General features: G+C 39.7%; 1 protein-coding gene across 3 annotated transcripts; it reads left to right on the top strand.

The window, feature by feature from the left end:
- The first annotated feature begins 42,486 nt into the window (after positions 1–42,486).
- Positions 42,487–65,962, top strand: C1QTNF3 (C1q and TNF related 3). Of its 3 annotated transcripts, none has more exons than XM_078004645.1 (6): positions 42,487–42,875; positions 50,036–50,147; positions 52,368–52,522; positions 57,039–57,168; positions 61,664–61,763; positions 64,921–65,962. In XM_078004645.1, the coding sequence occupies exons 1-6, from the start codon at positions 42,612–42,614 to the stop codon at positions 65,078–65,080; spliced, it is 921 nt and encodes a 306-aa protein (XP_077860771.1). In that variant the 5' UTR covers positions 42,487–42,611; the 3' UTR covers positions 65,081–65,962. The 3 variants fall into 3 exon arrangements, with proteins under 3 accessions (XP_077860771.1, XP_014995302.2, XP_014995303.2); XM_015139816.3 differs by having other exon boundaries at positions 42,489–42,914; XM_015139817.3 differs by having other exon boundaries at positions 42,496–42,695.
- The last annotated feature ends 6,127 nt before the right edge of the window (positions 65,963–72,089 follow it).

Here is a 72,089-nt window from a genome sequence, read left to right as displayed (position 1 = left end):
TGCGGAAGATTAACATTTGAGTCAGTTAATCTGGGAGAGGCAGACTCAGCCTTTATCTGAGTGGGCACCATCCAATTGGCTGCCAGCACAGCTAGAAAAAGCAGGCAGAAAAAAGTGGAATGAGAAGACTTGCTGAGTCTTCCAGTCTTCATCTTTCTCCTGTGCTGGATGCTTCCTGCCTTTGAACATCAGAATCCAAGTTCTTCAACTTTTGGACTCTTGGACTTACACCAGTGGTTTGCTAGGGGCTTATGGGCCTTTGATCACAGACCGAAGGCTGCATTGTTGGATTCCCTACTTTTGAGGTTTTGGTGCACTGCATACCAGCCACTCCAGCGCCACCCATGGCTGAAAGGGGCCAAGCTACAGCTTGGGCCATGGCTTCAGAGGGTGCAAGCCTCAAGCCTTGGCAGCTTCCACATGGTATTGGGCTTGCAGGTGCACAGAAGACAAAAATTGAGCTTTGGGAGCCTCTGCCTAAATTTCGGAAAATGTATGGAAATGCCTGGATGTCCAGGCAGAAGTCTGCTGCTGGAGTAGAGTTCTCATGGAGAACCTCTAGCAGGGAAATGCAGAGTGGAAATATAGGGTTGGAGCCCCTGCACAGAGTCCCCACTGGGGGACTGCCTAGTGGAACTGTGAGAAGAGGGCCACCATCCTCCAGACCCCAGAATGGTAGATCCACCAACAGCTTGCACCTTGTACCTGGAAAAGCCATAGGCTTTCAATGCCAGTCTGTGAAAGCAGCCACGGGGGCTATAACCTGCAGAGCCACAGAAGCAGATCTGCCCAAGGCTGTGGGAGGCCACCCCTTGCATCAGCATGCCATGGATGTGAGACACAGAGTCAAAGGAGATTATTTTGGAGCTTTAAGATTAAATGGCTACCCTGCTGGATTTTGGACTGGCATGGGGCCTGTAGCCCTTTTGTTTTGGCTTATTTCTCCTTTTCTGAAAGGGACCATTTACCCAGTGCCTAACTCTATGTGAGGCAGAGTCAAAGGAGATTCTTTTGGGGCTTTAAGATTTAAATGGCTACCCCACTGGATTTTGGACTGGCGTGGGGCCTGTAGACCCTTTGTATTGGTTGATTTCTCCTTTTTTGAAAGGGAGCATTTACCCGATGCCTGTACTCCCATTGTATCTTGGAAGTAACTAACTTGTTTCTGATTTTACAGACTCATAGGCAGAAGGAACTTGCCTTGTCTCAGATGAGACTTTGGACTTGGATTTTTGAATTAATGCTGAAATGAGTTAAGGCTTTGGGGAACTGTCAGGAAGGCATGATTGTGTTTTGAAATGTGAGGACATGAGGTTTGGGATGGGCCAGGAGTGGAATAATATGGTTTGACTCTGTGTCCCCACCCAAATCTCTTCTCAAATTGTAATCCCCATATGTCAAGGGAGGGACCTGGTGGGAGATTATTGGATCATGGGAATGGTTTCCCCTATGCTGTTCTCATGATAGTGAGTTCTCATGAAATCTGATGCTTTAAGTGTTTGGCAGTTCCCCCACTCTCTTTCTCCTGCTGCCATGTAAGACATGCCTTGCTTACCTTTCACTTTCTGCCATGATTGTAAATTTCCTGAGGCCTCCCCAGCCATGTAGAACTGTGAGTCAATTAAACCTCTTTCCTCTATAAGTTACCCAGTCTCAGGTAGTTATAGCAGTTTGAAAATGGATAAATACATACTTGTTGCAAGAGAAAAGGAGCAGATAGGGGAACAGTCAATTATGTATTCATCTTGAGTCTTGAGCTCAGTAAAGTGGCACTTTACATAAGATAAGGTGAACGTAGAGTAGCTACCTGTGGAATCTTTTTATCTGTAGCTGTTTGCTCAGGGACAAAAGGAAAGGCAGCTTTTTGCATGACTCAGCTTTCAGCTTAATTTTTCTTTTCTTTTCTTTTCTTTTTTTTTTTTTTGGTGTAATGAATTGGGGTCCCAAGTTTTTATTTTCCATTCACATTTCTCTCCCTGTTTTTTTTTTAAAGCTTTCAGAGGAAACATTTTAGAAGAAAGTGAGTCTCTGGTCTTGGGTTTTGTTTGATCTCTTATGGGTAGGACAGTTTATTTTGAGAAAAATAGGTCACACATTGTTAGGAAAGCTCATTGTTTAAAACAGATTTTAAAGTCCCCTATCCCATCAAGAAAAAATAGGGGAAGGAAGAGAAAAAGGAAACAATAAACAAACAAAAAAGGGAGAACAATCCTGGAAAGCTGATATAGGCTGCATTATTCTGAAGTCCATACATCAAAAGGCAGGTATGAAAGTAGTTTATGTATATAAATAGGTTGCTGTTACTTTCTTCTGATGTTTAAGTTGCCTAGCTTCAGTTTACAGGGCTTTAACAAAAGCAAAGGGTAATTTTTAGTGATTTCAAATTAGAACAAAATGGACAGAAAAAAGGAAAAGAAGAAGGAAAAAAATGAAAACATTCCAGCTTGTGTCCAGGAAAAATTTTAGAATTCAGTACAAATAAAAATTGTATTATTTAGAAAATAATACAAATGGAAAAACATTAGGCAAGACTAGAATCTAATAACAGGTGTACTGAAGTTTTTTTTTTTGTTTTTTGTTTTTTTTTTTTGAGACAGGGTCTTGCTATGTCTCTCAGGCTCAAGTACAGTGGGTTGGTCGCAGTTCATTGTAGCCTCAACCTTCCCAGCTCAAGTGATCTTTCTACCTCAGATCCTCAAGTATCTGGGACTCTTGAGTGACCCACAATGCCTGGCTAATTTTTAATTTCTTTTTGTGGAGACATGGCCTCACTGTGTTGCCCAAGCTGGTCTCAAACTCCTGGGCTCATGTGGTCCACCTGCCTCAGACCCCCAAAGTCCTGGGATTACAGACATAGCCACTGTGTCTGGCCCTATATTTTATTTTGAAACATAATTTTTCTCTCTTCAATTCCTCAATTTCATGAAAGACAAAATCATAATAGTACCAGTTTATTTGTAAAATAATTTCTAGTCCTATTACACTTTGCCTAGTTATTTGCATAAAGTGAAGCAAAAATAATTATTTGCCATATAGGCATTCTGTCTTTTTTTAATTGGCTCTGCCAGAACCTTTTTCATAAGGAATCTAAGATTAGACCTTTTTAAAAGTCTTGAGCGCAGCCAAGGATTTATCTGTGCTTGCAGCTACCTGTGTGAACTGGATGAATTCCTCTCTTTTCAAGGTTCTAAGAAAACTTGGTGTTTCTGGGCCTGATAAAAAATGACGTTCTTAACTTGCCACAGGTTGGCACCCTATAAAAGACAAGGTAAAAAGTCAGTTTTTCTAAGGGGCTTCTATCAGTTCTATAGGTCAGCCTCATTTTCTAAAGGCATTCTGAAAATACCACTCCACTCAAAACCCTGGTGAAATAACCAGTGTCTCCAATTATGCCCTGTTAGAAAAGAAAACAGATTCTCATTGAACTTACGCAGATAACTATATTGTCATAAATTAAGAATGCTCACAAAACAGTTTTCAAATTTTAAAGAAATTAGGTTGTGAGAAAGGGATTACATTTCAAATTTTGCTCATAAGAGTATCCTTTACTCAATTGTTAAAAGCTATAAATAGCTTAAAAGAAGAGAAACTTTTCTTGACTCTGAAAAACAAAACAAAAAGAGCCAGCAAATGTTTTGAACAAGTTGTAAAAGATGATCTCAGTCTTCTGTTAGTTCAGTCCGTGTAACTAACTCCTGTTCTGCTTGATGTTGGATCAACAGTCCTCATGAATACATCAACTCTCCATGAGACTCTTGGAAATTTTTCTCTCTATTCCCATGGCAGAATCTCTAAATTTATACAAAACCTATATTTAAGAGTACTCCTCAGAGCTCCATAGCTGATTATAAACTTCTCTATGAAAGAATCAAAGTAAAACAACAATTGCGGATGACAAAAGTCTTAGAATAGCCATGGTTGAAGAGACACTTGACAAGGAAATTTGGTTACTTCTGTGGCATACAACAATTTTACACAATAATTATAATTACTACTCATAATACATGCGAAGGCATATCAGAATCACAGGAATCTCATACAATTTTGGAACAAATACTAATAACACATTTAGATAAATATAATCCAAAGAAGGCTAAATACTATTTCACATTTGACAATACTTCCTGCATGATTTTATTATACCAAATAAGCTGAATATGTCTCTTTTGGACTTTGGGGACCTAATGTCAAAAAAAAGTAAAGTCCAAAGGACTGAATATAGAATTTGATTTTGGAAACTTTGTCAAATATCAAAAGTTGAAAACACTTGACATCACAAAATAGGATCACAGGTCATTGTAAAAGAAGTCATTCATTTAGACAAAGTGACAACTCAATTTTTTTTTTAAAGAGAGAAAATCCTTATTATTTGAGTGAGGATACTTACTTTCCTAAACCACAAGCCTTAATAAAGACAGCATGAAGCTAATTAAATCTGTCTCTCCAATCTTATAAACAAATCTATTAAATTTTAATCATCATGACCATAAGATATAGTTTCCATAAACCTTTTTATACTTTTTTAAAAATAAAAAGTGGGTTAATGCTTCATGAAAACCTTGTTAATCTGACACAGGGGCCCAGATACTGGTCTTGCGTCAGTGTCCCTTTGATATTAATGTTTAATTTATAGAGAAACTCAGAATGAATTTTATTTCTCAAAATTGGCCCTTACAATATCACGTGCCCTTTCTTACCAAAAAAATCTCTTTATAACTTTCTTTATATCTCTCTTATTTACTGATTCTTTTTACCTTGCTTTATAAATAACCTTTGAATTAGACAAAAATCATTTTCCTTTAAATAAGAATGCATTTTGCAAGAAAAATATTTACCTACAATATATTATTTTTTAAATTGAAAATGACCCAGACATTTAATGAATATTATTATTTAGTTCAATATGACTTCAGATTCTAAATTATGTAACATGTTTATTAACAAGCATGTGAACCCCCCAAATTTGAGACAGGTCTCGCTTAATTTAGAAAGTTTATTTTGCCAAGGTTGAGGATGTGCACACAACCTCAGAAAGTCCTGATGACATATGCCCAAGGTAGTTAGGGCACAGCTTTATTTTATACATTTTAGGGAGTCATGAGACATTTATCAACATGTGTAAGAAGTACATTTGTTCTGTCCAGAAAGTGGGGGACAACTTCAAGCAGGGAGAGGGGCTTCCAGGTCACAGGTAGGTGAGAGAAAAATGGTTCCATTCTTTTGAGTTTCTGATAAGCCTTTCCAAAGGAGGCAATCAGAATGTGCATCTAACAAAGTGAGCAGAGGGATGACTTTGAATACAATGGGAGGCAGAATTTCCCTGAGAAGTTCTCAGCTTGAATTCTCCCTTTAGCTTAGCTTAGTGATTTTGGGAGCCCAAGATATCTTCCTTTCACATTTTCCCCATCTTCTTTTTAAAAATATTTTGGAGAAAGCATTTTAGAAGAAAATGAGTCTCTGGTTTCAGGTTTTATCTGATCTCTCATGGCTAGGATAGTTTATTCCTAGAGGGGTTAGGTCCTGAAATCTAATTTTTAACAGGCTGTGAAGTCTCATGCCCTGTGAAGAGAAAATAGGGGGAGAAAAGGAGAAAAACAGCAACAAACAAAAGAAGAATCCTGGAAAAATTGATATAGGTCACATTACTCTGAAGTCCAGACATTAGTAGACAGGTATGAAAGTGGCTTATGCATGTGAATAGGTTGTTGTTATTTTCCTTTTTTTTTTTTTTTTTTTTTTGAGACAGAGTCTCGCTCTGCCGCCCAGGCTGGAGTGCAGTGGCCGGATCTCAGCTCACTGCAGGCTCCGCCTCCCGGGTTCACACAATTCTCCTGCCTCAGCCTCCCCAGTAGCTGGGACTACAGGCGCCCGCCACCTCGCCCGGCTAGTTTTTTGTATTTTTTAGTAGAGACGGGGTTTCACCGTGTCAGCCAGGATGGTCTCGATCTCCTGACCTCGTGATCCGCCCGCCTCGGCCTCCCAAAGTGCTGGGATTACAGGCTTGAGCCACCGCGCCCGGCCTGTTATTTTCTTCTGAAGTTTAAGTTGTCTGGCTTCAAAGTTCACAGGACTTTAAGAAAACATAGCTTAGTTTTCAGTGACTCCAAATTCAGAAAAATAAGAAAAAAAGAAGGAAAAAAATTGAAAACATTATTTTGAAGACTTGCAGCCAAGAAAAACTAGAATTGGTCCAAACTGTAGAAGACAATCATTAGGCAAGACTAGAATCTAACAACAGATGTATAGTCTTGAAACATAATTTTTCTCTCTCTCATTTCCCATTTTACTAAAGAGACAAATCATGGTAGGACTAGTTTGCTTTATTATACTTGGCCTAATTATTTGTATACAGTGCAGCAAGAATAATTATTTTTTACATAGGCTTTTAAATTGTCTTTGATGGAATTTTGTTCCATAGGAGAAATCTCAGATAGACTTTTTTTATTTTATTTTATTTTATTTTTTTCTGAGATGAAGTCTTGCTCTGTCACCCAGGCTGGAGTGCAGTGGCATGGTCTCGGCTCACTGCAACCTCTGCCTCCCAGGTTCAAATGATTCTCCCGCCTCAGCCTCCCAAGTAGCTGGGATTACAGGCACCCGCCACCACTCCTGGCTAATTTTTGTGTTTTTAGTAGAGATGGGGTTTCACCATGTTGGCCAGGCTGGTCTCTAACTCCTGACCTCAAGTGATTTACCCACCTTGACCTCCCAAAGTGCTGGGATTACAGGTGTGACCCAGATAAGACTTTCTTAAAGCTGAGCCCAGCCATGGATCTGTGCCATTAAATAACTATGAGTTAGGTGAGTTTCCTCTCCTCTTGCAGTTGCAAGATAAATGTGGGGCTTCTGGGCCTGTCAGAAAATGACATACTTTACTTAAGAAATCCTGTACAGGGATTGTGTACATAAAACATAAGGCCAGTTTTTCCAAGGGCTTTATTGGCTTCATAAGCCAAGTTTGATTCCTTAAAGGAAAGCACACCATTCCAGTCAAAGCCTTAGTAAAATAACTAGTTTCTCTAATTGTTTCCAGTTACAAATGAAAACAGATACTTTTTTTTTTTTTTTTTTTTTTTTGAGATGGAGTCTCAGAGTCTCGCTCTGTCGCCCAGGCTGGAGTGCGGTGGTGCAATCTTGGTTCACTGCAAGCTCCGCCTCCCAGGTTTACACCATTCTCCTGCCTCAGCCTCCTGAGTAGCTGGGACTACAGGTGCCTGCCAGCACGCCCAGCTAATTTTGTTTTTGTATTTTTAGTAGAGACGGGGTTTCACCATGTTAGCCAGGATGGACTTGATCTCCTGACCTCATGATCCACCTGCCTCGGCCTCCCAAAGTGCTGGGATTACAGGCGTGAGCCACCATGCCTGGCCCAGATTCTTATTGAACTTATGCAAATGACTGTATTGCCATAGTTAAGAACACTCACCAATAGTTTCCAAATTCTGGAGAAATCAGGTAGACAGAAACAAATATGCTCCAAATTTTGTTCATAGGAGTATACTAAAATGTTAAAAGCTCTCAATAGCTCAAAAGAAAAGTTTCAACACTAAAAAGTACCCCACGAAGGATTAGCAACGATTAAAGCAAAAGTTAAAAAGATTGCTTTAGTCTTCTATCAGTTCAGTTTACTCAGTTAACTCTTGTTCTGCCTGATATTCATGAACATTTCAGCTCTCCATGAGAGTCCTGAAACTTTTTTCCCTCTATTATAATGTCACAATGTCCAAAGTTATCAGAAACCTGCATTTAAGAACACCTGTTAGAGTTCCATAGCTGATTATAGAACCACCTTCTAAAGAGGACAAAAACAAGGCTTGTCTGTGGATGACAAAAAGTTTTAGGGCAGTCATAGTCAAAGACACAATTGGCAAGGAAATTTGTTACCTCTGTGGCACACAATAATTTAACATAACAATTATAATTATTACTGATAATGCACCCTGTTATATCAGAAATGTAGGAGTTTCCCATAATTTTGGAACACATACCTATAACATATTTATATACATACAGTCCAAAGAAAACCAAACACCATTTCATATTTGACAATACTTCCTGTATAATTTTTTTGTAGCAAATAAGCCAAATTATGTCATTTTTGTACTTTAGGGAAACTAGTATCTTAAAGATTTAATTAGGTCAGAAGAAAACATAATTTATAACTTGATTTTGGAAAGTTTTTCAAATATCAAAGGTTTAAAACACTTGATATCACAAAATAGGATCACAGGTCATTGCAAAATAAGTCATTCATTTAACCAAAGTGATAAAGCAAGGATTACTTTTTAAAAGGCAAAACCTTTATTCTTTGAGAGAGGAGACTTAATTTTCTAAGCAACAGCCCTAATGAAAACAACATGAAGCCAATTAAATTTGTTTTCCAAAATTTTATAAACAATCTATAAAATTGTAATCTTGACCATAAGTTATTGCTTCCATAACCCTTTTATAACCTTTATAACCTTTATTAGGGAGTTGGTTAATGCTTCAAAAAACCTTGTTAATCTGACACAGGGGCCCATATGCTGATCTTGCATCAGTGCACCTCTGACATTAATGATTACTTTATAGAGAAACTGAACTTAATTTTATCTTTCAAAACTGGCCCTTACAATCTCATGTGCCTGCATCTTGCATGTTAGTCCCTGGGCCTTGAGGAGTTGAATAGCTTTAATTTCTGGCCCCGTGTCTCAGAAATGCAGTTTATTTTGATTGGAATCTTCTATGGGGTGTAACAGTGAGGCTTTAATTGCTGTCAGTGTTTAAGATTTAGCAAGATTTGGTGTCCTTTTAAGACCCAGGAGTCAAAGCCCTAAATGTCACAAGATTTTAAAAACACATAGAGGAAGATAATATGGATGTAATAACCTTAATCCAAAAATTTTTTCAAATTTCAGTTTTTATTCCTAAGCAAACCAAAACTTAATAAGAATATGACAACCTGATCATATGAAATTTTTTTTTTTTTTCCAAATAAATTCTCTTATTGTTACTTAAACCAACTGTTCATGACACACCTGGACTTTCTGGTTTGTCCTGAATATCCCTCTTTCTTTAACAACCAGTCATTTTATTTTAGGACTAAATTTACCATACATGATTCTTTCTCACATACAATTATTTCTCTTTCAGCTTTCTTACCACAAAAGTATTATCTCTTTATTTTTATGACTTTATTTACATCTGTCTTATTTCCTGGTACCATTTTCCTTGTTTTATACATAACCTTTAAATAAGCTTTGAATGAGATAAAACTTATTCACCTTTTTTTTAAAAAGAACACCATCCCTTTTTTTTGTTTGTTTAGTAAGAATGCTTTCCAGCCGGGCATGGTGGCTCACGCCTGTAATCCCAGCACTTTGGGAGGCCAAGGCAAGCAGATCACAGGGTCAGGAGTTTGAGACCAGCCTGATCAACATGGTGAAACCCCATCTCTACTAAAGATACAGATATTATCTGGGTGTGGTGGTGCACACCTGTAATCCCAACGACTCAGGAGGCTGAGGCAGGAAAGTCACTTGAACCTGGGAGGTGGAGGTTGCAGTGAGCTGAGATCACATCACTGTACTGCAGCCTGGGCAACACAGCAAGACTCTGTCTCAAAACAAAAACAAAAACAAAAACAAAAACGGATTTTTTCCTACAATAATATTTATTGGAAAATACCCAAATAATGAAATATCTATTATTTAATTTAATATAACTTCAGAGTCTAAATTATGCTGAGTTTGTCTACAAGTATTTATTCCATTACATTTCCCTAATTATTTTAATTATTTCCCTAGATTATTTATGAAAACTACAATAGTTGTGATTTAAAGTTATGAAACTATTGCAAAATTATAGCTGAGACAGTGAAAAAGATATAACCTAACTGACTCCATCTGGCTTCTAACCTCTAAGCTGTCATTGTTCATTACTAGTTTTTGGGAGGAACTTAGCTTATACTTTAACTTTGAAACAAAGATGATAACAGTCCTTTCCCATTACAAACCTCCTTACTGCCTGTGGACTAGGCTGCCTAAAGACACAAGATTAGAAGTTATGGTAATTTTTACTAAACAATTCAAGATGTAGCTATTTTCATTAAACCAATATCAGTGTCTTATTCATTAAAGATTACACAAGCAAAGATCATTCTGTCTTGGGCTGGATTTATAGTTTTGTAAACTCTGTGCCAAATTTTGACACCTTATTGTATTTGGCAGGGATACGTGTGAAATTTCTTGATTAATAAATGCAAACAATGTATGCTGGCAATTCTTAAGACATTTTAAATATTACTTTGCCAATAATTTTAAAGCTAGTTTATCTACTAAAGATTTTACTTAAGTTACATAAACTTGAAAAAGCATTTGACTAGTCTTTTCCTTTTTCATATCTAATTTAAGCACTTTGATTTTACTTTTAAGCCAATTAATTAGAAATCTTTTATATATTTTTAGTAGTAAAATATTGTGTACACAATGCATAAATACATATATGCATTAGGCATGCTGATAGAAGTACATTTTATAGATTCACAAAAACCTTTTTTTTCCTATCTTAGACTTTCAGATCCTTGATAACCTGTTTTACAACCTTGAGCTGTTGCCAGCTAAATAGCCTTAAATTTCATATTAAAGAAAGCAACCCAGGTGAAAGTCAAAGAGCAAAATTTATATTATAATGTGCAGAGAGAAAAATTTGGTGTGCTGGAGGGAAACTAAATGGTTTTAATTGCCAATTAAACATAAAATTATAGAAATTATAAAGTCCTTTTAAATATGTACATACACATATATATACACACACAAAGATGCTATAGCTTTTACTTTTTAAATATGTACATACACATATATATACACACACAAAGATCCTATAGCTTTTCCTTCAGCACATTTAGCCATGAGATAAACATGAAATCATTGGCTTGCAAAAAGGACTTGTTGAATCTAAACATTGGTTTTTGTCTTCATAGAAAAATAACAGCATATTTAGAGCAGGCAGAAAAGAAAAACTAGAGAAGAAGAGGACTTAGGAACTCTATAGTTTGCAGGTTGACCTGCAGAAAAAAAAAAGACTCTTTTTCCTTAAGGTAATTGTTTACAAAGACCATACTATTTTCATTTTACATAAACTTTGGCAAGTAGATGCATCATGAAACCTATGGAGTCCTCAAAAGGGGGTCATTTTCCTTGTTTTCTCCTCATTCGTAGATTATTTTTTTCCCACTTTTTTTTTTTTTTTTTTTTTCTTAAAAGGAAGAACCGAGCTCTTGCCTAAGGTTTTTGTGTGTTGGGTTGATATATGCTGCTTTTGGTCAGGACTCCACAATGTGTCACCACTGAGTCATGTCCACCCTCTTACATTTCTCTCTTTAGAGTTTCATCCTCTCAGTTTCTTGCTCTGGAGGTCTATGACCTCAGAGAGGACTAAACATACTGGGTGATCAGCCCTTATATGTATTTCCTGGATGAGCCATTTTAAAAATTAATTTTTGTTGGGGGTTTTCCAGAAGGGCCACTACATGTCACGGCATGGGGGATCAATGCCCCAGACACTCCCATGGGGTCCCCAGTCACCCAGGGACACGTTTTGGCTGGAAGGAACAAATGCCCTTCCTCTTCGGAGCTGAGAAAGCTCAGTCTCTCATTAATGTGTGAAAACAACAGTTCAGCTCCTCATGAAAATGCACACTGACAAACCAAATTAAGGTTAAATTTGGGAGAAAAGGCAATGGAGAAGACTATTTAGAATGCGTCTTCAAAGTAGAATTAGGATCCTTAAACAACAACTTCAGACCGGAACAAACAACAAAGAAACTCCAACAGTAAGATCACTGAGTGCTCTAATGGTAAGGAGAAATTAAGACCAGCTGGCTGTTAATCTAACTTTAGCCAAGACAAATCCCAATTCAATTACTTCCCTAGGGATGGGTCTCAGGCTGAAGACTGCTCTCTACCATCCTAGAAGCAGGAAAAAAACCCCTCATCTTCCATGTTGGAAGTGAACTCAAACTTCATAAAGGAGTTACCTGCCTTCCATCATCATGGAAGCAGGACAAACTTGCCTTCCTTGTGTTGGAAGCAAGTAAAACCAAAAAAAAAAAAAAAAAAAAAAAAAAAAAGGAGTTTGTACAGCAAAATAAGATCTTGACTAAATTTTGGGAAATTAAGAATTCTCTGGATGGGGTGTTCTCAGACCTCAGCAAATTGTCCTATTGGTTTTTGCCATGAAGTTAGCTCATGCTGGTACCAAGTACCAATATGAGATTTGTCAAAGGTCAGGGGCATCTCCACTCAGAACCCCTTAGTGATTACCAAAATGTGAAGCCCCAAAATTTCAGGCATGTCTCAGTTAATTTGAAAGTTTGTTTTGCCAAGGTTGAGGACGTTCCCATGACATAGCCTCAGGAAGTCCTGATGACATGCGCCCAAGGTGGTCAGGGCACAGCTTGGTTTTATACATTTTAGGGAGACATGAGACATCAATTAATATGTGTAAGAAGTACATTGGTTACATCCAGAAAGGTGGGAACAACTTGAGGCAGGGAGGGGGGCTTCCAGGTCACAGGTAGGTGAGAGACAAATGGTTACATTCTAATGAGTTTCTGGTAAGTGTTTCCAAAGAAGGCAATCAGAATGTACATCTGTCTCAGTGAGAAGAGGGATGACTTTGAATAGAGTGGGAGGCAGATTTGCCCTGAGCAGTTCCCAGCTTGAATTTTCCTTTAGCTTAGTGATGTTGGGGCTCGAGATATTTTCCTTTTACAAGCATTTATTCCATTATATTTACCTAGTTAATTAATTTAAAAAATAGTTTACCTAAATTACCTATGAAAACTGTGATAGTAATTATTTAAAGTTATTTCTCTGTCAATCATTTTTGTAGCCTGTGAATTTCAGGTGTTTACCTAAGTAAGAAACAAGGTTAACCAAATGAGTGTTTTGTTCAGTAACTCAGGATTTAGCTATTTTCCATTAAATGCCTTATTTGTTAAAAAATTACACAAACATAATTCTCTTTTGGGCTGCAAGCTGTATAACTCTCATGCCAAATTTTGACAGCCTATAGTATCTAGCAGAGATAAATATCAAACTGCTTGACCAATAAATCTAAACAATAATGTATGTTGACAATTCCAAAAACATTTTTAATTTTATTTTACATATATGTGTATATATGTATTCTTTTTGATGTGGAGTTTCACTCTTGTTGCCCAGGCTGGAGTGCAATGACATGATCTCAGTTCACTGCATCCTCTGCCTCCCAGGTTCAAAAAATTCTCCTGTATCAGCTTCCCAAGTAGCTGGGATTACAGACATGCACCACCATGCAGTTAATTTTGTACTTTTAGTGGAGACAGGGTTTCCCCATGTTGGTCAGGCTGGTCTCAAATTCCTAATCTTAGGTGATCCACCCACTTCAGTCTCCCAAAGTGCTGGGATTACAGGCGTGAGCCACCATGCCTGGCCTTTACCAATAATTTTTAAACCAACTTATTTATTAAGGATTTTCTTAAGTCATGTGACCTTGAGAAAGCCTTTGGGTTTGAACTGTCTATTTTACTGGTACAGTATTTCATTTAAGTGCTTTTTTTCTTTAAGCCAGTTAATCAGAGCTCTTTTAAATATTTTTGGTAGTGAAACATTATATGCATGATACATAAATACATAGACATATTAGACAGGTAGATATGGAGTAGATCTTATAGATTCATAAGACCACTTTTTTTTTTAGCTCCTATTATAGGCCTCCAATTTCTTGATAATCTTTTTCATTACCCTAGGCAATTGTCAGCTAGAGAGTACTAAATTTGCCTACTAAAGGAACAACTCTGAGGTGAAAATCAGATAATGAAATTTACTTCTCAAAGTACGAAGAGAGAGTCTGGTGTTCTAGAGAGAGATTAAAAATAGATGCCAAGTCACACATAAAATTATAGAAATCCACTATATTCTACCAAATATGGTAATCTACCAAATAACTAAATGATGACTATTACAGTTTTCTTTTTTTTTTAATAGTTTTCATAATATGTATAAGGAGACCAATTGTATTTAGACAGGCAGTTTTAAATTTAAGACTGTTCTCTACCACATTAGAAGCAAACAAAAACTCAAACTTGCCTTCCCTGTTGGAAGTGTGAAAGGAAAATAAATCTAGGGGCCCCAGAATCACTAAGCCAAAGGGAAAAGTCAAGCTGAGAATGGCATCAGGCAAACCTGTCTCCCATTTCATTTCTAAAAAAGATAGCTACAAAGATTATTTTTTTTAAAGCTACAATCCCTATAATTTGCCCCCTAGGAAATTCCTTGTGGCCCCCAAGATTTTTACCCTAAAACAGCTCTGTTGAATTTCACCCTGACAATGTAAATTGAAAGCTTATCTTCCCAAGTATGGGACAAAGGACAGGACTCAAGGTCATCCCTTTGCTAATCTGAGATAAACGCATATCTGATTGTTTCCTCTGCCCTATGTTTATTTTATCTCATATAAAAATGCAGATTCACTGAGCTAGATGAATGCATAAGTGATGATTCCTCTAACCTCCTCAAGTGTGAATGGCTGATCAAAGCCTCAAAAGAATGCAACTGGCTTGCCTCTTATCTACCCACATCTTTTCAAAATTTCTTTTTCTTTCCCTAGTATCTGCCTTTTCCCCTTTAAATACTGAAGCCCTCAAAATCATCTTTGGAGAAAGGCACAGATCTGTCTTCCAGGTGTTGTCCATAACCTTGGCAAAATAACCTTCTAAATCAGTTGAGACCCATCTTCAGACACTTTGTGATTTACAGAAGTGAACTGAAACTGCAGAAAGGAATTGCCTATTCTCCATCATAAAGGAAGCAGGAAATCTGACCTTCCCAGGTGGACGTAAAACTCCAGAAAAGGAATTATACAGCAAAGTAACCACATTTTGGGAAATTAGAGATTTTTCTGGAGGCGGAGTCCCTGGACCTTGGCAAATTATCCTGTTTGTCTGAGCAATAAAAAGAGCTCAAGCTGGTATCAAGCACCAATAGGAGGTTTGTCAAAGGTCAGGACCACCTCCACTCAGAATCCCTTCCATTGGTTGCCAATTTGTAAACCAAAAAGTATCTGAGACAAGTCTCAATCAATTTAGAAATTTATTTTGCCAAGGTTAAGAAAGCGCACTTGGGAGACATGTCTGTACCTTTCTCCAAATATGATTTGGAGGGCTTCAATATTTAAAGGAGAAGAGCAGGCTGGAAGGGAAAGAGGGAAGGTGTGGTCACATTACTGAATCCACGTGTTGCAAGAGAAAAGGAGTAGGTAGGGGAATAGTCAATTATATATTTGTCCGGAGCTCAGTAAACTGGCAATTTACATGAGATAAGGTGAATATACAGTAGCTACCTGTGGAGATATTTAACCTTTTATCTATAACTGTCTGCTTAGGAACAAAAGGAAAGGTAGCTTCTTGCTTGACTCAGCTTTCAGCTTAATTTTTTTCTTTTGGCAGAGTGAATTGGGGTCCCAAGTTTTTATTTTCCTTTCATACTTGGTATTAAATACCTATTCAGAGTTGTGCAATGCTTTCAGTCTAGAACTTCTTCATAATCCATCTCTCTCCCATCTTCTCATGTTCAAAGGTTTCGAACAGACAACAACTGCTCAGCATGCTTGCCCTTACATTCTCCTGTCTGCCAAGATGACACATGCCCCAGACAGCCCTGTCTCCATACTGGGCCTCTTAGGCTGCAGGAGCTCCAGCTGCAGAATGACTTTATTTACATTGCTATTCAGAAGCAAACGGCTCAGCTCAATGGAAAGTCTTTTATTTCTAACAAGCAAGTCAGTATGTGGCATTTTTCTTTTCCTTACTCTGCAGGACAAAATGAATCTTGCAGATGTTCCTATAATACCAGGGGAATAAGATTCACTGATGAGCTGCTGAGAGTGGCTTGGCTGCACTATGGGGCTAGCCAGTTGCCATGTGGCCTGTGGTCAAGTCAGAGGGAGCAGCTGGGAATCCTATTTGGGAACTGACTTTATGACTGTAATTTGAGTGCCAGAAGGCCCATTTGTATAGAGCCTTCCTTCACAAACTTCTGTGACTGCCCCACCGATTACAAGGCTTGGGACAAAGGGGGCTTAGATAAGAGCATCTCTTTGACATAAAGTTGTGGGAAGCTCAGGTTTTTGGTTTTCTCTGTTCGTCTTGGGTGGTGGTGGACAATGGGCCAATACTCTGTGGAGTCACCAAGCTAGGTGCTGAGAGATGAAGAAGGCAGACCTCTACCCATGAAACTCCAGGAAAAGGAACAAGACAAATAAAAATCCTGTTATTCAAATATTAGTCCTCACCACAGGATGTGCTTAGGGAAAATAAAAAAAATATTGGTTCATAGTGACTTGGGGAAAGATCATTACCTTAATAAGCAGAAACAGATACTGAGTTTGTACAATTCATGGCAGACCCATTTTGCCAAAACACTGTCAGAGAAATGTTCAAGCCAACCAATCAGCTACCACTTTTTTCCACAGTGGTGTGGTTGGACCAACCCCAGGATTCTAGCCTGTAAACCAAAAAAATTCTAAGGCTCCCCTCATCTGAATGGGTCCTTCTCTCAGCCAAGGGTATTCCAAAGTTAACCTCAAAAACTTGTTCAGGCCATGATGGGAATGGAGGATTGGAATGGCTTCTTCTCTTTTGGAATTCAGGAAAAGCTGACCAGCTTTAACCTCAACGCAAATCTTAAGTCTGATAAAAAAAACATTTACAATCTATTCTTTCTAAATCTTGCTGCTTGGAGACTTCATCTGCATGATAAAAACCTTTGTCTCCACAACCTTTTTTGTAACCCAGACATTCCTTTCTATTGATAATAATTCTTTTAACCAATTGCCAGTCAGAAAATTTTTAAATCTATCTGGAATGACCTGGAAGCCCCTCATTCTACTTCAAGTTGTCCCACCCTTCCGGATCAAACCAATATAAATCTTACATGTATTTGATTGATGTCTCATGTCTCCCTAAATTGTATAAAACTAGGCTGTGCCCTCACCACCTTGGGCTCATGTTCTCAAGATTTCCTGAGGACTGTGTCACAGGCCATTGGTCACTCATATTTGCCTCAGAATAAATCTCTTCAAATATTTTTTCAGAGTTTGACTCTTTTCTTCAACAAGCCTCATGTAAACCAAAGGTTCAACCAACACCAATACTACATTTTAGGGTGGTGATTCTAACATTCAGCTGTCAAAAAGAGTCTTTTTAAGAAAGGCAATTTGCAAAAGCCTCTCTGCACAGCAAAACTCCCTCTTCTCACAGGTGATATGGGTACAGATGGACACTCCCTTTCTTAGATGTAGCCTACCCTTTGCCCTTCCTTATTCTGTGCTGATTTTCACCTTTATTGAGCTATATTGAGCTATCATGGGACTCAGTCATTTACTGGCACCTTACAGGTGGGCATCACAAGAAAACCAATACCTGGGCTCTGCATTAGATGCATTTTAAATAATTTCCACAGCTACAGGAACATTTGTTGTCATCATTTCCAAACCTCTTAATTACAGAGGCAGAAATCCACTACATTAAATAATTCAAAATGAGAATGTATAGGAAGTGACTAATACACTGCCTCAATTATCTTAAAAATGTATATGTACATACATAAATATATTTGTAATTATGCATTTGCTAATAATGAATATCTGTCTCCCCATTAAAGTGTAAACTTCTTGAGTGTAGGGATAAAGTCAACTGGAACCTGGAAAATGGGAATGACTGGCCAAATGAACCAATGAAGAATTTCCAGCAACCAAATTTACTCTATTTCCATCTTGTTACCATGCCTTAGCTACAAATGGCTTTCCCAAAAAATCCTGACCTCTCAATTTGGATGATGCAATGCTTTGAAAATATTTTGGATCTTGTTATCTATCTCATACGTGACCAACAGCCCCTGCTGCTGCGCTTAGAAATTCATCACTGGGTTCCTGCAGAGACTAGCCTCTCCACAGGCTGCTCCTCAACTATGGCTGAGTGTGGAAGAGATAGCAGGCAGGCCCATTTCTGAGATGAGTGACTTTGATGAGAAGACTCCCCATCAGCCTTGCCAAACATCCCTAGAACCGTACTGCAGTCTCAAACTTCCACATTCAACCTTGTTTCCCTTACTCCTTCTGAAAGCAGAGAAAATCTCTGTTTCAATCCTAGGGTGAAGCACAGGAAGCAGCAAATTAAAAGAGAAGAAGCTGCAGCAGAAAATAAACGTGGCTTCCAGGTATGCAGGCAGTTAAGGCCCAATAGAGTCCCTGAGCCCCTCCTAGGTCCAGAGGGGCACAGAAGACCACCTTAGTTTTCTACACCCCCTCTAAGGGCATACCTTAGCTATAACCTTCAGGTATAAACTTTCTCCCAAGAACTTAGTTGTCACACTGGGAAAAAGAATGGGAAAAGGTAGCCTCCTGAAATTGAAAAATTTCATTTTTGAAATGATTGAATTATTACTCAATTGCCAAAAATGTCATCTATTGGCCCTATTGTTCCCAGTTCCAAGGGTAACAACAACTCAAAATACAAATTTAGTTTAGGATTAGAACAAATTAAGAAATTGAGATTTTGCAGATTAGCTTTGTGACCTTGAAAAATTTGTACACTGTAGGTATACATGTGTGCTTATTGGCGCAGTGGAGGATACAGACAGATGCATAGGATTTGCCTGGTGAGGGAAACATATAGATGTAGCCATTTCTGTGGATGTGGTGAGTGCAACAATACTGAGAGATGTAAGTGCTCTGAGAAAAGGAGTGTGTGCCTTTGTCAACTTTGTTGTCTCCAGTGCCCAGAGAGTGCCTTGTACCTTGGAGGTGCTCAGCAAGTATTTGTTCATTAAATTAGTTGAATAAATGAAAGCTCTAAAAAGGAAAGTTGCTGGTGGGTCAGCCTTACTGGAGCGGAAGATGAGGTGGAAGTACTTCATGCTGAGGCTGAAATGCAAGCAGATCAACAGGTCATGGAACACGTGTTTAGAAGGGGAAACTTCTGGAGGCATTTAAGTAGGTGTGATTGTTAATTTTATGTGTCAATTTGGCTAGGCTATGGTGCCCAGGTGTTTAGACAAACACTAGTCTGATGTTGCTGTGAAGGTATTTTTTAGATGTGATTAACATTTATTTAATTATTATTTTTAAAATTTTCATATTTTATTACAGGAGGTATACATGCAAGTTTGTTATATGAGTGTATTGCACCCAGGTAGTGAGCAAAAACTACCAATAGGTAGTTTTTCAACCCATGGACCCCTCCCTCCCCATCTACTAGTCTGTAGTGTCTATTGTTCCCATGTTTATGTCCATGTGTGCTCAATGTTTAGCTCCTACTTTTGAATGAGAACATGTAGTATTTGGTATTCTGTTCTTGCATTAATTTGCTTAGAATTATGGCCTCCAGTTCCATTCACATTGCTGCAAAGGATATGATTTCATTCTTTATTATGGCTGAATAGTATTCCGTGGTGTATATGTATCACATTTTCTTATTCAGTCCATCACTGATGGGCACCTAGGTTGATTCCATGTCTTTGCCATTGTGAATAGCACAACAATGAACATATAAGTCCAAGTGTCTTTTTGGTGTAATGATCTGTTTTCCATACTCAGTAATGGGATTGCTAGGTCAAATGGTAGCTCTGTTTTAAGTTCTCTGAGAAATCTCCAAACTGCTTTCCACAGTGTTTGAACTATTTGCATTCCCACCAACAGTGAATAAGTGTTCCTTTTTCTCTGCAGCCTCACCAGCATCTGTCATTTTTTGACTTTTTTTTTTTTGAGATGGAGTTTCCCTCTTGTTGCCCAGGTTGGGGTGCAATGGTATGATCCCAGTTTCAAGTGATTCTCCTGCATCTGTCTCCCTAGTAGCTGGGATTACAGGCTGATGCCATGATGCCCAGCTAATTTTTGTATTTTTAGTAGAGACAGGGGTTCACCATGTTGGTCAAGGCTGGTTTCAAACTCTTGACCTCAGGTCATCTGCCCACCTTGGCCTCCCAAAGTGCTGGGATTACAGGTGTAAGCCACCGTGCATAGCCTGTTTTTTGACTTTTTAATAGTCATTCTGACTGGTGTGAGATGGTATGTTATTGTGGTTTTGCTTTGCATTTTTCTTACGATTTGTAATAAGTATTTTTTCATGTTTGTTGGCTGCTTGTATGTCTTTAGTGTCTGTTCATGTCCTTTGTTCATTTTAAAATGGGGTTATCTGTTTTTTGCTGGTTGATTTGCTTAAATTCCTTATGGATTCTAGATATTAGTCCTTCATTGGGTGTGGTTTGTGAATGCTTTTTCCCAGTCCATAGGTTGTCTGTTTACTCTGTTGATAGTTTCTTTGGCTGTGCAGAAGTTCTTTAATTAGGCCCTACTTGTCAATTTTTATTTTTGTTGCAATGGCTTTTGGAGACTTAGCCAAAAATTTTTTGCCAAGACCAATTCAAGAAGGGTATATCCTAGGTTTTTCACAATTTGGAGTCTTACATTTAAATCCTTGATGTGATTAACATTTAAATCAGTAGACTTGGAATAAATGATTTTACATACCACAATGCAGATGGGCCTCATCTAATCAGTTGAAGGCCTTAAGAGAAAAGACTAGGCAACCCCCTTTGGGTCCCCTCCCATTGTATGGGAGCTCTGTTTTTACTCTATTAAATCTTGCAACTGCACACTCTTCTGGTCTGTGTTTGTTATAGTCTGAGCTGAGCTTTCACTGCTGTTCACCACCATCCCAGACCCGCCATTGACTTCCACCCCTCCAGATCCAGCAGAGTGTCTGCTGCACTCCTGATCCAGCGAGGTGCCCATTGTCGCTCCTGGTCAGGCTAAAGGCTCGCCTTTGTTCCTGCGTGGCTAAGTGTCCAGGGTCGTCCTAATTGAGCTGAACACTAGTTGCCAGGTTCCATAGTTCTCTTCCATGACCCATGGCTTCTAATAGAGATATAACACTCACTGCTTGGCTCAATGTTTCATTCCTTGGAATCTGTGAGACCAAGAACCCCAGGACAGAGAACAAAAGGCTTGCTGCCATCTTGGGAGTGGCCTGCCCCCATCTTGGGAGCTGCCCACCACATCTTGGGAGCTCTAAGAACAAAGACCATCCTGTAACATCTGGTTGCCCATACTGGGATTCTTCAAAGCAGTGAGTAATATTGGATCCCTTTCACTTGCTATTCTGTCCTATCCTTCCTTAGAATTGGAGGAAAATACTGGACACCTGTTGGCTGGTTAAAAACGATTAGCGTGGCCACTGGACTTAAGACTCATGTGTGAGGCTGTCTGGGGAAGGGCTTTCTAGCAACCCCCAACACTTCTGGGTTGGGAGTGTTGGTCTGCCTGGAGCCAGCTTCCACTTTCCATATTCCTGGGGAAGCTGAGGGCGGACTAGAGGCAGAAAGCTGTCGTCCTGAACTCCCAGCATTAGCCAGTTGAGATCATGGCACAGTCAGAAGTCTCTACTCAACAGTCGCCCATGTGTGTGCCCCTACCTGTCCTTCTGACCCATACCTCCTGGGTCCCGACCATGACTTTCTTGAAAGTGTAGCCCCAAAATTCTCCTTACCTCTGAATCTACTTCCTCTGATCCCTGCCTCCTAGGTACTAATGGTTCAGACTTTCATTTCCTCTAGCAAGTTGTATCTCCAAAGGGATCTAAGGAAGTTCTATGCTGCATCCTTGGGCATCTAGGTTATGAACCCTGGGGGTCTTGTCACTGGTGTCCCTCCCAATTTAGGTATACAGCTCTTGACATGGGCAGCTATGTGGGGCCCATTCCTCACCACCCTTGCCAGGGCCCCAAGTTTGTAAATGGCTAGAAAAATTTGCTCTCCCATTGTGTAAGATGCTCTCCTCCCCGAGTTTCTACCCAACTTCCCCCTGGCTCCCCACAATACAATCTTCAAGCCTTGGCTCCCTGGCCAGGGCGTTAGACTGATGACCCAGTACTTTAACAACTAGAACTGGGTCTACAACACATAATAGATCAGGATGAAAGTGAATTGAGTAAGTCAAGGAGAGAGAAAGAGACAGAGAGGAGAGAGACAGAGACAGAGAGGAGAGAGAAAGAGAGAAAAGGAAGAGAGAGAGAAGTGAGAGAGAGAAGAGAGAGAAAGAGAGAGAGGGGGAAGAGAGAGAGACTCTTGTGGAAGCAGAGTTAAGAGAATTGCCTAATAATTGGTCTGCTCACACATGTGAGCTGTTTGCATTCAGCCAAGCCTTAAAGTACTTACAAAGCCAGCAAGCCCATCTTTTTCTCCTCGCTCTCCTTCTCATAGGAAAAAGACACACAGGATAAGCAGGATTCCATTTTCTGAGGAGATATCCAAGCCAGCTGCAGAAATTTTCATAAGTAGCGAGGAGCCAAATGTTAATCCCCAAGACCATGGGGAAAATGTTTCCGGGGCACATCAGAGGTCTTCAGAGAAGCCCCTCCCATCACAGGCCCAGAGGCCTAGGAGGAAAAAGTGGTTTCATGGGCTGGGCTCAGGTTCCTTGTGCTATGTGCAGCCAGGGGACTTAGAGCTCTGTGTCTCAGGTGCTCCAGCCATGGCTGAAAGGTGCTGACATAGAGCTGGGGCCATGGTTTCAGAGGGGGCAAGCCTCAAACCTTGCAGCTTCCATATGGTGCTGAGCCTGAGAATGCACTAAAGTCAAGAATTGGGGTTTGGGAACCTCCACCTAGATTTCAGAAGATACATGGAAATATCTGGATGTCAAGGCAGAAGTTTGCTGCAGGGGTGGGGCCCTTATGGAGAACCTATGCTTGGACAGTGTGGAAAGGAAATGTGGGGTCAGAGTACTCACACAGACTCTCTACTGGTGTACTGCTTAGTAAAGCTGCAAGACAAAGGTCACTGTTCTCCAGGCCTCAGAATGGTAGATCCACTGACAGCTTGCACCATGCACCTGGAAAAGCCACAGATATTCAGTGCCAGCCCATGAAAGCAGCTGTGAAGGAGGCTGTACCCTGCAAAGTCACAGGGACCGAGCTGCCCAATGCCATGGGAACACATCTCTTGCATCAGCATGACCTAGATATGAGACATGGAATCAAAAGAGATTGTTTTGGAGCTTTAAGATTTGACTGCCCCACTAGATTTTGGACTTACATGGGGCCTGTAGCCTTGTTGTTTTGGCCAATTTCTCCCATTTGGAATGGCTATATTTACCCAATGTCTGTACTTCCATTGTATCTAGGAAGTAACTAACTTGCTTTTGATTTCACAGGCTCATAGGCAGAAGGGACTTGCCTTGTCTTGGATGAGACTTTGGACTGTGGATTTTTGAGTTAATGCTGAAGTAAGTTAAGACTTTGGGGGACTGTTGGCAAGGCATGATTGGTTTTGAAATGTGAGGACATAAGATTTGGAAGGGGCCGGGATGGAATGATATGGCTTGGCTGTGTTCCCACCCATATCTCATCTTGGATTCCCACATGTTGTGGAAGGGACCCAGTGGGAGGTAATTGAATCATGGAGGCAGATTTTTCGCATGCCATTCTTGTGATAGTGAATGAGTCTCAAGCGATCTGATAGTTTTAAAAGTGGAATTTTCTTTGCCTAAGCCCTCTGTTTGCTACCATCCACGTAAGACGTGACTTTCTTCTCCTTGCCTTCTGCCATGATTGTGAGGCCTCCCCAGCCAGGTGGAACTGTGAGTCCAATTAAACCTCTTTCTTTTGTAAATTGCTCCCACTCTTGGGTATGTCTTTATTAACAGCATGAAAACAGACTAATACACAGGCATACCATTTTTAACTTTTAATCGCAAATTTTTACTCTGCCTTTTCTGTGTTTAGACACATTTAGATACATAAATACCATTGTGTTACAATTGCCTATGATCTTCACTACAGTAACCTGCTACAGGTTTGCAGCCTGGAAGCAATAGGCTATGGTACACAGCCTAGGTGTGCAGTAGGCTATACCATCTAGGTTTGTGTGAGCACACTCTAAGGTGTTTACACAACAACAAAATCACCTCTCGAAGCATTTCTCAGAATGCATTCCCATCATTAAGCAATACATGACTACTTTTTTTGGTCTATTATTTTGTTCAAGGCCAGCCTTACAGAGTCTGGCAGTGATGTCATTTAAATTAGGAAGTATTTGCATGAAAGGTCTCTTTGAGAAAGCTGGTATAACACTGTAGTAACATTCTATGCACTGATTGTGTCTTTAGAAGGCTATAATTTAATGGCATGAGTAAATCTGCAGTCAGGTCCTGAGCAAGGTGGCCACTTCCCATCATTTAACAATGCCCCTCAGAGGCCTGCCTATTCTTGGGGAGACAGCAGTTCCTGGGCCCAAGCAGTGGTGATTATGGCAGACTCAGCACATGGTAGAGCCAGGGATGCTAAGGCCTGAGGTGCATCCAGGATCTTTATGGGTCATTGTTATTGTTACGGGCTGAACTGTGTCCCAACCCTCCACCCCAATTTATATGTTGAAGCCCTAACCCCCAGTACCTCAGCATATGACTGTATTTGGAGATAAAGTCTTTAAAAGGTGTTATGGACTGAATGTTTGTATTTCCCCAAATTCATAAGTTGAGCTCTAAACCCCCAAGCTAATGGTGTTAGCAAGAGATCCCTTAGGAGGTGATTAGGTCATGAGGGCTTTGCCCTCATGAACGGGATTAGTGCCCCTATAAAACAGACCTCAGAGAACTCCCCAGCCCCTATTGCCATGTGAAGGCACAGAGAAGATAGGTGTCTATAGACCAGGAAGCAGGCCTTCAACAGATACTGAATCTGATGGTGCCTTGATCTTGGACTATCCAGCCTCCAAAACTGTGAGAAATAAATACTTGTTCTTTAACCCATCTCGTACTTGGCAGTTTGTTATAGTAGCCTGAAGGAACTAAGAGGTAAATTAATTAAGTTAAAATGAGGCTGTTAGGGTGGGCCATAATCCAATCTGACTGGTATCCTTGTAAGAAGAAGACATTTAGAGACACGGAGAGACACCAGATATGTGCACACATGGACAACCATGTAGAGACTCAGCAAGATGGTGGTCATCTGCAATCCAAGGAGACACACACTCTGTACACCTTGATCCTGGGCTCCCAGCCTCCAAAACTGTGAGAAAATAAATGTTTACTGTCTAAGCTTCCCAGTCTGTCATACTTTGTTACAGCAGCCTTGGTAAATGAACACAATTGTTAAGGAGGAGGAAACCTGTTTGACATCTTCAGCTTTGCATCTGCTCTCCTGCATGTAGTTCAAACCTTCACCATAACTTTTCATGTGGCTGTAATTCTCTGTTTCTCATCTTGACCTCTTCCTCTTGACCTTGAGTCCCTGGAGTGGAGGGACTATGTTTTGGTCAACTTGTATTTTCAACACCTAACTCTTTGATTCCATTGTGAAGACTTGGAGGAGCTATAATTGGGCATCTCTGTGACTGTCTTGCTGAAGATAATTACTAATTCCTTTTTGCAGTCATTAAAAGTATATTCATTGAAAGCTGGTTTTGTGCTGGGCACAGCACTAGATTCTAGGAAAACAAAATACCTAGCCTAAGCTTCTGACCTAAAAGAACTTTTGAACTCAGAGGAGTAAATATGGTCGGACCTCCATATTCTTGAGGGATTGGTTATAGGACTCCTAAGGATACGAAAATCAATGTATCCTCAAATCCCACAGTCTACCCTGCAGAACCCACATACACAAAAAGTTGATCCAGCATATTTGTGGGTTTAGCATCCCTTGAATACTGTATTTTCAACCCATGTTAATTGTCGATGGGGAACTTGGGGATATGGAGAGACAGCTGTATTTTTGAAAAAGATTCACCTATAAATGGACCTGTGCAGTCCAAACCTGTGATATTCAGTGAAAGCAATATGATAATGTTATTATGGATAGAACAAATGGCTGTGACCAGACAGGGAAAGAGAGTGAATTGTGCCCATCTTCCACCTCAAAGAGAGTTGGAGAGGACTCCTGCATGTGCTGTAAAGGGTGTCTTCTCAGATTTACCCATAGAAATAGACATGACAGTTGGCTGTGCATTATGCAGAATGACAAACAGCATGTCAGGGTATTTGTGGTGCCAATAGTGGCATTTGAAAGTCTACTTTGTGCAACCTAACACATTGACTAGGCCTGTGACCTAGACCCACTCCTAAAGAAAGGGAAAAAACTCAGAGCTTTCCTGCCAGGTAACATTTCTGCCTCCTCCTTGCTCCAGTCTGCTCTGAGAGCCAGCCAAATCTCTTACCAGCCTATCATTTGTCTGACTCAGGCTTTTGTCTGGGATGAAGGCTATTACATTTTGAGGAGAATGACATTTATCTGAGACCCCTGGGTGTCTGTATACTGAGTGGCTGCCCAATGAGCCAGGAAAGCAAAGCGTGGTTAAACATATTGACCTTGGCAGGAAATATGACAGAAAAGTGATGAAACAAGTCTCCGTCTTGCTCCTTGCTCCTCTTCCCTTTCTCTCTCTCCCACACCTTTGCTGTGCTCCTCCGCTCTTCACCTTAAATCAGCAACTTTCAAGTGATGATGACAGAACCAGAATTCAAGAGCATGTGGTCTTCAGAGTACTTCAAAGAAAAAGAGCAAAGGTAAGGGTGTGGGGTAGGGAATTGGATCTGAAAAGCCTCACATGATATCCACAGAGAGGAAATAAATAGGATGGAGAAATAAATCTTATTGAAACATCCCAGAAGACTCATTTGCTGCTGTTCTTCATGCTGTAACAGCAGAGTGTCCGCAAGTGTGGTAGACACGTGCTTGTGCAGATGGAGCCCTCTCACAGAACAGTACAAACTTCTTCTTTCCTGTCAAGGATGGTCCAGGACTGGAGTGAGGGAAGCCAAGGCAGGGAGGCAGGTCTTTTGCCCCATAAAACAACCAAAGTCCCTTTTACTGGTTAATGACATGGTAAACATGGCACGAACACTGGCATGTTTACAATGGTAAGAAATATGTTTACCTGGATTTGCTGGAGGAACTGTGGGATCTAAAAACTTCGGCACCTCCTGGCCTACTTCACAGGCCAGGATGCCTCATTACCCCTTAATAAAGTTGTCCAACTTGGACCATAAGCTCCTGGCTTCCAGCCTTCTTCACTGCCGTAAAATCAGATTTCCTTGATTCAGAGAAACTTACCCTAGTTACCAAAAAGAGTCCCCTAATAAAGGGTTTTTGCTAAGATAATTAGATATTACATTAAATATTCTAGAACTGGTGAAGGGTCCACCTTTTTGGAGAACTGGTTATAGGAATGAGAATTGTAGAGAAAAAAACTGGAAAAATAATTTCTTTGGGAAGAAATGTCTTCGAGATAGCCAGACACTTGGTCTTCATGACATGTGGGATGATGAATGTCCCAATGCATTGTCTGTCCTCAATCTATTTCTTGAGTAACAAAGCCAGTGACATTTAAAATCTTATTATTACTATTTCATAGTCACCTTTCTCCTCTGCTTGACTCAGTTTCACACGTTCATCCTAAGTGACTCTGAGTCACACAGCCCACAATTTTCAGTATTGTTCTAGATTATTCTTATAGTTCCTTTCAACTAAAAAGCCAGTGATTCTAGGGTTCCAAACATCCCCACACCATCTGTTCTACTTATCACTTGACACTTGACATGAAGGCTGAGTCCTTTTCAAAGTGTGGTCTTCGGATCACTGTTTGTCACATGTCAATCAAGTGGTTAGCAGGTGGTTTAATCTCGTTTCAGAGGAAAATACGTTGATGGATGTACAGTTGGAAATTTTTGAAATGAAAGATTAAGTATTATCTCACAGATTCCTGAACATTATTGTAAGTGTTCTACTTTTTAAGGGAACCCAAGGTTTGCATTGGTCAGCTGACCTCTGCTCACATTCCAGTAAGGACGTGGTTCTGCTGATGGCATTAGTAGGTTACTATTTGTGCTTCTTAAAATTACATTTTTTTCTTGTTATTTTTTCTGTCTGCACTGTATTTCCAATTCAAGAAGATGTTTCAACTATCTGGACTGGTTCATTAGAATGTAAAAGTCATGGCTGGGTGCAAGGCTCACATCTATAATCCCAGCACTTTTGGAGGCCAAGGTGGGAGGATGACTTGAGCCCAGGAGTTTGAGACTAGCCTGGGCAACATAGTAAGACTTCACCTTTACCGAAAGAAAAAATTCGCCAGGCATGGTAGCATGTGCCTGTAGTCTCAGCTACTTGGGAACCTGAGGTGGGAGGATCACTTGAGCCCGGGAGGTCAAGGCTGCAGGGAGCCATGATCATACCACTGTGTTCTAGCCTAGGCAACAGGCTGACACCCTGTCTCTTTCTCTCCCTCTCTCTCTCTATATATATATATATGTATACACACACGAGCACACACACACACACAGACATATATATATATTCTATACACACACACACATACACACACACACATATATATATCATGGTAAAAGTTAAGTAAAAACATTAGAGACAAAATGATGTCAAAAATAAAAGGTGAACTAAAATATGCACAAGCATGAGTAAGAGAAAAGACAAAAGTGCTGTACCATGATGAACATACAGGATTGCACATATTGACTCTGTGTTCCCTCGCTCCCTCTTCTTTCCCTTCCCTGATGTGTTGTCTATTGTGAAACCGTAAAATAATGACTTGGAACTCATCAAAACCTTGCATAATTTTCAATCAAAACAGAGGACATTTTCTGCGAAAGTAATGAGATTTTTCTGGAGCAAGTGTAGAATCATGCATTTCAGAATAAAACTGATCGATGCCATTTCTAAATTGGAGAAGGGAGGTTTCTGAAATTCCAGTGACAATGACTAGGGTAGGTGATGCATCTTAAAGTAGGTTGATACCAGGAATTGCAGCCATTTCAAGAGAGGGTCCAGATTTTGATGGGGTGAGTGTCACAGGACAATTGACCCTATTTCCCTGAGGCTGAGCAGCTGTCTCCCAGCTGCTCTGTGTTTCAGAGCTGAAGACAGATGTGTGCAGATTTCCCACTGCATATTGGAAAATATTAGATTTTCATGGGCATAACTGCCAGGACGTTGAGACTGTCCCTGGAGTTTTGATTTATTGTTAAATTCCCCATGGACTTAGAAAGCAGATGTGGGTCACCCAGCACCTATCAGGGTATGAATCCATGTCAGTGATTAATCTGTAGCCTTACACTTCCTGTTATGAATTGAAAATCCTTTACAGCCAGGGAATATAAATTTGATTAGGTTGACAATTTATATCTCCCTCCCATATCTGAACCCACAGGCAGAATACAGTAATAATACTGTAGTCAATTTAGAATCAACCCCTTGTATGTCAGTCCTCAGATGTTAATTGGATGTTTCACACAGAGGTCACCTTTGGCTTTGAATGCCTCATCTGTGCTGACTGGCTGTTGTCAATGTGTTGGTTATGTAACATCTATATACTTTTCATACAGTGAGAATCCCTCCTTTTGTGTGATAGTAGTGGGATTCAATGTCCTGCTGTCCAGTGTAGAACTTAAGTTTGGAGTTTTCCCCTTCTTTCTACCATATGGTAGCTATAGCATGGGAATGTAATTTAGAATCAGCCAATCAGATAACTGGATAACTCCCACCCAGGAATTTGGAATAACAGACAAAGAACAAAGGGTCAGTTAAGAATTAGTTATAGTGGTTTATGGATGTCCAGGAGGATACAAGGTCTGACTCCACCAACAGTGACATTACAGCCAAACTGTTTCTGGTGAAAAATCACTGATTAGTTTCCCATGTGGGACCCTCTATGCAGTTTTTCCTGCATTTTTCCAAGCCTGGTCCTCTAGTTGCCAGTCAATTCTGTGAGCATCTTGTAACTTTTTGATGCAAAACTTTTCTGCCTAAGACATCATATGATGATTTCTGTTGCTAACATTCAAATCCCTAATTGATACACATGTTTTTGGTCTACATATGGCAGAGAGTAGTGATGATGATAATCCAAAAGGAAAAGGAGGGAGAAAAGGGGGAGATAGAGGAGCTGATAAAAATATGGACAGATACAGAAGATACAGACAAAACCAAAAAGGAGACAGATAGGAAGGTAAAAAAAAATTCAGATTCCTACAGTTGGTTTAGAAGCACCACTTATTGCCCTTTTAAAAATTCTATTTTCCATGTGTTGATAGTTTTTCTTGAGTTATGGAACCACAGTGACTCCCCCGACAATCTCTTTCATAATTCAGTCAAGAAGATCCTGGAGTGATCAGGCTTAGAGTAGACCAGTGGTCTGCAAATTATGGCCTGTGGGTTGCCATTTGTTTTTATAAATAAAGTTTTGTTGGAACACAGCCCTGCTCATTCATTTCTGAATTGTTCATAGCAGCTTTCAAGCTACAGTGGCAGACTTGAGTAGTTGAGACAGAGATTCTATGGTCCATAGAGCCTAAAATATTTATTACACAGCCCTTTACAGAAAAGTCTACTGGTCCCTGGATACAGCATCTGAATCTCTGGGAACCGAGGTACAGAACTGTGTTTTTCTTATCTTTCTTGCCTCTCCTAGATACCCTTCTTTCCCAGCTAAAGTTTCCCAATGTGGAGGATTAATCCAAGAAGTCTTCTCTTTTTCAGATGGCTAAGATCCATTTTCCCAGAGGATAGGAACAAACAAGGAAGAAGAGATGGAAACAGCTCAATTCTCTTTAATCCTTTTGGAATCCCCGTCTGGGGGCCCAGTTCTGGGGAAGTCTGAAAGCCATGCTTCTGGGCAAGGTGCAGAAGCAAAGGACTCAACGTCGTACTGCTAATTATAACAGCTGAGACCCAATGCCAAGTCTTTCCATACTCGGCCTGTTTCTCTACTCGTCACTCTGCCTCATCAGGGAAGTCTTAATAGGATTAGTAGCATTTGAGTTTAGCTTAGAAACCAGAGTGATAATCTAGCCAGCAAACAAAAATTATTAATTCATCTCTTTTCAGTACGTTAAATACTGAGGAGCAACATCTCATTGTACTAGATACACAACATATCACCCATAATGAAGCATGAAGATCCCTGGACTAACAGTCAGCAGACTTTTGCTTTGGTTCTGGAGCTGCCACTAACTAGCTGCATTGCCTTGGGCATGTTACTTCTCTTTTCTGGGCTATTATTCATCAAATATAACAGGGTGAGGAAATGGGTTAAATGGGCTGCAGCTGGCTCTGCTTTTCTTAAAATCCTGTTGTACTGTTATTGCTCATCACACAGGCGTCCTTTCCAGAGATACACATGTCGGTTAGGTGCATAAAAACTGGATAATTATGTGCCAAAGTCTGTCTTAAATGGGGCCATCCAATGATGCAGTTATGGAGCATGAGCATTTGACTGGATTTGTAGGAAGGCATGCAGACAGAGGCAAATGGCTCTGAAAGATGAGAGCCCCATGTCACACAAGCAGACAGGAACCAATGGGAGATGGTTCGGTGGACTCCTGGTTTAGAATCCAAAAATGCTTTTTCTTTACTGCCTAGTTTAAGGCTCAGAATAAAGAAATGTATTTGGGATGCCAACCCCAGATCTGCTCCCTTTGTGGTTCGGGTGGAGTGTCTGAAATCAGCATTACTCATGTGGAAACATTTTGCTCCTTAATACTTTCAGAGTCCTGGAACAGCCTGTGGCAAACCATGAAAGCAGGCAAGACAGAGAAGCTCCATTATTTGCTGAATCCAGTGATTAATTTTCAAGGCAGACTCAAGATTTTATAAGGATTATTCATAAATTTATACAGCTTTATTCCTTTAAGATGTTTATCTCTGTTTCTATATAGAAATCTGGCCTTATTTTTTCAAATTCATCTTTGGAAAAATCAAAGAAATTAAGGAAATATCTTCAAAATTGCATGCAGAAGCCTCCCAAACTTAACGCCAACAACCTGTAGTATCTGGAGCTGAATTCAATGGAGGCATAATTTTTCCCAGTCAATTATTAAAAAAAAGAAATTGTTTTTAGTGATCTATAACCTCTTAATAGGTTTAATGATTCAAATCCTGTTTTTAATTGTTTAATCACTAGCAGGAAATACAAAACAATTTATGCCGACTTGATGTTTTCTTTCTAGTAATTTTCTTTAGTTCTACCCCTTTCTCCAATCCCTGAGCTATAATAATGGCCAACATTTGACAGTGAGTGGGTGCCAGGCACTGTGCTAGGAAGAAAGTGCTTTGCTGCATCAATGTCTCTTTTAATCTTCACAACAACCGTGTAAGATAGATAACATGAGCCTCATTTTACTAATGAGGAAATTGAGACTTAGAAAGGACAAAGTAACAGCTAGAAAGTCAAAGAGATGGAACTCAAACTCAGGTGGGTCTGTAGCTAAAGACGATATGTAGCCATCTATTCATCCATCTATCTGTCCATTCATTAGCAGATATTTATTGCCATCTATCACATGGCTGGCACTATATTAGGCATTAAAAGTACAGTAGTAAGAAAACAAGGATCTCATCATGGTATAGATGGTCTAATGAGAAGAGAACCGCATTAATAAAAGAATACAATAGATAAATATAAATTTTAATTTGGAAAATACTGCAAAGAAGACATTTTAGTGCTCTAAGATCATACGGGACAGAACATATCTAGTTAAGGATGTCTATTGAGTGGGACAGTACATAGAGTACATAGACTATCTGTAGTAACAAATTAATTCTGAAAGCACAGTGGCTTAACACCATAAAGTTTATTCATAACTTGGAGTACTTTTTTTTTTTTTTTTGTGAGACGCAGTCTTGCTCTGTCACCCAGGCTGGAGTGTAGTGGGGTGACGTTGGCTCACTGCAACCTTCACCTCCCGGGTTAAAGTGACTCTCCTGCCTCAGCCTCCTGAGTAGCTGGGATTACAGGTGCCTGGCACCATGAATACATGTTTTATAAGGGTCAACAGAGAGTTCTCCTCCACCCAGTCACTCAGGGACCCAGGCTGACAGAGACTCTGCCATCATAGCTCCACTACGTAGAACACATGGCCACCAAAGTAAGTGAAGGAGGAGACGAAGAGTAGAATGATCTCACTGAATGTTTTCAAAGGCTAAGCTGAGGAACAGCTTGCCTCACTCACACCCATTGGCCAGAACCCAGTCAGCAGGCGCCAATTTAACTAGAAAAATGTCTAGGACGTGGCATTGTTTCTGTTGTAAGAAATCAGGAAAGACCTCCCAGAAGAAGGACTGGACATGTAGAGGAAGTACCCTGCCTCCTCATGAAGTATCTTGGGACAACCAAATAAGTGGAGGATTTCCAGCTCTCTAAATCCTTCAACTCCCTTACAATTGCCTTATTTGAGCTCAGGCAGTGTTTAACTAGCCAGTACAGTACATACTTAATCCATTAATTTGGTTTATATTTTCCACTTACTTATTCTACCAAGGACAGGCATTTATGGAGTATTTACTATGTATGAGTTGCAGAACAGGCTATATACAAAGATAATCATGGTATTGTTGTTTCACTCAAGGATGTTTGATCTAGTTGGAAAAATAAGACAGATACGTAGAGTATTAAGTAATAACACAATAAAGATAATTTTGAACCACTTCAAAGGTGTAAACAACAGAAAATTTATTATCTCGCATAGAAGACAGTTGAGTGGTTTGAAGACTAGGTAATTAGGTAATTTGGTGGCTCACAAATGCCATCCAGAACAAGGTTATTTCCATCTTTCTGCTCTGCCATCCTAGGATTTGCTGTAATGTCCCACTTTGTATGTAAACATGACTGTATTCAGTGGAAGAAGAGAGAGAAAAGGTACATTTCCTTTCTATATGTCCCTTTTCAGGAGTAATGAGTCCTTCCCAAAATTCCCCAGCAGATTCTCTTCATATCATATAATGTCAAGTCCATGACTAAAATAGTCACTGGCCAAAAGGTGAATCTAGTCATATTTTATTTCCTGCGACTAGAACTCACTTTACCTGAAAGACAGAAGAACAAAATTAAGACTCTGTTACAAGGTGTTCCATGCTGGGCAGGTCTATGCAAGCCTACCCCAAAGTCCAAGGAAGCTGAGAGGTCGAAGACAGAAGCTGACATACGCAGTTTCTCTGAAAGAAACATTTAGTAGGAATTTAGAAACAGAAGCCATGTCTGTATCTCAAGTAGTGCTGAAAGGAGATGATGGATCCCTGCACCATTACTCCCCAGAGCAGGAACTTATATATCATAAGGAAGGGGTATGTGTGATTCAGATGGAGTGTGTAGGACAAGTGAAGTATGATAACATCCAGGTTGTTTTAACCGAAGGGCAGGATTTACAGTAAGTATGTGATCTTACCCAAGGAGCAATAAATATACTGGAAATATTAGAGGCCTTCCCAGGACAGGTGTTAATCAGAAGTCAATATGGAAGATTAACATTCAAGGTGGAGTTGCTTTAGCCTCCACAAAAGGAAAAAAGGAAATAACAACAAACAGTGTCTGCCATAGAGATGATGCCAAGCGCTGAGTAGCTCGGATATGTACCATAACAGCGAGAACCCTTTGTGGTATTATCTGAATGAGCCTAGATAAACTTCATGAAGAGGGAGTAAAATAGGAGGACTTTTAAGGCAAAGAGACAATGACTAGGAGAGAGGATCACATGAGAAGGATTGATGAGCAATGGAAGTAACTGGCTAACTAGGGTGGAGAGGTTTATGGAACCCTAAAGAAGGCTGAGCTTAGAGGAACTTAGGGGATATGGACAATGAGGTGATCTCTGCAGGTTCATTCAAAAAGTCTTATCCCATCTTCTCTGGAATATTTCAGAATGAGAAAGTTATCTTCCAGTGTCTCAAGTATCATTGGATTATTTTTCATGATTATCAAATGTTCTCATCTCTCCTGGGATGTTTATTTACTTTTTATAGTGTGAATTTTTTGTGTCAACTTGGCTAGCTTATGGTTCCCCGTTGTTTGGTCTAACACCAGTCTAGATGTTGCTTTAAAGGTATTCTTTAGAGGTGATTAATATTTAAATCAGTAGACTTTGAATGAATTATATTACCCGCCATAATGTGGATGGGTCTCATCCAATCAGCTGAAGGCCTTAAAAGAACAGACTGAGGGACCCTAAAGAGAAAACAGTTCTGCCTCCAGACTGCCTTTAAACTCAAGACTGCAACATCGACTCGGAATTTAAAGCCTACTGGCCTGCCCTGTGAGTTTCAGACTTGCCAGCTCTCACGATCACATTAAGCAATTCCTGAAAATCAGTGTCCCATTTTGAGGAATTTGCTTGGATCTTTCAAGATCCCACTGTAGCCAAGCAAGATCTTCAATAAAACCCTCATCTTGCCTTCATTGTGTGAACGCAGTTTGCCTTGTCAAATGACTAGGAGGCCAGTATAGCATGGTCCCGCTGGGAAACCGGGTTCCGGAGTGTCAGAGCTGCCTCTGCTTCAGGCTTCTTCATGATCTGGATCAAGCTTGTTTGACCTCCATCTACAGAAGTCAACCTTGGTTTCTCAAATAGCAAAATAGGGCTGGGCAGGCTAGCCCTGGGGAAGGTCACTGTGTCCTAAGGCTGGGGGAACCAAGGGAAGGGGTTGGTGTTATCTGGATTTAGAAGCTGGAAGAAGGGACCCTACAGGGCTGAGACTCAGGCTTCTGAGGAGGGGGCACTGCCCAACTAAAACTGATACCTTTGCCAGGGTACAATGAGGCTAATTCTGGGAATATAAAAAGAAGCTGACCTGGAACCAGCTACAGCCACCAGTGTCCAATACACAGTTAGCAGGTCATCTTAATGAGAAAGACTCAAAAGATTGTCTGTGAATACCCTAAATCCAATCCAGGTACACTGGATGCAAACACCAGGAGAAAAAAGAAAGCTTTTGTATAAGGAATTATATTGTCCTCTGTCTGAAGAAAGAAATGATTAGGAAAAATGGAGGTGATCTGAATAAAATTTACAAAAGGAGAATTCAGACCAACCTGGATGATGTGTTTCAAGCTCTACCCCAGGAGCTTGAGTGTCTATTCCTTGTGGCAGGAACATTCCTAGGAGATTGGTGCATTAGGTTTTACGTTGTTGTCTCTCAGCTCCAACTCACCCTTCAAAATTCTGCCCTGGGATGTTGGAACTCAGATTCTGCAAATTACTTTTCTCCTTTGTCAACCCATATTGGGTGACAGAAGAGTGTCCTGGATGGCTGTAGAAGACACTTGCTTTTTTTTTTTTTTTTTTTTTTTGCTCGTTGTTTTTGTGTCATCTGAGCAATGGCCCTTAACCCTGGTAGCTATAGTTGGTTCCAGGTAAACTTCTTTCTATATTCCCAGAATTCTTCTCATTGTACGCTGCCAAATGCATCAGTTTGAGTTGGGCAGTGCCCCCTATTCGGAAGCCTGCAGGGTCCCTTCTAGCTTCTAAATTCAGATGACACCAGCCTCTCCCCTTGGTTCCCCCAACCTTACAAGATGGTTACTTCTCTGTGTTGTGTAATTTCTTTTTTTCTTTTTAATTTATTTATTATTATTATACTTTAAGTTCTAGGGTACATGTGCATAACGTGCAGGTTTGTTATATATGTATACTTGTGCCATGTTGGTGTGCTGAAACCATCAACTCATCAGCACCCATCAACTCATCATTTACATCAGGTATAACTCCCAATGCAATCCCTCCCCCCTCCCCCCTCCCCATGATACGCCCTGGTGTGTGATGTTCCCCTTCCCGAGTCCAAGTGATCTCATTGTTCAGTTCCCACCTATGAGTGAGAACATGCGGTGTTTGGTTTTCTGTTCTTGTGATAGTTTGCTAAGAATGATGGCTTCTAGCTGCATCCATGTCCCTACAAAGGACACGAACTCATCCTTTTTTATGGCTGCATAGTATTCCATGGTGTATATGTGCCACATTTTCTTAATCCAGTCTGTCACTGATGGACATTTGGGTTGATTCCAAGTCTTTGCTATTGTGAATAGTGCCGCAATAAACATACGTGTGCATGTGTCTTTATCGCAGCATGATTTATAATCCTTTGGGTATATACCCAGTAATGGGATGGCTGGGTCATATGGTACATCTAGTTCTAGATCCTTGAGGAATTGCCATACTGTTTTCCATAATGGTTGAACTAGTTTACAATCCCACCAACAGTGTAAAAGTGTTCCTATTTCTCCACATCCTCTCCAGCACCTGTTGTTTCCTGACTTTTTAATGATCGCCATTCTAACTGGTGTGAGATGGTATCTCATTGTGGTTTTGATTTGCATTTCTCTGATGGCCAGTGATGATGAGCATTTTTTCATGTGGCTGTTGGCTGTATGAATGTCTTCTTTTGAGAAATGTCTGTTCATATCCTTTGCCCACTTTTTGATGGGGCTGTTTGTTTTTTTCTTGTAATTTTGTTTGAGTTCTTTGTAGGTTCTGGATATTAGCCCTTTGTCAGATGAGTAGATTGCAAAAATGTAATTTCTTATAGTAAATTCTCTGTGTTAAAATATCTAGTGTGGTTTCTGTTTTTCTGTTTGTAGCCTGATGGACACAAATGCTCAATGACACCAACCATTAACATTATCCAACAAATTATCTCTCTCTTTCTCTCTCTGTTGCTCTCTCTCTCACATGCACACACACACGCACACAACCACCATGCTTAACACACACATCTCTGATTAGTATTTGTCTTCTCACATAGCTTTGCCGACCAAGAGAATTTGTTTTTCAGCAAACATCTGTAATACATGTAGCCAACGTGAGCGTTATATTTTTCATTATAAATGAATACATTAGGATGCTAGTTTTTGTACATGAGTCTCTGAAAGCCTTATTCCAGAAACAGATCCATTCCTGGGACACTGGCAATGAGTTTCCTGTACTTGAATAATGACTCTAAACATGTAATTCCACCAAAATTGTAACATCCTGACCAGCTGACCAACTTCCTCTCATGTTACTTCATTCCTGATTTTGCCCTGTACTGGTGGAAAGCGTGAACCCATTTTTCTTCAAATGGAAATACCTAATGTCTAGAGGCAATGTTCCCTTTCTGAACACACTCTGATTTTTTTAAAACTTATTCTTCAGTAGAATTTCTCTGGAGAGCATCTGAAAAAGCCCTTAACATGAAGACATAAACAACCAATACAGCTAAACTACCTCATCTCCAGGTGTATTTTAATTTTATTTGTATATTAATAAATCTCTAACTGGTTTAAATCAAAGAGACTAAGCCTTGATTTTAGAATCTCAGAATTCACTGTGCTTAGTACAGGGAGTATTTTTCATTGGGAAGAGGCAGGAGAGAGGTGGGTCACATTTCCACTGCTCTCGAAAATCATGCAAACAGTTGCCTCCTTTAGCTGCTCTTTAAGTTGGCACTGATACAAAGACACGTTCAGTTCAACACAGTTCTTGACTGTCCCTTGGCCAGATCATAACTGATCTCCTTTTGGCTTAGGCCACAGCAAAGCACCATGGGGGAGGCCATGGGGTACCTACACATCTTATAACGGCCTCCTTTGTAAAGCTAAACAAATATTTGCTTCTGCCTTGCAAAGTTGCTTCTGCCTTGCAAAGCTGAGTCACAGATCTGGCTTTTACACGTATATTCATATGCATCTGCACCTCTACTGCTCACACTACTGGCTGTGCCAACATCCTAACTGGGCTCTTGGGCCCAGGGCAGGCAGGATGCCATGACAGTCCCAGTGTATCCAGGAGCCCGATGTCCTCAGGTGTCCTTTGTGAACTTTCACAACCAGAGACAACTGTGCAGAACTGGGACTTCATCACCTAAATGGAGGTTGCCTGGGGCAGATTCTAGATGTTTTTAATATTCAACCCATAGGTAAAAAGTTATGCCCAACTGTTATTCACATTTTTGAAAACTAGACATAAGGAACATTCTGGAGCATATGTGAAATGATAACCAAGTAAGATTTAATAATAAACCAATGTTTAAAATGCATTTAATGAGAAATTACTGGAGGGAAGTAAAAGAAACCTATATTGAAAGACAAGGGACTCTTCTCTCTGGTCCAGTTTTCTACTTACTACCCATGAACTTGAGCAATTTACTAAACCTTTTCAGACTGCCATCTCTGCATGTGCAAGATCATACATGCATAGACTCCAGACTCCAGTGTTTTGTTGTTTTTAAAAGTTTTCATACATGTTCTCTGTATTTGTTTGCTAAGACTGACATAGCAAAATGCTACAAATGAGATGACTTAAATGGGGAAATTTATTGTGTCACGGTTTCGGAGTCTCAACGTCTGAGATCAAGGTGTTAGCAGTGTTGGTTCCTCCTAAGGGTTGTGAGAGAAAGATCTGTTCCATGCCTCTCACCTACTTTCTGGTGGTCTGCTGCAACTTTGGTATTCCTTGGCTTGTAAATGCATTACCCTCATCCCCGCTTTCAGTTTCACATGATGTTCTCCTGTGTGCATGTCTGCCTCTGTGTCTAAGTTTTCCCTTTTAATAAGGACACATTCATATTGGGTCAGAGCCCACCCCAATGACCTCATCTTAAGTTGATCACCTGTAAAGACCTATTCAAAAGTAAACTGAGGCACAATACAGTTTTAAAGAGTTTGAGCAAACAGCAATTCATGACTCAGGCATGAGTCTAAACCAGAAGAGGTTCAGGAGCTCTACCAAGGGAACACAAGGGGTGGGGAGGCTTTTACAGGACAAACACAGGTATAAAGCAAGTAAAATAGTTGATTGGTTACATGTTTTTAATATTCAACCCATAGGTAAAAAGTTATGCCCAATTGTTATTCACATTTTTGAAAACTAGACATAAGGAACATTCTGGAGCATATATGAAATGATAACCAAGTAAGATTTAACAGGCCTGGTCTCTGTTTTCATTTACTTTAACAATCCCTATTTTTAAATAGGTCATACTTACAGGTACTAGGGATTAAGACTTCAATTTCTTTTGGGGGGACATAACCCAACCCATAATACTTTCTGACCCCAATGCTTGAGGGCAGGCTCCCTGGCAGCTCTCAGACTGACCTCCTTCTCTCTGTCATTGACCCATTAGTGATTTCTTGGAAGATATCAGTAATGGGCCAATGGCAGAGAGAAGGAGAGATCCTTCTTTGCAGAATCCTTCTCTGTAGATCCTTCTCTACAGGAAGGCAGGAGAACTCACTCTGGAAAGACAGATGGAGCCCAATTCTTTCCAGCTGTATAACACAAGACAAGTCACTTTACCTCTGCAAGCTTCTGTTACCTCATCTATAAGATGGGATCATAGGTTTGCTGACAGAAGTCAGTGAGATAAAGCAAAGTAGTACTTGGCTAACACATGATAAGTGCTTAACAAATTATGGATATTATTATTTATTCCTTTTGAATCAAGGAGAGGATGGGTCAGTGATTCCTAACCCTGCATGCACCTTAGAATCATCTGAGGGAAGCTTTTAAAAACTGCCCAGGTCCCAATACAGATTCTGACTCAATTGGTCTGGGATGAAGTCCAGGCACTAATATTTTTAGAAGCTCCTTGGTTTAATATGCAGCCAGGGTTGAGAACCACTAGAATAGACGACAGGATTGAAAACACGAATGGAAAGTCTCAATGCAGTGGAAAGTCAGAGGCTGATTTGTAGTTACTTAGCAAGATGGCCCACGTCGTGGGGGATGCGTGATGATGAGAGCCAGAGACAGCTCTTGGAAAACCTGTGAATTGGGTGACCTAGATTTCAGAGCCACTGCTTGCTTTGTGGTCTCCTTGTGACATTTTCTCTGGGCCTCCCTGATGAGGGAACATTCCCCCACTGAGACACTGCTCTGGGCTTTCCTTCCCACAGCAAAAGCCCATCCACTTGCTCACCCTCCAAACACAGGCACCATCCTCTCCCCAGCTCCAGCTCCAGGTCTGGGAAGAAAATCCTCAGTTACTAAGAATAACAGTTTGACGCACTTCCCTTCCCAGGGACATCTACCTTTTAACGGTGGACATGATAGAACTCAAGGAAGCCTCCAGTGAGGAAGGTTTAGATGCTCAAGGGTACACTTGTATCATGGAGATGGCTGAGTTTTTAATTCCCTACTAGGTGGGAACTGACTGCTCGGACCGAACATGACTTTCAAGGCCCCTGAACTGTGGCCTGGAGAGCTTTTAGTTCACAGAGTAACTCTCTCTCTCCGTCTCCAGCACCAAACCCTTTCCATGTATAAGTGTGGACTCTGGAAGCGGCTGTTCGGGTAGCTGCAGGAGGAGCCAGGCTAGCTTTTGACAGTTCTGGCCATTTCTAGAGATGGCTCTTGGTTCTCAGGCCCTTGGCTGAGCGATGGGGGCAGCTGTCAGCAGCTCTCTCTTCTCTCCCCTTTTCCCACCTGCTCTGACTCTTCATCAGCAGGCTGAGCTTCTCCAAGCCTCAGTTTCCCACAGTGCCGCATCGCCCCCTTCTCATCAGACGCTTGCCACCCATGCTCTTTACGGTCTTAGGTCTCCAGTTTTCACAAGAGAAGGCCAGTGACATTTTCTTAAGCCAGTGAATGAGTAATATAAATAAAATCGTATATAAATAGAAGCAATTTTTGATGACAAGACTGTTTAAATTCTCTTAATTTATTATCCCGAAGCAATTAGGAATGTCCATTCGCTTTTTGGCTGAATTAATAAAAGTATAGCAACTAAAGCAAAGAACATGAGAATCCTGTTGCTCTGGGTATGCTGTGTTCGAAATAATGTGTTTGGTGCTTTCCACTTCTTCAATTTTATTATTTATTTATTTTTTAAGTAGAGACAGGGTCTTGCTAAGTTGCCCAGGCTGGCCTCACATTTCTGGGCTCAAGGGATCTTCCTGTCTTGGGCTTTCAAAGTGCTGGGATTATAGGCATGAGCCATTGTGCCTGGTGCCGTTTCTATTTTAAATCAGAATATGTCAAAAGAAAGAGGAGCCAGAGACAGCCTTCTCTTAACACAAAGCAGAGTGTTATATCTTCATCTGACAATAAGTGACTTGGTGAACTTTGATTTAATTTTGGCTTTTGGGAAGTCATGGGGAAAAGAAGTAAAGCTGAGGATAGCGAAATACCTTTGCTAAACCCAGAGGCACTGCACCTGAATCCTGCTCAGTGTTTTGTAGGCAACTAACTGCCTTCTGCCACTGCCTTCTGGAAGGAGAAATGAGTTATCTTAAGTGGGCCAAAGTGGGGAAATACTAACAGCACAACTAGAAAGCAAGAGCTGTCGTGAAAGCCCTGAATGGGTTCCCACTGCCATTTCAGACGAAACTGATGCAGTTAAGCCTGAATTTCCTGGCAAGCGCAACGGTAGGTTTTTCCAAAAGGCTTTTTAGACTGCAAATACACAGCCTTTCCATGTCTAATCACAAAAGCAAACCGCTGGACACATGCTCTCTGTTCCCAGCTGGTTGTGTATGTTTTCTTCACACTTCAACAGAAACGTGCCAAGGTGTGACATTTATGAATTTCGCCAACTGGGAACTGTGTACACAAATCGTTCTTGCCTGTGGTGTGGGAAAATGATGAATGGGGGCTGTTCTGCCTGGGGAGGAGGGCTGCTGTCACTCTGGCATGCCTACAGCCTTATTTATTACACACCAAAGTATAAAACCACTCCGCCACTGCAGCTCTCAGCTCCAGTCCTGGCATCTGCCCGAGGAGACCACGCTCCTGGAGCCCTGCTGTCTTCTCAGGGAAGCTCTGAGGCTCTATTGAGAATCATGCTTTGGAGGCAGCTCGTCTATTGGCAATTGCTGGCTTTGTTTTTCCTCCCTCTTTGCCTGTGTCAAGATGAATACATGGAGGTGAGCGGAAGAACTAATAAAGTGGTGGCAAGAATAGTGCAAAGCCACCAGCAGACTGGCCGTAGCGGCTCCAGGAGGGAGAAAGTGAGAGAGCGGAGCCATCCTAAAACTGGGACTGTGGATAATAACACTTCTACAGACCTAAAATCCCTGAGACCAGATGAGCTACCGCACCCCGAGGTAGATGACCTAGCCCAGATCACCCCATTCTGGGGCCAGGTACTCAGAATTCTCTTCTAAGGATATCTGTGAAAGCTTAATGAGTTCTGTTGCTGCTGCTGTTGTTGTTGTTGTTCTTTTTTTTGGCTAAGATTCTTAGAATCAGTGAATGCTTCCGAGAAGTTCGCTAAGCTGCTTGTGAATCTCTTTCTGGATTGCTCTCCGGTACAAGAGAGACTGTCGGTCTCTGTTAGAAAATCAGCAGAGGCAGCAATGATGTGATGGGATAGTGGTCGTAGCATCACCCCAACAGAAAGGGGAACCCGGCCAGCCAGCTTCCTGCTATGCTGGGACTTGATTTCTTTCTTGCTCTGTTGGTCCGGAAAGGAGTGCTGACCCATGCAGATAGATGGGTCACTGTAGACAATCATTTGTTGTTCTTAAGAGAATTGGACTTTCTTAACCCCTTCCAGCAGGGAGAAGCTGCCCTTTGAGTTTGTCAAAAGCAATCAAAGTTTTTTTACTTTGATTTGTGAGTGTGCTGTCACATTTCATGGCAGTCTTGTTTATTTGATTAATAGCATTCTAGATTGTTAAGCTTCTCTGTTCAGCCTGTTTTAAAAAGAATTAAAGAGTTAAATAAAAAATAAACTGTTCGAAATGCAAACCTTATAGCATGATTTGATGCCTGATAATCACAGAGGACTTGATCTATTTCTCAGGTTATAAATTCAGCTCTAAGGAAATATCTTTAAATCTTGGTAGTACAAGAGTGAGTTAAGATTTCAGTAGAGTGAATTGCAAATTGGTGACACTCAGTGTAATTTAAAATATTAAGTACATGACGAGACATATTTTGAATTACCCTCTAGGCGTGTAGTGTGCTGAAAACTGATGGAGGGAGCAAGAAGAGTTACTTTGAGTTACATGATATTTGAACACATAGGTTTTTACTATAAGATTTGATTACTTTAATGCATTAAATAGGACCTGAAGAATTTCATGTAATTGAAATCTAAATCCTTCCTACCATATATTCAGAAGTTTGGGTGGGTTGGTTGGTTATATGATCAGATCAAGATCATACACAGAATCAGTTGCAGATCTGAAACTAACCCAGAGCTTTTAACTTGACCACACAATGCAGTTGTCCAAACCATTCTGTGGGGGATGTATCCAGAGAAAATTGCTTCTTTAAGAAGCCATAGAAGAAGTGATAATCTCTAAATATGATCCTATCTTTTGAAAGCCACTTTTAGAGATTGTCTGTGCATCTGACAATCTTTTGGCTGAAGGGTAATGATTAACACTGGTTTGCGTGTAGGTTTTTGTTTGTTTTTGTTTTGTGGTGAAGATATTTTCACTTCCGTCCAAGACTTGATCTGGACTTTCCATTTTACAGATGGTATCCTTCCTGACCATGGCAGTGTGATTCCCCCAGAGGAAGCAGAAGGAAGTTAAAGGTTGTCTTTGGTCATTATGTCCTGACAACCGACAGCCAGCAGGCCACTGAAATCCAAATCACATTTCTCCTTCACTCTAGCTTCTAGGTTCCTGAAGTATTTTCAAACAAACCACCAACAGGAGATATTGAGGATATTTAGAGTTACTGATATTCTGGAATTTTTCAATACAACTCCTCTACCAATGGCTGTGGAGACCACAGATGGAATTGAGGATTGTGCTACGTTCTTCCTTCTTTCCCTACTTCCCCTGTCCCTCTTCTTTGATCACAATTCACTTTTCCTCTTATTCATTCAGTTCCCAAGCATCTCTTGTGTTTCTACTTTGTACCAAACTTTAAAAGGGGGGGCCAGGGATATATAAAGATAAATTTGCCTGAGCTCCCATGTCCAAACAATCCTGAAGTGCTATAGTAGAGACAAATTTTTGTTAATTAAATTAAGTTTAATTAAATGCCATGTGTTAAATAAAGTCAGTACATAAAAGGCAGTTGGGCAAAAGTGTCAAAGTACTGATAGTCTTTGAGTTGGATCTCAAAAGATGAGATTAAAAGAATGACTATCCACAGCAGATTTAAAAAAAAAGTGCTGCAACAGAGACTGGAAAGCGTGTGAGGGGTTGGCTGTGGCTGAAGCTCCTGGGTTAGGGATGCAGGGGTGGGGACTGGTGGGGACGGGGTGTTACACAATGTTAGTGCCAAGGAAGATTCTGCTAGCTGGTTTAGGAGCTTAGATTTTGCTTTGCTAGCTAGGCTTTGTTTGTTCATAGCAGGACAGTGAGGTCATCAGATATATGGTCTGGAAAGATGCTCTGGCTGTGGGTTCATGGTGGAGTACAATGGCCAGAGATCTGGGGTGGGCAGACCTGGGCTCTCTTTTCCTGGTATTTTCTTCTCTGCAGCCTCTTTGTCATTCACCTTTATCAATCTCCCCTCCTTCTCCTGGATACCCATTTCTCCCTCTTCCCACTTCCCTTCCTCTTCTTTCTTTTCCCTTTTTTGGGGCAGGAGGTTTAAAAAAAGGAGCTATGACTCTCCTTCCTAGAAGTCACTTACTAGTAGTAGAGCTCCATTCTGCATCATTACCCCTAGGCCTCCATCTACAAAATTGATGGAGCGTGTCTTAGAGAGAAACTCTTTCTCCCATGCTGCAGATTTACAGGCCTTCTGCATACAAATTTGACCCGCTTTTGGGAAAGGGGATGATAAACTTAAGGAGATCATAAATAGCAACTACCTACATGTAATTTTCCCTTACCTAGGAGAAAACTTCTGAATTAACACATCCTGTCCAACTTGTTCTAAGAGCTCCAGCAAAAGGCTCACAAGCATTGTTTCATTCGACTGAACTTTGAAAGATAAGGCCAGAGGAAGGAACCTGTAATGCAATGTTGCTGAAGGGTTCTCATGAGGCGCCTGATTAGTAGCAACCAGAAGTCTCTCACTGTTCTGGTGGCAGCTCTGTGCAATTAAAGCGCCCTCAGATAGCCTGGTCTTGCACTTCCAATCCTAGTTGACTTTAGCATTGAGCAACCTCATCTCCTGCAGCTGAATTCTTGTGCCTAGATACTAGACTTTAAAAACAAAATGTTTCTAAATTATTATTTGAAGCTTTGGAAAATACTTTAGTATCTTTGCATTGTAGAGCTGGAAAAAAATGCAAGACAATTGTAGGGAAAAAGTGGGAAATCTCCTGTTTCATCCTCTGAAGATTCTCTGAAAATGAACTGTCCAAAGGCAGATCAATAGGAGAAAAACACATACAGATTTACTTAATGTGCATAGCACATGGGAATCACATGGGGATGATTTCCCAATAGCCCAATGCAGTATGCATGCTTACACACCCTTCCATGTAGGGTAGCGGGAAGTTGGGGAATGTAGAAGTAAATTACAAAGTTCCTCTGAGCCCTGGGGGAGGTGTTGTTACCAGCAGTGAATCCATGTGGGTCTGCGGCAACGTCAATTCTTGGCTCCTCAATTTCATTGAGGGTCATAAGGCAGAAGGAGAGACCAAGGCAAGTTTTAGAGCAGGAATGAAAGTTTATTAAAAAGCTTTAGAGCAGGAACAACAGGAAGGCAGGTATACTTGGAAGAGGGCCAAATGGGCAACTTGAAAAACAAGTGCACGGTTTGACCTTTTGACTTGGGGTTTTTTACATTGGCATACTCATGGGGTCTTGCATTACTTCTGCCTTGATTCTTCCCTTGGGGTGGGTTGTCCACATGTGCAGTGGCCTGCCAGCACTTACTTGGGAGGTGAGCATGCACAGTGTGTTTACTGGAGTTGTAAGCATGCTCACTTGAGGTATTCTTCCCTTACTAGCCAAATGCTCCTAGGTGGTCATTTGCCACTTAAACTGCCATTTTGCCTCTTAGTGCACATGCTTGAGCCCACTTGCCCAACTCCTGAGATCTTATTGGGAAGCTGCTGATAACCAGTTTCAGGTTTTTTCTATCTTTACGAAGACTGCCTTTCCCTGGCACTGGCTGCAACCAATTATTATTTTAGAGACAGTTAAAAGCCACTTGATCATCACCTGATGATCACCTGACATTCCTGGTCAGGTAGAGCCCTCCCCTACCCTGCTCGTGTCTGAGTAGCTACCTACTGTAACAGTGTCAAGAAGGGAAGGGAGAGAAATTTACTGTGAACAGAGGTTGTCTTAAAGCTTCCCAGATTATGGCTTCTAGCTGCCCTCAGGAAATAGAAGAAAAGCCTGTCTGAGCCTTGTGATGACTCCCAGTATCTTTGCTTCTCCAGTGGTTGATCTTTCCTGGCTATTTGATGAGATTCCTAAGGAGGGGGTCGTAAGACAATTGCATTTCTTTTGGAAAGACACTTCCTTAGTCAAATAAAGAAATTCCAGACAGAGTCCCTCCCGGCACTTCTGGAAAGAGGATCAGAGAGACTGGGAGGCAGGGAAAGGTCAGAGAGAGACCTTGGATCTGAGGCTTCTTTCTTTCTTTTCTCTTCTTTTTTTTTAATAAGAGATTTGCCACAAGCCAGTTTTCCCTATGATAGCTCTTCCAACACCTCTTTATTAAAACACTAAAGGTCAGAAGGATCATGAGGCCCCTCTCTCATGATCTGCATTCATACTGAAAATCAAGGTCAAGTGAGCTTTTGTCCTGCTCCACAGAGCCTTCCATCCTCCCTGTGCTCACCTTATCTTCATGGCTTATTTCTGAAGCCTTCCATTTCCAAAGCACTCAACACGTTGAAGCACGTATTTTAAAGAGTCATTTTCTGTGCACCAACACCACCTCATCCAATCCTCCAATTTAATAGCCAAAAACAAAACAAACAAAAAAGATGTCTGGAGAACAGTGACTTCTCTAAGGTCACGCAGCACCATGATGGAAATTCTAGTTACATCCAGTGGGTGTTTCAACATTCCTAAGCATTTCAGAATTTCCATTCCATTCCTACATCAATGGTTCCACTTGAGGATTTTCCCTCCTTCTCCTCCCTTTTCCATCCTTAAAATTCATCATTGGCAGAGCCCTGGATTTTCTGAGGTTTAAAAGGCTGAATTTCACATTAGCAAAACCATAACAGGAAATATGGAATCCTTCCTTCTCAGATTACAATTTTGGATTAGAAAGTGGGGCGTGCCGTGGTGTCTTTGACTTTCCAAGTGTCCTGAAATCCCTCAGATAAAATCACTGAGATGAAATCCCTCACCTCAAACCAATGGCTTTAGTTGATTTTTTCTTCCCCTACCAATTTGACAGAAGGTTTTCATACTTTCTAGTTAGTTCTTGTCCAGGTTTCAGCCTGGTAGACTGAAGACAAGACTAGGAGTTAGCTCTAAGTTATAGCTCCTGATCAGCAAGACTTGGGTTCTGAGCTGTTGCAGGAGAATGCTTGTGCTACAGATACTGTTCAGTGTTTTCCCTGAATAGCTTTGTGGAAAATTTTAGGAAAAAGCAGTGAGAGAGTAAGAACAAAATCCAAGCCCATTTTTAGAAAGAAAAGAAAGTAAGGTCTAAATGTTTAACGGTGTGAAGTTTTGACCCAGTTTTCTGCTTAAATTTTTAGTGATAAATGCAACTTGAATTTTAAATTCTTTTTTCCTCCCTCTGTGTCTCCTTTTTCTTTCTCTTCTTCCCTGTCCTCCTTTTTCCCTCCTTTACTTCGTTTTTTTCATGAATCTCTTAGCAACAACATGCTGTTTTCAAAAGACCATTGAATTATAATTGATGTCTAAGAACATTTCCACGAGTATTTTGTATGACATAATTAAAAGGCAAGTTGCCAATTTAGATGAGAGTTCAAATTTCATAAGCAACTTTAACTTTTCTGCCAATCAACTTCCACTAAGTCTTTAGCTCTTAGACAGCATATATTTTAGAAATTTATCTTTGTGTAAATAAGCATTTCACTCGGCATCATACTTGAGCATATTTAGTACCCATTAAATGCTTATAAAATATTGGTTCAAAGAGTGGGATAATCATTTCACAGGTTTTTTGTTTTTGTTTTTGTTTTTTTGTTTTTTTTTTTGTTTTGAGACTGAGTCTTGCTCTTGTCTCCCAGGCTGGAGTACAATGGTGCTGTCTCAGCTCACTGCAACCTCTGCCTCCTGGGTTCAAGTGATTCTCCTGCCTCAGCCTCCCAAGTAGCTGGGATTACAGGCATGCACCACCATGCCTGGCTAATTTTTGTATTTTTAGTAGAGATGGAGTTTCACCATGTTGGCCAGGCTAGTCTCCAACTCCCAACCTCAGGTGATCCACCTGCCTCGGCCTCCAAAAGTGCTGGGATTACAGGCGTGAGCCACCATGCCTGGCCTAATTATTTCACATTTTAAAGTGGAATGTGGGAAATAGAAATCATGTTAAATAGTTGATTTACTTACAAAATTAAAGTTGTTTCAAGATGTAGATAATTAATAAAAATGTATTGGACTTATGGCTAATAGCAATGTATTATATTCTTGAAGATTGTTGAGAGTAGATTTTAAGTGCTCTCTCTACAAAAACAGTATATGAGACAATGTATATGTTAATTAGCTCAATTTAGTATTTTACGCTGTGTACTTAGTTTACAACAACATGTTATACATGATAAATATACATGTAATTTCTAGTTGTCAGTTAAACAAATAAATAAATGTATTGGACTAAAGAATACTTTATTTCTTTCGTTTTCTAAGACAATTTAAGTGTGCTATGGCTGTTTGAAAAACTAGTGTTACTATTCAGAATTTCCAGGAAATCTTAGTCTAGCTCTTAACTTAGTATCATGGATATAGTAAGCATTTAAAAATCGTGTTTGAAGTGGATAATTCTTGTAATTTGAGGATCATCTACTCAATTTAGCTACATCTGGGGCTATGGCAGTTGGAAAAGAAAAAAGGCTTCCAAGTCCACTTCTGAAGGAGTTTCTTCCTTTGCTGTTACAGTAGCAACAGGAAGGCACTTTCCAGAAATAGGACCCAACTTCCCACTTCCTCCTTTTCAAAGAGCATCTTCCTCTATTGACTTTCTAGTTGCCTTTGACTTTCTAGTTGCCTTTTCCTTTGATCATCAACTGACCTTAGCTACTCCCTGACTCTTTGCCACTGATATCTCTGCCACATCCCATCTCTTCTGATCTTGCTGTGATTGATTGGAGTTAAGCTTGCCTAAGGGTCAAGGTCAGTGAAAATTTAGAAATCCTAATTGCTCATAAGTACCTTTTGTTCTGAAGCTTCTCTTTCTGTCTTTTTAGTCTCCACAAACCGGAGGACTACCCCCAGACTGCAGTAAGTGTTGTCATGGAGACTACAGCTTTCGAGGCTACCAAGGCCCCCCTGGGCCACCGGGCCCTCCTGGCATTCCAGGTAAGGATGAGCAAGACACGCTGTCACTCTAATTGCAGCCTGAGCTAAAGTAGGAGGAAAGGGCAAACCTAAATAATTTGGGATCACTTCGGTGTGATCCAAAGGATCCACTAGACTCATGGCATCCTGGAGTACCACGTTCATAGTCTGGGAGTCTCCTCACCAGCACTAAGTCTAAAACGATCAGGTCATAGTCTTCTTTCCAGTATATCTGCCACAGCGCACTTTATGAAGGGCAGAGTATAGCCGAAAGCTTACCGGTCTGGGCTACAGCCATCTCAATGCCAGTCACTGAGCTGTGCATCCTTCTGTGTGACTCTAGGTCCAGCTAAGTGCTTCTTCCTCCAGTCTCAGGGTCTCTCCATGTTCAGTCATCTCGTAGTTGACTCTCATGCCACTCTTGGCCTCATGGAAACATTTTTAGGCTCCAGTACCATGTAGTGGCATGGGGAAGGCTCTGGAGCTACATCAGACCCCACTAGGCCAACAGTTCAGCCATCTGTACCGTACCAGTGCCGCCAGGCACAGGGAAGTGCCGCGGGCCTGCTGGTACCTGGGTCAGTCCAGGAAAGGGTAGCCCAGGTCCCCTCAATTTGGGGCTCTCAAGCCTACCTTGGGTTTTATTGTCTTCATCCTCAGGTTAATCCCTAGGGTAGGACCTCATCTCAGGGTCTGGCCCAAGTCCACTGGCTCTTCTGTGACTTACTCTCATTGATGTTAATATTGATCAAATGTGGTTCAAATTTTTTTCTACTTTTGAGTAGCTTCTTGCACAAAAACAAATTTACAGCAAGAAAATCTTATGTTAAACTTTAAACTACATTTACTGGCTTGGGATCTATGTCATTGGCCATCAAGGACAGCAGCCAGCAGGTGCAATGATGTAGGGTAGGGACTATTTCGACCCTTGTAAAATCTTCTCAGGTCTTAACTCTTCTGAGGTTACACATAAGGCTGGCCTTGGTTAAATGTTTTCTAACCAGGAAATGGCTTTGTCACTGAACACATTAATTTGTAAACACAGTCAAAGTTCATGCATATGTTAATTAGCTCAATTTAGTATTGAGCATTTGGAAAGGTTGTAAGCCTGGTATGATAACCGACCAAGAGTAGCATGCAAAATAAACAGCAAAAAGCCTGACATTTAGCAAACATTAAAAATAAAGAAGAGGTGTAGAAATTGTCTCTTGGTGGCAAAGGGAAAAGTTAAAATTATTTTCCAACTCTTGCTTTCAAAATCATTGCTGTAATTTGTTTAATGAATGAGTTTACCTTTTCCTCAGTTGTAAAAGTGGTATGTGTTTTTTGTAGAAAACTTCAGAGACAGGAAAATACACAGAATGACATGAAAATTACTCATGTTCCACATTTAGAAAAGAATCTCCGTGAATATTTTTCTGTAACTTATTCTTGTCTTTTTTTCCCTATGGATATAATACATAAATACATCTTTTTCCAAACAAAGAGAGTATCATGTTATCTCTATTTACTCATCACTTTTTTTTTTTTCCTGAAACAAGGTCTGGCTCTTTTGTCCAGGCTGGAGTGAAGTGGCATGATCCAGGCTCCCTGTAGCCTTGGCCTCTTATGCTTAAGAGGTCATCCTGCCTCAGCCTCCCAAATACCTGGGACTACAGGTGCGCACCACTACACCTGGCTAATTTTTTAATTTCTGTTTTTGTAAAGATGGGATCTCGCCATATAGCTCAAGCTTGTCTCAAACTCTCGGGCTCAAGTGATCCTCCCACCATGGCTTCCCAGAGTGTTGAGGTTACAGGTGTGAGCCACGGTACCTGGCCACTTATAACTTTAAAATCTAAAAATATCATGAATATCACTATATCATTAAATGTTTTTCTTCAGCCTTCTTTTTTATGACTATATAACATAGTTTCTAGAACACATCATGCCCTCCTAGTATTGGTGATTATATATGTGCTTTCCAGTCTTGGCTATTTTAAATGATAATATCATAATTAGAATTCTACACAATTTTTCCTCTAAGCCTTGCTTCAAAGGATGAACAGGCTTTGGAGCTTTAGGGTATCTAAGGCTTCTTTCAGAGCCTGGCGCCCTATTTAGATGATGATATCCGTTGGTTATAGTTGGGATTGTTTCGAATGGGCCCCTTTCATAAGTGAGTTTGGACAGTTTGTCTAGAAATGGATGGTAAGTATGAGCGACTGGGTTTTCTCATGTGATGATATCTGGTTGTTTAAGGAAACCATGGAAACAATGGCAACAATGGAGCCACCGGCCATGAAGGAGCCAAAGGTGAGAAGGGCGACAAAGGTGACCTGGGGCCTCGAGGGGAGCGGGGGCAGCATGGCCCCAAAGGAGAGAAGGGCTACCCAGGGATTCCACCAGAACTTCAGGTAAACCATCCTCGGTACATCTCCTGGTGGCTTTCCAACCTCCCTGACCACGAGGGGCCAGGAATCAGGATGTTCGAGTGCTTCCTCAAGTCTTCCCCAATCCTGAGTAAATCTGAGTCTCAGTTTGTTCTTCTACGTCACAGGATGTTTGCATAAGGCCCATGCTGTCCAAAAGGAGGACTTTGATATTATTCTTAGGGAGACATTTATGAAGAGTGAGATCTAAGACCCACATAGGACCAAATCCAAGGCAACCCTGAATATAAATTAATCTCCTGTTTTCTGAAATGAGATTTTTTTAAGAATGTAATAAGATGTAATAAGAGTTAGGGCCAACTCAAATATATAAACATTTAAATATATAAATGGAATGGTGAAATGTCTGGTTATAATATTTTATTTATTAATGTTGTTATATTTACATATACTAATGCATACATAAATATCGATATATATGTTTTCTCTCAACTCAGATTTTGTGGTATAATTTGTATTTATTTATTTATTGAAACAGAGTCTTTCTCTGTTGCCCAGGCTGGAGTGCAGTGGCACGATCTCGGCACGCTGCAACCTCTGCCTCGTAGGTTTGAGCAATTCCCTGCCTCAGCCTCCCTAGTAGCTGGAATTACAGGCATGCATCACCACACCTGGCTAATTTTTGTATATCTAATAGAGACAGGTTTTTGCCATGTTGGCCAGGCTGGTCTCAAGTTCCTGGCCTGAAGTGATCTGCCTGCCTTGGCCTCCCAAAAAAGTTCTGGTATTACAGGCTTGAGCCACCACGCTTGACCTTGCGGTATAAATTTTACTTGAGTTTTTCTTGTCAGAATCTTCTTTATCAATGGAAGATTTCAGTTTTGAGTCATCCACTCAGTGTTCCAGACCAGATTACATTCATTTCAGCATAAAGTTTAAAAAATCAATTTATGAGGTTAAAAGTGTACATTTTATCCCAAGCTCAAGTACCCATCTATTCTTTATCTCTTTTTTAAATGACTGTTAAAGTTCTTATTGCCAACAACATCTTAAACTTGTAAATGTGAGGTTAGGTCACAAGAAAAATTACTAATTTTGGGTTATTTCTGGAAGGTGGAGGAGGGCTAATATTTTGAAATAGATCCCCTCCAGGGGACTGCTATCAGCATTGAAAACTAGCATTTTTAAAAAATTAAGTTTCTTTCTGGCTAGTGTCTTCCCAAAAAAAGTAACTTGTGGATAAAAATAAAGTAACTGAGATAAAATCCTGCAGCATGAGAGATTTTTGAAGAACTACACTATAAAACGATTCTTGCCTGAAAGATCAATTAGGGGGAAACTGTCTTTTGTTTGTGCGTGTATGGTGGTTGTTTGACCCTGTATAAGTTCCATCATTTTTCTGGGCTCTGGTTTTTCAAGTTTAAAATAACTTGAATAGTTAGTGTGTTACTCTCACTGCTTTTTGTGGGTTTTGCAACTTTTAAATGAATGCTATTTTTGTTTTGTTTTGTGTGTGTGTGCACAGGCTGGAGGGCAGTGGTGTGATCTTGGCTCAGTGCAGCCTCCACCAGGGTTCAAGCGATTCTCTTGCCTCAACCTCTGGAGTAGTTGGGATTACAGGTGCGCAACACCATGCCCGGCTAATTTTTTTGTATTTTTAGTAGAGACGGCATTTCGCTATGTTGGCCAGGCTGGTCTCGAACTCCTGGCCTCCAGCGATCCGCCTGCCTCAGCCTCCCAAAGTGCTGGAATTACAGGTGTGAGCCACCGTGCCTAGCCAAATACTGTTTAATAATTTCAGCAACCTGGGATCCATGTGCCAGTATAAATTTACAAACAAAAAGGCTAGAGATGCCACTCAGCCAGGTTAAGGTATTTAATAAGACAGAAGATACACATCTCAAAGCTAGACTCTCTAACGCAGAACCTATGAATGGTAAACCATGGAGAAGGGGCCCTAGAGTAGCCAGTTTGATAGAGAACATTCTGGGCAATTATTAAATTTGCCCCATCAGCTATTTTACCCTAAAATCACAGTACAATCATTTGGGTAGGCAGATTGTGAAGGAGGGAACTTCACATTCTTTGAAGGTCCCAGCAAGTTAAAGAATTTATTAATCTAACTTACACTCAGTTTCAATGACTCATTTGGATGAAGGATTGACTTTGACTTTCTTTTTTTTTTTTAATTTTTCTGCACATAATGATACACTGCAGTGTAAAATGGGGATTATCTCTATACAGTAAGTGATCTCTAGGGTATATTTTTTTGTTTTGTTTTGTTTTTTGACTTTGACTTTCACAAGTCATTCTTCAATGGTGAGTTTAAGCAGAACCTTTTCTTTTTTAAAAAAACTTTTATTTTAAACTCAGGGGTACATGTGCAGGTTTTTTACATAGGTAAACTTGTGTCATGGGGATTTATTGTACAGATTATTTTATCACCAGGTATTAAGACTAGTACCCATTGGTTATTTTTCCTGAACCTCTCCCTCCTCCCACCTTCCATCCTCCCACAGGCCCCAGTGTGTGTTGTTCCACTCTATATGTCCACGTATTCTTATCATTTATCTCCCACATATACATGAGAACATGCGGTGTTTGATTTTCTGTTCCTGCATTAGTTTGCTAAGGATAACGGCCTCCCACTCCATCCATGTTCCTGCAAGGGACACTCATTATTTTTCATGGCTGCATAGTATTCCATGGGTGTATATGTACCACATTTTCTTTATCCAGTCTATCATCAATGGGAGTTTATATTGATTCCATGTCTTTGCTATTGTGAATAGTGACAAAAGCTTTTCTTGACAGGTGGAATTGTCTCAAGGCTTTTAAAATTATTGTTAACATTTTGTATTTTGAACTTCAACCCTGTCTTTGGACATTAGTAGTATAGAGGTGGTAACAATAGTAGTAGTGGTGCCAGGAGGAGGAAGAGTAGTGCCCCATTCTCCACTTAAGGGATATAGAAATTTGAGGCTCAATTACTCAATGACTTGCCAAGTGACAGAATTAAGAGAGATGGGCCTTAATCTCATATCTTTGGGCCCAAGTAGACAGCTTTATTCCCAAACTCATAGAGCATCTTGGTTGCCAATATGAGCTGGTTTCTTAAGTTAATTCTCTTTGCTGATCTTTTACCGATTGAGCAGAGGCTTTCAAAGTCCCTTAAAAGATTACACATAAAGTATTTGTAACCATTCCCAGAAATGGGTGTTGACCATTAAATGACTTCTCAGATTCCCCTATCTCTAAACTTTGCAGTTCCAATATTACATTTTTTCATCCAAAATCATGCCGAAAAATTTTTGCTGTTCTAATATTAAAAAAGATTGTTAATTTTAGTAAACCATTTTTCTGTATTTTAGATAACCGCAAACACTCCTTTTTACCTTTTCAAGGTTATTCATGTAATATCTTTTCATCATTAAAAAAATTAGAAAACTTCTGGGCCAAAAATAATAAAACATGCCCAGAAATGATTACTATTAACATACAGTTACATAACTTTTCAGATTTATGTGTACTTATATACGTGTTACTTTTAAATATGATGGGAACATATATACATATTATTACTTTATTTCATGAATGACAATCTATCCTAAATGTCTGTTCATGTAAATAAGTAAAATTCTGTATTTTTAAAATTTGTATCTTTTTTTCTGAATATAAAATTAATACATGCTAACTTGAAAATTATAAGTGTAATGAAGAAAGGAAAACTTTCCCATGAAACTTCTACCAAGAAAGACCTGCTATTAATAATTTCAAGAATATTCTTGCAGATATTTTTCTGAATTTGCCCACACAATAACTCCATCTACACAGACACAGTTAATAAAGTCTGGTATCAGACAATAATGATCTTGTGTTGTCTACTTTTTGAGTAAACAGTGTATTGAAGATATTTTCTCATTTTATATAGATGCACATTTAGATCAGCATCAAGAATTCTCAAAGTGTATTCAAAGAATTAATTTCATTAGAAATTGATAGACTGGGCACCATGGCTCCCACCTATAATCCTAGCACTTTGGGAGGCCAGGGAATGTGGATCTCTTGAGCCTAGGAGTTTGAGACCAGCCTTGGCAACATAGTGAGAACTTGTCTATATAAAGAAAAACAATAAATTAATAGGTATCTCTTGGGGAAAAAATAATGCAGGGTTACCAAAATTAAAATGTTTGGCTATAGGGTTTCTCACATCCTTGAATTTGCTGATGTGCATTTCACGGCTGTAAGTGGAAAATTTCATCTAAATTTTTCTGGCATTATTTGATAACAGAATTTTAATATTTCAAAAATCATTTGAAAGACAAATAATCTTTGAAACCTATGTTCAGACATTGTCAGTCTAACGGCTGCATAGCATTCAAGTGTTAGGAATTACCATAATTTATTTATTTCTTTCTCCATAGATTGATGTTTATTCCCAATCTTGCTGTTATGTATAATGTTTAACACACTAATCTGCATAAAAACTTGACTTCTTTAAGATAAATTGCCTATTTGTTGACCAATAATTCTTTCCTAGATTGCATTCATGGCTTCTCTGGCAACACACTTCAGCAATCAGAACAGTGGGATTATCTTCAGCAGTGTTGAGACCAACATTGGAAACTTCTTTGATGTCATGACTGGTAGATTTGGGGCCCCAGTATCAGGTGAGATGGAAACATTGGATAAAGATTGAGTTAATCAATGTAATAATAAAGACAAGGAAGGAAGGAAAGAAGAGAGGGAGGGATGGAGAAAGGGAGGGAGGAAAAGAAGGAGGAAGGGAGTATGAAATAAAAGAAGACATTAAGGTAGTTATTTTTTTCTGATTCAAGTTAAACCAAACAGCTCATATAGATTTCTATTGGATTTCAAAGTAAATGAATTAGAATCTGAAAACACAAAAATAGTTTTTAAAATATGGCCACAGTCATTAATATTATTAACTCTGATCTAGACTGAGCTAAATAATTCTTAAGAGGACATAGTTACCTCAGACTTTAAAAGTCCTTAAAACATAATTCTCAGTTTAAATGTGTCATAACTGTTTCCTCCCCTTGCCACCACCTCAAGGAGTGCCTGATCCTATTTTTTTAATTAAAAGAAATTGAGCAGGTAATACATTTACTTATTTAAAAAGTTAAAAGAGTTTGTTTACGCAAATGAATACAAATATATCTTCTCACATTTCTGTATAAAAGCTAGGACAGTCTACATTCTGATTGTGTTTTACTTTTTTAAAAAACTAACAAGATATTTTAGAAACCTTTTCACATCATTACTTTATCTTCTCTCTTATAGCTGGATGTACCAACGTATATTTAATGATTCCCTTATTGCTGAACATTTGGGTTGTTTCCAGTTTGGTTTTTTTTGGTGGTGGTGGTGGATTTTTTTTTTTTTCTAGGCAGGGTCTCACTCTGTTGTCCAGCCTGGAGTACAGTGGTGCCATCTCGGCCCACTGCAACCTCTGCCACCTTTGCCTACCAAGCTTAAGCGATCCTCCCCACTTAGCCTCCCGAGTAGCTGGAACTACAGACCCAGGCCACCATACCTGGCTAATTTTTGTAGTTTTAGTAGAGACTACCATGTTTTACCATGTTGGCCAGGCTGGTCTGAAATTCCTGGCCTGAAGTGATCCGCCTGCCTCAGCCTCCCAAAGTGCTGGAATTACAGGTGTGAGCCACCATGCCGGCAAGAATATACCACTTTGTAATTGATCACTTACAGGTGCATCTGTAGGCTAAAGTTTCAGGAATGTTATCAGTATAAACATATCCATAATTTTTATCAATTTTACCAAATTGCTCCCTGTAAGTGTTGTACCAATATACTTAAATTGTTAAGATATGAAAGCGCTTATTTCCTGATAGCCTTATCAACAAAATGTGCTTTCAAGTTTCTGGACAGTCAATAAATAGAAAATCCCATTTTACAAACATTTTACTTTGAATTAATTTTAGACTTATAGGAGAGAGTTATAAAAATATTATACAAAGTTATCATATTTTCTTTAGCCATCTTCCCCTACTATTAACGTTTTAAATAACCAAAGTGCAATTATTAAAATAAAGAAATGAATCTAGGTACAATACTATGACTAAATTATGGACTTTATTCAGATCTCACCAGGTTTTTCTGATGCCCCCAACTTTTAATTCCTTTTATTGTCTGGCCATTTCTACCATGGGTTCGCACCTTTTGTTCTATAATGTTCTTTCATAGAGGTATTTGCTTTATTAGTATAAATTCATGGCTACATTTTTCATCCACTACATGACAACATTTTTTCTTGGAGAGTATAGTTAATACATTAGGGTCATTTTTGCTTTTCTTTTCTACTTAAAAAAATTAAGTGATGATTGAATGAGTTGGATTTTCCTAGACCAGCTATATGCTCTAGTTTCTTGGTGAAGAAAGGACCAGGGCAGTTTCTAGACTAGATAACTCAAAGGCTCCCTCCCTTGCTGCCAGGGGACTAACGGATTCTTTTAAGTACGGCCCTGATGTGTGTTTTCCTTGGTCACACTTCCACTGCCTCTCCAGACTGCACTGGGTCCATGAAAGCTTCTGAAGCCAGTCTTATGCTTCCTGGTTCCCTTGCCTTCAGGAGTCCTTTTTTTTCCTTTCTTTCTTTTCTCTTTCTTTTTTTTTCCTTATTTTATTTTATTTTATTTATTTATTTATTTTTTGCTGGCAAATTTTGAGATTGGCCACTCACTGCAGATCCTCTTTCCACATCCTACACTGTATCTAGCAACCATCACCCCAAACGCAGCCTTTGCTTCCACTTGGCCCTGTTCACAGCGGCTTGTTTTCAGCATTGCACTTCCACATGGCCCTCACTATAAGAGAGTGCATTTCTCCTGGCACTGTGTGACACCTGCTGTCACCTGGCCTCCTCAGAGCCCAGCCCAAACTTGTGTTATCTCCAAGTGACTCTGTCCACCCTCAGGGGCATTTGGCAGCACTTACAGGTATTTTTGAAGTTCATTGATTTTCTTCCAGTCTCTTAGTGTTGCAGAATGTGGATACTTATTTGATTTTTGTTTTCCAGTTCTTTTCATTTCTCTATATGGTATCCAGAATTAAAAGGAAGAAACTTCTGATGGAGGCAGTGGCCCTGTCAGATGTTCACAAATGCTTTTAATGGCACCTTGATTTATTTCTCTTCTCAACTTAAGTCAGAAATGAACTGAGATATGAGATGATAGAAGCAATCTTTCATTATACCTTAATGTCATGAAAATCATCTTTAAATGTTCTTATGTGATTTTCTGCTCTGAAGGTTTACGTGGTAATTTTCTTATAACTATTCCGTTAAATGCTATCTGTGCCACAGATTATATTAGTGACTAGAAATACCTAGTCCACATTTCCATGGAATTAAGTGGCTTTATAATTGAAGCCTAAGTAAGAATTTAGTTTTTTAGAGCTCTCTTGCCAGACGTTCAGCTTCTAGCGATACCACTGTCATTTGACCCTCACAGTTTTCTGTTTCAGTCTCCATTTTTGCAATAGATTGCAAAAAGACCATTTTATCCTTTCCAGCTTTGGGAGTGAAGAGACAGAGAAGGCTGGTTTTTGAAATTACAGCAACACAAAGACCACCAAACTGTAGTGCAAGTGTGTCTCCTCTGGTTTCAGTAGCTTCCCTTGCAGGAAAGTCACATGTGGGTATAATACATACTAACTTCGATATTTCCAACTCCAGGCATTTCATTTATTCACCATCTGGTGTTTTAGTCTACTCTTTCTAACATGTTTTTGCAATCTATTTTTAACAGTTGTCATGATTTTGTAAGAAAAACTAATAAATTTTCCTGTCATTTTGATTTCAGCTTTATCTTCTTGAGGTATTGAAAATTATGTATGTGTATGTGTCTAATATGAAATTTTATAAAACGTGAAAAACTAAACACATATAAACTATTTTCCTTGAGGCTTTTAATTTTTATCTGCCTTTACTTTTCATCTGTGGGCCAATCTCTAGGCATATGAATAGGCATGATAAACTTTTAGGCCATTTCCTTTGTTCCCAGAACATTGAGTATGCGTTCTCGGCACTAGACAAAGCACCATCATACTTCTTCATTTAATCTGACTTAGAATGAGGTGAATTGACATGGCACCCTTACAACTTTCATCTTACTTGATTGCACCTTTGAGAAAGAAATAGAACTATCTTTTATTAAAGCTATTTCTGGGTTACTGTCTTGAAAGGCCATTTGTTTAAAATGTAACATGGAAATCAGTAAGAGCTTGATGACTTATGTTCATTCACCTTTCCAAAATGCACACCAAAATCCCAGATCATTTAGAGTTTGAAAAATTTTCCTTTTGTTTTTTCTGTGTGCTATTGGATTCTTCTTAATCATTCAGTAAAAGTATCCTGTGTGCTGGCATTTAGAGTATATTAGGTCATATTATATTGCTTTCAATTAGGAGCCCTAGGCTCTTATTAAATAACTCAAATCTTGAAAAATATATGTTGGTCTTTTTCAAATGAAGAGGATACAGACTTTTAGTGACAAGGTCCTGTCACTGAGTCTAAGTTGGGTCTTTCTGTTTATTGTATATAATTTCACCAACATACAAGGAATAGCATAAGAAATTACCAGAACCATATCTTTATAACTCATAAACATTTATTCTGTGCTCCAGGATTTCCTTATCTTTGGCTAACCCCTTTGGTGAGTATAATCGTCTGTTGTATTGTTATAGTTGCTCATTTTCTTAAGCTACGGAGCATCGTTGTTCAACCACAAACCTCTCTGTACCTTGGTAACACGAGTTCTGTGGTAGATGCGGATGATAGCTAACCTATGCCCAGGAACAACACCTACCTTGCCCTAAGCACTTTGTCAGGGCACAAGGTGGTGAGATACAGCTAAAATGAGGTAGGCCTCTTCCCTTAAAGACTTTCAAGTCTTATTCGGGATACACAGTGTACACATTGAGAAAGTCTCAAAACACTTGAAAGCACTTGGAAGGGGAGTAGGTAAAGGGACATTCCTGCAGATCAAGGCCAAGGAGAAACACCATACTACAAAGAATATCAATAAAAGACATGCGAAGGCATTTGGCAAATCTCCAGGTATCTCCAGGTCCTCAGTGTATAATATGTTAATATCAACATGGATAAATACCTGCTTTTTTCAGGTGTGTATTTCTTCACCTTCAGCATGATGAAGCATGAAGATGTTGAGGAAGTGTATGTGTACCTTATGCACAATGGCAATACAGTCTTCAGCATGTATAGGTGAGTGGTCTTTTCTATCACGGGTCTCATCCATGCTGCCATTGTTTGTTCAAGGAACACCTAATGACAGGGAAGTGTATAGGAGTCAATAGAGCCTGACATGGCCCTGTCCTCAATACGAGCCCTCATGCACCAATGTGGCCACATTATCACCATTATTGTTTGGGAAGAAATAAATCTGATGAACTTGAGCATCAGCAGGTTGATAAGAGGCCTTGCATTTATTACTAGCAGCACTCCCCATAACCAATCATTTGGATTATTTTTATAAATCATTATTTTTCTCCTCTCTCTCTGCCCCTTTTTCTGCTTTCCCATTCTCCCACACCTTCTGATGTTAGCTTGGAATGTGGCAGAGAGGCAGAGAGCCAACACCTTTCTTACAATTAAATGGGCCATGAGTTATCTATGAAATATTTTGTGGCTGTTAGCATTTCTCTGTTATTTTTGATGATGTGTGATAATTGCTGTGTTTACTTCTGGAGCCTAACCTGAGTGAAATGCCAAAAGACAGAAAGATGAGTCAGGGTAGGTGAAATTGTTACAACTAAGAGATCCAGTAGCTCTAACACACTAGAAGTTAATTTTTCTTGACCAGTCCAGGGAAGACTTTCAGGTTGGGAAAGAATGAGGAGTTGTAGGAGGGGTGCAGGTTGGAAATGGGTTTATTCTTCCTGTTTTTTGAGGAAGCCAGGCTGATGAAAGCAGCTCTGCTATCTATAAAACTGACTTTGAGCCGGGTGCAGTGGCTCACACTGTAATCCCAGCACTTTGGGGGGCCAAGGCAGGCAGATCACAAGGTCAGGAGATCGAGACCATCCTGGCTAACACGGTGAAACCCTGTCTCTACTTAAAAAAAAAAAAAAATACCAAAAATTCACCGGGCGTGGTGGCGGGCGCCTGTAGTCCCAGCTACACGGGAGGCTGAGGCAGGAGAATGGCATGAACCCAGGAGGCGGAGCTTGCAGTGAGCCGAGATGGCACCACTGCACTCCAGCCTGGGCAACAGAGCGAGACTCCATCTCAAAAACAATTACAACAACAAAAAACAACAAACAACAACAAAAAAAACTGACTTTGAAATTCTCTCTGGTCATTGTCATTGCCAGAGCCAGAAGGAAAAAAGGTTCCTGTTGCAAGCTTGTGGAAATGTTTATGAATCAGGAATTCTGTTCAGAGAACTTAGTCACATTGTTTTCCACCCAACAAATGCAAGGGTGACATGGAATTGTAGGGCCAATGGAAGAAAGGAAAGGGGATTCTGGTGAACAGCTAGCCTTCTCTGCCCTCTGGCTTCCAAATATCTGCTGAACTCTTCTTCCTACACTTAGAATACATGTCTCCCCATCGCTCTGACCCTATGAGAGACAGCCTGTAAAGCACAAATAATGCATCCAGCTCAAAGCCCTGAGTTAGTCAATGAGCAGTACTTTTCATCAAATTGGTTTGTTGGCTATTTTTCTCTTTGGCTCCTGCTTCTGTCCTCTAGGAGGGTCTTCTCTGTCTGCTTTTCTCTGTAGCGCATCTGAAAGGTGAGCAAGCCCTCCTCAGGGCTCTCTCACAGCCCACTTCCTGCTGGTGCGAATTTGAAGACTGAGTCAAACATCCCAAGCCTCTTGAGTCCAGTTTTGGGTCTCTGGTAAACCCATTTCCTCAGAAACTTACTTAGCAGGCTTTTACTCTATTTTTTACTCTATTTACTCTATTTACTTAGCTGGCTTTTACTTTGTTTGTTAAAGAGATTAAGTCAAGTCAGTTACATGTGTTACTAAACCACACTCCATGTACTTTTCTTGACAGTTTTCAGCCTGCTATTCCTTGTCTTCATGGCTTTCTCTCAATTTAATGGAATTACCCTGAGGCCTTCTAAAGCAATAGATTTGGGTAGAAAGGCAATATTTTTAATCCATCAGATTGTGCCACAGCTGTGTCTATTTGACTGAATGAGTAGTCTTTTAGTTTTCTTCTTTTTAATTTTACTTGAAGTTCCGGGATACGTGTGCAGAATGTGCAGATTTGTTACATAGGTATATATGTGCCATGGTGATTTGCTGCACCTATGAACTCATCATCTAGGTTTTAAACCCTGCATGCATTAGGTATTTCTCCTAATGCTCTCTCTCCCCTTTGCTCTCCCTCCCCTTTCCCCCGACCCCGCCACAGGCCCTGGTGTGTGATGTTCCTCTCCCTGTGTCCATGTGTTCTCATTATTCAACTCCCACTTATGAGTGAGAATATGCAGTGTTTGGTTTTCTGTTCCTGTGTGTGTGAGTTTGCTGAGAATGATGACTTCCAGCTTCATGCATGTCCCTACAAAGGACATGAACTCATTCTTTTTCATGGCTGCTAAATGAGCAGTCTTAAGGAGAAAACATCAACTTTATCACTGCTCTTCCAGGTATAAAAACACCCGGCTTTTTTAACCTTGTTAGGTCCCAACCATATAGACACTACTTTCTTCTTCTTCAAACAAGTTAGTTTTTGCCTAAGCTCATCTTCTGTAGCAACATCTTTCTAAAAGCAGCAGAGTATTTTGGCTTTTTCCAGTCACTTCCCTTTCTTAGCCTACAGGCGTTAGATCTTCCAAGTTAACATGTTTTCCCAAATGTTTTTGCACAGTGTAACATGGATCTTCTGCTTTCCCAGACCATGATATTTGTTTCCCCATTGCTCCTTGCCTGACCATGAGCCAGTGCAAGCCTATTTTTGTTTGCATTATGGAGCAGTCTCCTTTTGTACCAAATTCTAGCTAGTTAGGGGAAGCTAAATTGCTGTAACAAAAACCCAGTGGAATAGCTCAAACATATTATAACTTTCTTTCCTTCTCATGAAACAGTCCAGGGTTGTTCTGGGTTGGAGCAGGGAAGAGAGAGAGCTGTTTTCCACACAGTCTCCAAGAACCCAATACTCAACATATGGCTTCCAAGATCATTCTGGTCATTGTCATGAACATTCCAGACAGTCATAAGAAGGAGCAGGGAGGGGTTTTGTGAGAGTGTTACTCGCCAGCCTTAGGTCATTTCTGCTCACAGGCTGTTTCGAGAACTTAGCCACAGGATTATACCTGTGGGAAGGGGAAAAGGGAAGCACAGACTTTGGTGAAGAGCTGGTTGTTCATGGCAAAGACTAAGTAGTTTGATCTTCTTTTTCTTTCCAGCTATGAAATGAAGGGCAAATCAGATACATCCAGCAACCATGCTGTGCTGAAGCTAGCCAAAGGGGATGAAGTTTGGCTGCGAATGGGCAATGGCGCTCTCCATGGGGACCACCAACGCTTCTCCACCTTTGCAGGATTCCTGCTCTTTGAAACTAAGTAAATATATGACTAGAATAGCTCCACTTTGGGGAAGACTTGTAGCTGAGCTGATATTGTTATGATCTGATGAACATTCAAGTTAGGGTTTTACATGCTGTATTCAAAAAGTTATTGGTTGCAATGCTATTCATGCTACAGGTACACCAATAATGTTGGACAACTCAGGGGCTCAGAAGAATCAACCACAAAGTAGTCTTCTCAGATGACCTTGACTAATACACTCAGCATCTTTATCACTCTTTCCTTGGCACCTAAAAGAGGATTCTCCTCTGAAGCAGGTTGGAAATATTTTTTTTCTATCAGAGAAGTCATTTGCAAAGAATTTTGGCTGCTCTGCTTTTAATTTAATACCAATTTTCAGGAACCCGTGAAGTTTTAAGTTCATCATTCTTTATAATGTTTGAGAGAATAAGATGCAGTGATATGACAGGGCTGGGGCAAGAACAGGGACACTAGCTGCCTTATTAGCTAATTTAGTGCCCTCTGTGTTCAGCTTAGCCTTTGATCCTTTCCTTTTGATCCACAAATATGTTAAAACTCTGAATTCACATACAATACTATTTTAAAGTCAATAGATTTTAGCTGCAATGTGCTTGACCAGTAATGTTTTTGTAATTTTGTCTATGTTCCCCCACATCGCCCCCAACTTCGGATGTGGGGTCAGGAGGTTGAGGTTTGCTATTAACAAATGTCATAAATATTTCATAGAGATACAGTACCAATAGATACTCAAATGTTGCATGTTGACCAGAGGGATTTTATATCTGAAGAACACACACTACTAATAAATACCTTAGAGAAAAATTTTGACTTGGCTTTAGATAAAACTATGGCAAGAAAAATGTAATGAGCAATATATGGAAATAAACACACCTTTGTTAAAGATACTTTCTAAACTTGTTTTTAATAAAGTTTAATAGTCATACAATTGTAAATCACTATGGTTAACACAAAGTGAAAATATTTTCATGCAGGTGATGTGAACAGCCATATGAATAAATGACTTGGGCACACAGCAGGGTCACATGACTCCAGAAAACTTCACTTTTCAGTTATTCCATTGTTATAATTTCAACGCTTTAAGACATTGATGTTTAGAGGGCTCACTAATAAAATCTGAATTTCTCTGAGGAAAGAGGTTTTTTATCACATACCTGAAGTCTTTGTAATGTTCATGCTTAAATTCTAAGTTTTCACCTTAGTGACACACAAGGTTTGGTTGTAGGCAATAAGTCCCAGGTGTGTGGGAAATTGATTTACAACAGAGATGGGAAAAGGTGCAGACAATTTCCAATGCCTTCACAATTTACCTATGACCAGAATTATACTTGGAAGATTAATTTCACAAGTGTCCCAAAACTGAGATGCTTAAAAGGAAACAGTAGGTAGGTGTCTGCAAATTCTAAATCTTTTTTTTTTTTTTTTTTTTTGAGACAGAGTTTCACTCTGCTGCCCAGACTGGAGTGCAGTGGCATGATTTCAGCTCACCGCAGCCTCCATCTCCTGGGTTCAAGTGACTCTCCTACCTCAGCCTCCTGAGTAGCTGGGACTACAGGCACCCGCCACCAGGACTAGCTAATTTTTTATATTTTTAATAGAGACAGGGTTTCACCATGTTGACCAGGCTGGTCTGCAACTCCTGACCTCAGGTGATCTGCCTGCCTCGGTTTTCCAAAGTGCTGGGATTACAGGTGTGAGCCACCGCGCCTGGTGGCAAATTCTAAATCTTAAAGCAACTCTGCAAACAAAGCACATGAGTTTCTGCTTGCTTCAGGGATGTAATACGGTGTAGAACTGTTTCACATAATGATCAGCTTTGATAATTTTCCAGGGTAGAAAACATTATATTTGACCCTTGGACAACAAAGAGATTATACTGAAGGAATTTTATTGAATGTATCATGAATAAAAGCTGAAGTCAAAATGTAAAAAAAATAATTCAGAGGATGGAATATGCAAATGTAAACTCTAAACGATGTGGCTGGAATTAATAAACATTTACTTTATGAAAGATACTGTGCTATTCCAGGCACTCCTATGGCATTTAAAATACAATTCTTACCTTCTCTAATTTTTCAACCTAGTAGAGGACAATAGGCTAAAGGCAATAAGTACATGGATAACATAACATAAACTAGAATGCTTTTACATCCATAGAAGGCAAAGGACTAGGAATCCACAGGAGAGAGAGAAACAGTAACTAGCTGAGAGCATAAGAAAAGCTTGTAGAAAAGATAATATTTGACGGCCAGAGACAGTTTCTTGCTTTGGTATGTTTGAAGTGTTATATTTATATATTTTTATATATATATACACACACACACACACACACACATATATATAATATTTTGATAAGAAAAGCTTGTAGAAAAGATAATATTTGATGGCCAGAGACAATTTCTTGCTTTGGATGTTTGAAGTGTTATATTTATATGTGTGTGTGTATATATATATATATATTTTATTATATATATATAATATATATATTATATTATATATTATTATATATTATATATATTATTATATATAATATATATTTTATTATAATATATAATATATAATAATATATATATATAATATTTTGATAAGAAAAGCTTGTAGAAAAGATAATATTTGATGGCCAGAGACAATTTCTTGCTTTGGATGTTTGAAGTGTTATATTTATATGTGTGTGTGTATATATATATATATATATTTTATTATATATATATAATATATAATATATTATTATATATTATATATATATAATATATATTTTATTATAATATATAATATATAATATATATATATAATATTTTGATAAGAAAAGCTTGTAGAAAAGATAATATTTGATGGCCAGAGACAATTTCTTGCTTTGGTATGTTTGAAGTGTTATATTTAAATATATATATAATATTTTGACTACAAAAAAATACTCACTATAGAAAATTTGTAAAATTCCCCAAAATATTTAGTATAAAATCAATCACCCCATCAAATATTAAATAATATTAATATTTTAAAGTGTTTATTTCAGTCTTTTCCTACATGTATTTATGGCCTTTATTTTTCAACATAGTAATAAGACAAACCATTTGAAATTAGCTTTTTATATATTTTTGTATCTTGCTCTAATGGTTTGGACTAACACATTAAGAACACTCTCAAATGCTACCAGGGACAATTTGAAAACATATTTTTAATGGCTACATAATTTATTTAACTTTCCTGTTTGGGAAAATATTTTTGCTTTTCTAGTATTTTTTTCTATTACAAATAATATGTCATGAGCATTCACTTTTTTAAAAAAGTAAACTATGTGTGCTTTATCATTATTTCTTTGATTAATTTTCTAGAAGTGGGATTATTTGATCAAAAAGCCTAGATATTTTTAAAAGCTGTTAGTAATGTCAAATTAAAAAAAAAAACAGCTTAAACTTATGTAAGGAGGGACTTTATTCAATAGGATTATTGCCATAAGGGGAAGGTGACTACGACAATAGGGAGAAGGCTTTGAGATCTATGAGATCTGTAGCTCAGAGATCAGACACAAATAGGCTTTCCTTTATGGAGAGAAGTAAATAAGAACTGGGTGCAGGAGATGGGATGAGTGACAGATATGATGGGACATTGACCAGGGAACACTTTTTCCTGAGTTCAGCCAGTTCCCTGGAGGAGGGGCTGTTGACTTTAACATGGTTCCCTGTTCCATTGCCCAAAGTGGGCCAAAGTTTAGGTGCCTGGGCAAAGGGGAAAAGCTTTACTAAACTTTGGTCAAGTTAAGTTACTTTGCATTTTGCCCAGATTGAACAGTTCAACAAACACTTCAGTTAACATTTATAAGACAAAAAAAAGTGGGAATTTAGAGGGTCTGTGCCTGGTCATGTCCTACGTAAACAAGAAAGTTTTAAGTCATAAGAGCAAGCATGATTCCTTGCAGCAAGCCATTTCCCAGAACAAAAGGGAAGGAGGATTTTTAAAGTGCCTTTCCAAGAACACAGGGCTCAGGTAAGGTTCAACATTGCCAATAAATATTGTCAAATTGTCCTCCAAGAAATCTGCACTCCTACTAGCAATATTTGAGAATGCCAGAAATGCTGCAGATAGGTAAGATTGTGATTCATGAGGATGGGCGACAAAGTGTTCTATGCAATGAAAAATAGTTTGGTAAAAAGGAGGCAAGGAAACTGCAAGCTCTTTGTATGCAACAGCGTAGTGTGCAGTCAGCCTGGAATGAATTGCTGATGCAGTGTACATCAGCAATACATTAAAGCAGGTACAGCTAGAAAGGGAGACAGAAGAAATGCCATAGGCTTTCAATGCCAAGGTGTGATCTGTACTTAAATTAGCAGCTAAAGAATCACTGTTAAACTGTGATCAATGTTTTGAGGTAACCAGGTCAAAGTTTTAGGAAAATCAATCTACTGAAAATGGGAGGCTTTGAGGTGCTCACATTTTCTTTTTTTCTTTCAAAGACAAGCATTGATTATGTCAACCTTACAAAAAAAGACACTAGAAAAAAAATTAAATATGTTGGGTTTACTTGGTAATAGAAATAAGTATTATAATCTGAATGCATGGAATGGCAAACCACGAGTACCTTTGGTGAGGGAAAGGCAAGGGGAACTTTTGTTAGCAAAAAAAGGTTTACATAAGGTGCTTAGAAATAGAGTTCATTGGTTCTAGAAGCTGAAAGCCAGAGTTGTTAGCAGTTTATTGATGGAGACGCTGTTAGTGGGCAAGTGTTCTTGAGAATATCTTATCTGAATTATTGCAGTCCAGGAGAATGTCTAGTCATAAACCAAAGGGTTTTTAGAAAGTTCTTGGAAACAGTTCTTCTTATGCCAGACATATAAGCATGAGCATCCTCTTTTTTGGGCTTTACCAGCTCTATTTTCTCTGAGTCTGATGAAAGTGATTTCATCGTGGTGTCTGCAACTTTCACAGCTAGCTAATGCTGACCATACATCCCACCCTCTCCCCACCACCCCCGCACCATGTCTTCTCCAAATGTTTATTGGACAGTGCAAGGTAAGGAGGCACAACCCCTGTTTGGATGGTAAGTGTTAATCCGGTGGAATGGACATAGCAACACCATGCTTTGCAGAATGCCTTAAAACTACTGTCTACCCTTATCTCCCCTGCAGCAACCCCACAAAACACACCCACTGTCACTCATCTTGACTCTTTAGCTTCACAGCAATATTGTGGAATAAGAAAGAAGTCTCTCCCCTCTTGGCGTAAATGAGTTACTTTGGGCAAGTTACTCAATGTCTGTGCCTGAGTTTTCCCATTTGTAAACTTGGGTTGTCTACTAGCATGTACCTCAAAGAATTGTTAAGAGAATTAGTTACTGCATATTTTAATTATTTATGGATACACACTGACCACAAACTAACAGCTTAAAATAGCACACATTCATTATTTTATGGTTTGTGTGGGTCAAGAGTCCAGCCATGGCTCAGCCAGACTCTTTGCTTCAGAAGCTCTCACAGGGCTACCGTCATAGACAAGGGCTGGGTCATCTGAAAGCTCAACTAGAGAAGGCTCTGCTTCCATGCTCACTAAGGTTGCTGGCAAAACTCCATTTGTTGAGGGTGTTGGGCTGAGGGCCTCAGTTCTTTGCTAACTGTTGTCTGGAAGCCACTCTCAGCTCATTATGATACGGGCTTGTCCAATGAACTGCTAACTTCATCAAAGCTGGAAACTGAGAATACAATGCAGAAAGTCTGCTAGTAAGATAAAAGCCACAACAGCTTAGAACTTAATCATGGAAGTGACATCCCTTCACCTTGTGGTATTCTATTAGCTGGAAGCAAGTCACCAGGCCAGCTCAAAGTCAAAGGGAGGGAGTTTCACAAGGGCATGAATTCCAGGAGGAGGGGATCAACTGGGCCATCTTAGAGTCAACCTTAGATTGACCTCCAGCCCCTAACGACCCAAATACTTCCCACATGCAAAATACAGTCATTTTCTTGCAAGGTCCTCAGAGATCTCATATCATCATCATAGCATCATCTCAAAGTCTAGAATTTCATCCTCTGCATCATGTCCAGATATGGACAAGGCTTTTTGGAAGTAATTCTTCAGTCCAGCTCCTTGAGTACAGTTCCTTTTGATCTGCTAACCTGTGAAACCAAAAAGAAAAGTTATTGGCCCCCCCACATCTAATAAAATAGTAGGACAGGAAAATACATATAACAGGTATAAAAGTTTCTATTCACAAAAGAAGGGAATGAGAGTGACAAAGACCAAAGATTCATAGCAATTCTTAAACCCAGTTAGTCAGAAATTATAAGTTCCTTCATTAGCTTTCAAGGCCTATAACACTTCAGCATGTATCTCAGAGAGATTAGTTTAAAAAAACAACCATAAAAAGAAAACATGGGCAGGGCGAGGTGACTCATGCCTGTCATCCCAGCACTTTGGGAGGCTAAGGTAGGTGGATCGCTTGAGTCTTGGAATTTGAGACTGGCTAACTCTATTTAAAAAAAAAAAAAGAAAAGATATGATAACCACAAAAGGAAAAATGATAATCTCAAAAGGAAAAAAAATCTTAATATTATCAAGTATCCAGTCAGTGTTTAACAATATCCCAACTGTCTTACAAATATCTTCCTATTGTATGTTTGGTTAAATCAGGATTTCAAACAATATTTGTATATTACATTCGATTGATGCATCTAAGTCTTTTTAAATGTGCAATAATTTCTTGCTTTTTTATCATTTACTTTCTAACATTGTGGATTTTGCCAATTATATCCTTTGGTTTATCCTCTATCCTCTATATTTCCTATAAGTAGATAAATAAGATGCTTGTTTAAATTTAGGCTTCAGATTTTTGCAGAAAAACTTCATAGGTGGTTCTGTCCATTGCATCATACAGTGAGGTACATAGTACCTCCTGTAAAGTTGATCAGTGGATTCAGGATGTCAAAGCCAAATTTATACATTATAAAGTTCCCTGATATGGACTGAATCTTTGTATTCCCCCAAAATTCACATATTGAAATCCTAATCTCTAGTGTGAT

This window comes from Macaca mulatta, chromosome 6 (genome assembly GCF_049350105.2).
Source record: "Macaca mulatta isolate MMU2019108-1 chromosome 6, T2T-MMU8v2.0, whole genome shotgun sequence".
NCBI lineage: Eukaryota > Metazoa > Chordata > Mammalia > Primates > Cercopithecidae > Macaca > Macaca mulatta.
The sequence above is the reverse complement of the archived record's forward strand: the minus strand, read 5'-3'. Positions and strand labels throughout refer to the sequence as shown.

Coding starts and splice junctions, on each gene's coding strand:
- C1QTNF3 (XM_015139816.3), top strand. CDS start 42,612: ATGCTTTGGAGGCAGCTCGTCTATTGGCAATTGCTGGCTTTGTTTTTC. Junction 42,915..50,035: donor TCACCCCATTCTGGGGCCAG/GTACTCAGAATT, acceptor CTGTCTTTTTAG/TCTCCACAAACCGGAGGACT. Junction 57,169..61,663: donor ATTTGGGGCCCCAGTATCAG/GTGAGATGGAAA, acceptor TGCTTTTTTCAG/GTGTGTATTTCTTCACCTTC.